This window comes from Psittacula echo (genome assembly GCF_963264785.1).
Source record: "Psittacula echo genome assembly, chromosome: 4".
Lineage (NCBI taxonomy): Eukaryota > Metazoa > Chordata > Aves > Psittaciformes > Psittacidae > Psittacula > Psittacula echo.
The window spans coordinates 33,613,396-33,685,484 of NC_137738.1; the positions used below are offsets into that span (position 1 = coordinate 33,613,396).

The following is a 72,089-nucleotide window of genomic DNA, read 5'->3' on the forward strand; positions in this document are numbered from 1 at the left end:
TGCTGCCCTCTAGGTGATGAGTATTTAGCTAAGTAATATTCTGGTATTTTGCAGAGCTCAAAGGGTTATCTGTAGACTGGATTTTAAATATTCTAAGATATTTGAGAGCAGGAAGCCGCTGTTACTGAAATGCTCAAATTAATTTTACAAATTATAAACTATTTTCTAAGTGCACTGATTTTTTTTCTTTTGCTTTGCAATTTCTGTCGAGTATTTTGTCAAGTGGGTTTTGTCTATCCATGAATTTTTGACAAATAAACATAGTAACTGTAATACCAGCGTCATGTTTCTGCATTTGTCATAGAATCATAGAATGGCTTGGGTTGGAAGAGACCTTAAAGATCATCTTGTTCCAATCCCCTGCCATGGGCAGGGGCACCTTCCACTGGACCAGGTTGCTCAAAGTCCCTTCCAACCTGGCCTTGAACACTGCCAGGGATGGGGCAGCCACAGCTTCTCTGGGCAACCTGTGCCAGTGCCTCACCACCCTCACAGTAAAGAATTTCTTCCTAATGTCTAATCTAAGTCTTCCCTCTGTCAGTTTAAAGCCATTCCCCCTTGTCCTATCAGTACATATCCTTTAAAAGTCCCTCTTCAGCTTTCTTGCAGACCCCGTTTAGGTACTGAAGACTGTAATAAGGTGTTCCCAGAGACTTATCCAGGCTGAACAAGCCCCAGTCTGTCAGCCTGTCTTTTGCAGCACTACATATTGCTTTCAGACTTTTTTTTTTTCTTTTCCTTTTTTTTTTTTTTTTTTTTTTTTTATCTTCTTTTCCCCAAGCTGAACTTTCTATGCTTTTTCTTGGAGAGAATTCACATGTATGGTAAAGACTTTCAGAAGCTACAACTGTTCAGAGTGATCAAGTATAGCTCCCGGGTAGAGTAAGAAGCAGCTGCAAGCTGATTTCCAGAAACGCGCGGTAGGTGGCACTGATCCTTCAGTGATGCCCGAAAGACTCAAGCCTGACGAGGCAGGTGTCGTTCGTGCCGCCCTGCTTCTATAACTCCACGAGAGGTACTGAGGGATGTCTGATCCGCTTCTATAGCCGCTCACAGGACAGAGCACTGCATTCTGAAGTCCTGAAGTCTGGAAAGACTTGCAGTCTTTCTCTCCAGTACAAAGTTGCTTTACTGTAAACCCACAACACTGCACTCTCTAAGTAAGACAGTAATAGTTTTTCAAAACCCTATCAGAAACAGGGTGCCCAGAGAAGTTGTGGCTGCCCCATCCCTGGCAGTGTTCAAGGCCAGGTTGAATGGGGCTTTGAGCAACCTGGTGTAGTAGATGTCTCTGCCCATGGCAGGGGATTGGAACAAGATGATCTTTAAGGTCTCTTCCAACCCAAGCCATTCTATGATTCTATGACAAATGCAGAAACATGACGCTGGTATTACAGTTACTATGTTTATTTGTCAAAAATTCATGGATAGACAAAACCCACTTGACAAAATACTCGACAGAAATTGCAAAGCAAAAGAAAAAAAATCAGTGCACTTAGAAAATAGTTTATAATTTGTAAAATTAATTTGAGCATTTCAGTAACAGCGGCTTCCTGCTCTCAAATATCTTAGAATATTTAAAATCCAGTCTACAGATAACCCTTTGAGCTCTGCAAAATACCAGAATATTACTTAGCTAAATACTCATCACCTAGAGGGCAGCAAAGCATTCTAACAGTCCAACTTCCTATGCAGCACACAATGTACCATCTCAAACTGTCTCATGTTTGAAGGAAATGTTGTTATTTTAAATGTACATAATTCCCAAATCTACCTTCATGGAAATCAAACTCATTGCAAAAGATAAACCAAAATTATTTTTACTGTTTGTACATCAATGTAAATGTGACTAGCATGTTACCACAGTAAGAAAAAAAGTGTTTTTTATGAGAAACAGTATAGCTTTAAAAAGATTCTATAAAATTAACACTGCATTATTAAGTAAAAAAAGAAAAAAAAAGCTGTTGTGGCATTGCTACAGCCTCTTAACACAATTTAAATCAAATTTAATTTTTCAAAATCATGCATGGACCAAGTCCATTGACTTAAAATTGGGACATGGGAATATTCTGTACATTCCAAGATTTGTACATCTGCTCACAGTGTTGTAAACGTCTTACTAACACACAATTATGAATAAAGTCTAGCTAGACTTGTTTGTTGTATTTGTGCAGTGGGAATAATCAAAGCAAAACACACTGTTAGGGAGACAAAATTTGAAAGTCTCTATCTTGACTCTTAAATCCCAATCTAAATGCAAACTGCTTGAAGTTGGAAAAATATATTCTGAAGTGTTTCCTGTAAGATCTTTAAAAAGATGAAACATGCCAACCTCATTTTGGTTTGGGTTTTCTTTTTTGTTTTCAGGCAACACATTTCAGCATATAAAGACATAAAGTCTAAGATATATCTACATTTGTTCAGAACTGAAATGTTCAGAAGAAAATGTTATTTTCATGAAAAATCTAAAAAAACCTTCTCAAATGTTTAGACATTCCCATCAGTTTCTCGTTACAGCATCATGTGTGTTAATAGTGAGAGATCAGGAGAGAAAAGTCAGTATTGGAATAAAAGATCATAGTAATTTTAATGAGAAATTCCCACAATGAGGTCTATTATTTTTCACTGCAGTGCTTCTCCGATTTAGGAGACCAACTTGTTCTCAGAAGTAATTTTATTGAGTATTAAAAATAGAGTTTAAGTCTAAGCAATTGAGGCTCTCGGGAAAGCACTTCAGTACTTTTTAGTTTTATCCCAATTCAGAAGAGTATTCTAAACTTATTGGTATGTTTTTGTGTCCCAGGATTTGAGTGTGTGCAAATCCATGGAGCCCCATTCCCATAATGAAGGAAATGGATAGCGGTCAGGGCCTGACTTTTGAGCTGCGTGACAGCCTGTTCACTGAGAGAAGGGCTACAGCAGATCTCGTATCTGAGTGAGGATGTTGCCACACTTCAGGAAAAGTCAAAGAACCCAACAGCTTCCATAGCCTCTATGCAGATATTCATTCTAGCAATTTCTTGTCCTTTCATTATGACTTATAAGGTAAATTCTTTCTGCCTTACTCCTAATAAACAGTCTCTTATGTTGCATGTAAGTCCACCAAAGTCAGTGAAGACTATCAGTGGCAGCTAAAACTGACCAAAGTTCCTAAACATTTCTTTTCATAAAACCAAATGTCAGAACATAAAAGGAATACTAAGTTCCAGGCAGTAACCATTAAGTGAAGTCTTGGCATCACGTTACATCTTACAAAGTTTGGTATTTACATATGCTTGTCAATAATCCCCAGTATTCTGAGTTGTCTCAAGATGGCCTATCTGCCAACTATTGATGAAAGATGAATGTATGTTTGTTTCACAAATTATTATTTGAGAAAGCAGTCTTGTTATGAATGGTTTTATTCTTCAAACAGGTTGCAACAACAGCTGTTCACATTACTTAAGTAATGAACTTCTTATGAACAGAACATTTTCTATTCTTAACATAAAAAGGTTGAAGAGCCTGAAAGCAGTAATCGGCTTTCTCACTATAGGTGTCAGTATCTGCATCCCACATGTTTAATTTAAAATTGTTGATTTTTTAACTGTTTTGTTTCCAGTACATAGTTAAATATTAAATGGTAGGTCTTAAGGAGATTATTAGTCAATGTAGCTCTCCATTTTCTATCTTTCTCATATGCCTCAAAATCATTCTCCTTAATAATAGCCTCCATTAACATTCACTATTTTGTAATGATCTTGTGACACAAAAATATGTTTTCCTTGTCCTAATACCACAAGAGCCTACAGTATTTTAGAGCAGCTTTGGATGTCTCTTTAAAACTACCTTAATAGAAAATGTGTGTGGGCATAGTTTTCACCAAAGTGCAAAGTGTTAGTTTGGCAGCTCCAGAGCGTAAATCCCTATTGGTCTTCACAACAAGATTAACACTGAAGCACAAGACCTTCCAAGATAGACTGCACGTGCAGTACAGCCCACTCTTTTCATCCCTAGTTTGTAGACAAAATCTGAGGCTTAAAAACAACTCGGTGCTCATGTCTACTGACTCTCCATGGGCAGTGCCAATGACTGCAGTGCCAGATGGAGCGGGGATGCCCTCAGCAGGAGGAGGAGGAGGAGCAGTACTGAATACAAGGATCTGGAAAGCGTCGCTGTTTTCAGCTCTTCAACAACAATTCTGAAACTTTTGATACCTCTAAGACACTGTCAGAAACAACAGCAGATGGATCACTCATTCCATCCAGGATGACATTTTTATTTTTCCACAGAAAGGTGGGCAGATATTAGTTTCATCTCACCGTGTAAATGTGTAAACATAAGTAACAGATTTTACACGTGAATAATACTGTAACTTTGAACAAAGGCCTTATTATACAGACTGTAATTAATCTGTTCCAAACAAATGTTATTTTGCTTGTGGAAGTAAATCTGCCTACATATTTCACAAATGTGTTAATGGAGGATGGTGGTGACATATCTCCCCTAGTCTAAAGCCATACAATAGTAACTAATAATCATGCTTTGTATTTATGATTCATGCAGCAGCAAAGAGGGGTTGGAATATGTTCTCTGGTTTACCGTAACACTGAGAAAACACTGAACCAAGTCCAACCTGGGATATGTACGACTCATCCCTTTGGGTCCCTTCATCCTCAGAAGCTTCCTATTGTTTCTAAACATGACTGTTAGCATTTCAAACTTCCCTCATTATTTTGGAGAAGTACATCACAGACCTGTATGTCAGCATTCCTCTGTTCCCCTTACTGGGCTTGCTTCACTTGACAGTCTATTTGCTATTTGAGTACAGTACTTAAGAACATGGAGCATCCTTACTGCACTCCTGAACACCTCTGCACTGCACAGATTTTTGGTAGCACATCCAAATAATTAAACCTAGAATATGCTAAAGGAGAACCAACCAAAACATTAGGACGAGTAAAACCACGCATGTAAATGCTCTCCTCCACAGTTACCCAGCGCATGGAGGCCCGCTCCACGGAGCGCCCGGCTCCAGTGCGGCCTGGCCGCTGGGAAACCTAAGAGATCCACGTCCCCTCGGGCCCCAGGCCCGGGTATCTCAGAAACGACTACCCATCAGCGATCGCCCCGCGAGACACTGCCAGGCCGCCGCGGGAGGCGGGACTCGTCCCGTGCGGCTTTGCGGAGGGGCCGGGCCTGCGGGTGCTGGCTAGGTCACAGCGCTACCCCCGCCCTCCTTCCCGTCCGCAGCCTGGTCCGGGGTGGGGGTTGTGCTAGGTGAGCCCGGACGTCTCCGTGTGCTGCGCGGGGCTCTGGAGAGAAGCCTGGGCTGCGCGGGAGCGGGTCCTGGCAGCGCCAAGCAGCTGGAGCTGAGGTGAGGAGTGGGGTCTAGGGCAGGTCGGACCCTAAAGCGCCCCTGTTCCAGCGTCGCCGCAGAATTCTGCTGCCACCTCCTGCCCTGCGTGTGGCGGCGCTGCGCTGCCAGCAGCCGGGCAGGAGGCAGGGAGCGCGCGACCACCCCACTGGCTGGCTGAGCTTTTCTGCCTGTTGCCTCCCAGTGAGATCGCTGACTTGCTCGAGGTGAGGTGGGACTGAAGGTCTGGTAGGGCTCAAGTCCGATTGCTTTTTATTTCTTATGCTTTAAATTCCTTGTGAAACAAGTCAGAAGTCAGCCAAAAAAATCGCAGTATTTCTCAGAGTTGGGAAGACTTTTCATAGCTTTCCTTTGTATACGTGTCACCAGCTTTGGCACCCTTCCGTCACTTGCAAGCATCCCGCTTCGGGTTCTATGCTGGTTTGCATTCTTTACAGTTAATGAAAAGACCTTTGTAATAAAATGGGATGATTGTTTAGCTGGAGCAAGAACTTTATAGTGTCAGCAAGTTAAAACGCTGTGCCAGAAGTAGAGCAGCGTGTTAGTTTGTGTGTGAGAAAAGCAAGGTGCTGCCTTCTCAAGGCTCCTCAGGGAGCCAGCGGAAGGGCTGAGCACAGCGCCGAGCTCCTGCCAAGCTCGCCCTCAAACCCCTGCGGCACCAGTTCTGCTTTGAATTGTGCTTTGTTAGAGAAGTAGTGAGAAAGGTCTGCTGAAAAGCGCGCTGTGTCAGGGGACGTGAGTGTTGCGCCTGAGAAATATTTAAAGCGCTTTTTGTAGTTACTTAGGCGAGCACTCGGGCTTGGGATGCGTGGTTAGCTGAGAGTGGGCTGTTAGAGGTTAAAGTTGCTGGCAGTAAGAGCGTTGTTATAAATTAAATTAATGTTTCTGGCATTCGGCTTTGTGACTTGGCTGTCGAGCTCTTTGTTTCAGAGGTAGTGTGTGCTGCCTTGTTTGGGATCATGCCAAAACCTTGGGTGATCGTTTTTGTTGTTTTAGCTGCCAGGCTAGCTGTCCTAATTCTCATCTCAGGATACTTAGCTGCATGCGTGCTATGCCATGAGAGTTATCTTGCGAATGCTTAAGTGCTCTTCTACAGCCATTTCTCTGTTCTGAGTCTGTATGCCTGAACTAAACTGTAAGTCAGGAAATTCTGTATAAATATGGGGTTTATTAGTCAAGCTAGCTGTTGAAAAAAAGGGGAGTAGAATACAGGTATACTAATTGGTAGTGTCCAAAAGAAGCAGGTGCTGTGTCAGCAGCTGTGGAGACATGGTTAGCAAGCAAAAGTCATGTTCCCATGTCTGAGCTTAATTAGGCACAGATTCTGTGAAAGTGAGAAAAAACACCAGTTGTGTACAGTTGCCGACAGTGGAAAAACCCTGGAAGTTAACCAATAGAGATAGAAGACCAGCTGGCCTACCTTGTAGCTAAAAATTGTCTGTGAACTAGGAGCAGAGACCTTGAGAGGAGGATGTGTATATGAGCAGGGGAAAATCACCGAAATGCACCTGGAATGTACCCAATGCTGTGTATATCAACAAATCACGACGGGAAGCTGTGTGTACGTAGCAGTTTGACACTATATATACCCATTATTTGAGCACAATAAACGGATCACTTTTATCAATCATATTGATTGTGCATGTGTTCCCTCCGTGCGCGACGACAAGCAGCCTCAAGATAATCTATTAGAATTCAAACAATAGTAAATGTGTTCAAGAAAGATTGCATCACTATTTGTTGCAAGCTCTCCCAAGTCCTAGATACCTTGATAAATCTGGGCGGGTAATTTTGATACCAGCATTGAACAATGCTGACATAGCTGAAAGTGACCTTGTCCTGACTTGGTTATGAACACACAAGCGTTGTGTGTTCGTGTCCGGGTACCAAGAGTCATCCCAAAGCTATTCATGTTTTTTTGAATTTTACCTATAGTGAAAATACATTGATAGCCTAGTTTCAAATAACGATTTTATATATGTGTGCATGTTTCATTTTGAAGTGTTCTGTTTGTTATGAAATCTTTTGGAACATTGTGACTTTTTTGGTAACTAACTTTCATTATATGAAATCCCCATTTCCTCTTACTAGAGTAGAACTGGTGTAAGATCTGTTAATCTTTCTTGTATTTGTAGAATTAATAATCCAGTGTAATTTTTAGTAAACAAGAAATCTGTGTTAAAATTGGATGTGCTGCTTACATCTTAGTTGTTAATACAGCTTTAATTTGGATGCGTATTTCTTCAAATGAGCATCATTTGGGTGCTTTCCAGGTGAGATTGACACCCTTTTCACCTCCCACCATCAATGTCACAGTCGAAACCAAAGTCAGCTTGAGTAAATCATGATAGCGTCATGATAGCTGCAATATTATCTTCCAGGTGAAAGCCGTAGAGCGAGTTTGTGCATTGTTTATCAGTGGAAAAAAATGTGATTTCTTATACAAAAGTTACAGATCAGGGCTTTCAGATCTGCTTACTCTTGCAATTGTCCCTATATTCTGGTTCCAGGGTGTAGAGCAATATGTAGAATAAATCAATACATTCCACTATTCTGATAGCAGCATTTTTTTAAGCCCCACTCTGTGCCTGGTCTGTATTTGATCACATGTAAGAGTTCTGCGAGAAAGAGAGATAATTGCTTTTATGCTTTTTGACAAGTTAGTCACTGGGGAAAAAAAAATGTTTCTTTGTGCCTGCCAACTTAAGTCATAGCAGTTTGCAAAAGAAATGCTGTAATGCTTGCTGGCTTATTTTTCTACCATAATCTACTTCCTTAAGATGTTTTTTTTCACACCCTTGTACAGTGCAGTCTTTTTTGGCAATGGTATGCGACATAATCTTTAAAATGTTACTTTCTGCTTTCCTAAGAAATGTGCTTGTTGTAGGTAAGGCAGAATATTACATAAGAACTCCTTACATCTCTCAGTGTTTTATCTCGGGTAGAGAGTTCATCATGCAGAAAAATAAAGTCTTGCTTGGTTATCAGTTGAAAATGACAGTAGATGAGATCATAAACAGGTGTGTAAGGCTGAACCCCACCTTATCAATTCCTGCTGTTCATGTGATAAGACCTGAGATCACTTTAAATGCAGAACTCTTGGGGGAATTGGATACCCAGAAGTTAATTACTTATTTGCTGTTTTTGTGCACGTTACGTGAACATACCGATTTCTTTACTACAAGGTGTACATCTTGGTTTAGGTAGCTTTTGCAAAACATTAGTTCTACATTATTGAGTGCTTTTGTACACAAGTAGCACACACTATGTTTTTTTTTTATTTTTATTTTTATTTTTTAACAACCTAAATCAGAAAATTAACAGTTGCCAACTAATATTTATCTGGTAATAACTTCTATGAGGCCAAGCCTTTTATCTTAATAATCTGTCCATTATGAATTAGAGAGACATTAACGTATGAAATAGATTGCTATCTTAATGGCAGTAATTTCTTCATAGTTTACCAAAACCTTGTGATAAATTTAGCTGGTTAACTCCTACAGTTGTTGCCCAAGCCATGGTTTTGAAATCTGGGCACATTCTGCAAGCTGGGAGGCTGCCTCCCTTGCAGCTCAGGTCTGTACAGCGTTTGCAGACCTGCTGGGTAGTGTTTCGGAGATCTGCAAGCTGGGTCCAGAGCCCCACAGTAATGGTGGGGAGAATGGACTCTTGTTTCAATAAGTTGTAGATCAGAATTGCACTGAATTTCCTAAAGTTAGCCTTAGTGGCTGAATCAGCAATGTCTTTATTGGTGTCAGAACGGGCTTTTGTTGACTGCTACAAAAAATAGTTAATTTTAAAACCTTCACAGAGAAAAGGATATGACTTGTGTAGTGCATGGCCTTAGAAGCGGTAGATAGGTTTACACACAGTGTCCTATAGTGCTTTTTTTTTAGGGTCCTCAAAATGAGAAAGTTGGAAAGTAGGTTTGATGAAGCGTTAACAATTATATGTAAATACACACATGTACATCTATTTCTGACATCCAGGAAGTAGCACTTGAAATGCTGTGAAATGACTGGTGGGCAGAGGAGGCAGCTGGATTTTTTTGACCTGTGCTAAGTGAAAGTCATACTGTTGGTGAAAAGTAAGTTGATTTGGTGGGGTTTTTTTTCCTTTCCTGGTTTCTAAAGTTCATGAGGTTGTAGGCAGGTTGTGCATGGTTTTGTAGAGACTGTCTCAGGTTTACAGCAAGAGCAGAAACTAATCTGGTTTCAGCAGTACCTTTCTATTTTTTAACTTCAGTTCAGTAGTTGACTGATATATAGAGAGAATTTCATCCTTGGACATTATACTTGACTTCTGACAGGTGTCTAATACCAGCCTTGGTCAAGCCAACATGAATGTTAAGTGTTAAGTTCAAAATGAACCATTTGGTGGATTTGAACTGACCGCAAGTAGAGTCTTGCATTATTTATTGAAAAGTGGTTTTGTTGGGACTGCATACAAGTAAACAAAAAAAGGAAACCATGATCTTGTCATTGATTCCATTAGATTATAAAAATTGGCATACAGGCTGGGAATTGGAGAGAGCCTTGAAAGAGATCCTCATTTTACACGTGGTTGTAAATCTACTCTAGTGTTGGTACTACATGCTGTTTCTGAGATAGTTGTGGGTTTTTGCATTTCAACACCTGTAATTTAATGCTTTGGATAAGTAACATATTTCTTCTTTTAACATCTTTTTTTCAGCTATTTGGTTAACAAAATGAAGCCTGCAAAGCTGCACTACTGGGTTCTGGGTTGGTTTTCTATGGCATTATGTGGTTGGTGTACTTCAGATAAATTCACTCAAAGGTAAGTTATGCTATAAATTAGAATCTCTGACAGTTCTTACTTAAGTGCAGAGTAGAACAGTTTAACTTCTAATGAGTGGAAATTTCATTATTTTATGTGCTATTTTTGGTGTGTTATTCTGCCCTTAGGTGACTGGTAAAATGAGGCATCTGCATTAACTGGAGGAGTGGGGATCATGCCTGAGAAAAGCTTTACATTTATTAATGTGTCAGCATAAAAAAGGGAAGAAACATAAAAGCCATTCATTGCACTTAAAACCTTTGCAATCCTGCTTTAAATGAATCATTTAGACTTGTGATATAGCAATGCCAAAAATCAAAAATAATTTTATGACCTATAACAAAATTCCGGAATCATCCGTATGGCATGAATTGTTCCAACTCTTACACTGTATACTTTTTTTAATGTCTCTCCTCCCTCCTCTTGCTATTTTCTTGATTCTAATGATTTTACATTCCTTTCTGTACAGCACCCCATCTGAGGCTGTTACAGTGCCAGGCAACCTTTTGGTGGTTGTTGCACTTGGCAAAATCTGAGCTTGAATACCAATGGTCCATGGGGAAACCATGCCCCAGATCACACCCTTCTATGGTAAAAGCTCAAATTTCTATTGCGTTCTATCAGGAAATAAATTTTCCTCCTTCCTTTCAATGTTTTGGCAAGAGAGGGGTTAAGGGTGCTCAGTTTAGTGCTGAACTTCATATAACGGCTACATTGCTGCTGGTTGGTAGTTTAGGCACTGTGCTGAGGTCTCTTGAATCCCCAGGACCTGGGCCATGGCTTGACCATCTTGACAGCAGAAGCACAGTGCTCAACTGCACAGAGCAGGATAACGGGCCAAGAAGATGGGAGGTATCCCTGAAGCTGGATAGGTATTAAATCCAAGGCTTTCCTTGGATCCCAATTACGAGCTTAAGTGTGTAAAACTTGCTCTATTTAATAACCAAAATTTTCTCACCTATCTTTAGCTAGAAACTGTCTAGGAGAACTTGTTTTGGCGTGATTGCTGTTGCAGAAGCTCAGCTGCTATTTCAAATACAGATGAAAAATTGTATTTTCCTAAGCCTTTTTTTCTACTGATTTTTAAGCAAGGAACCTTCAGTGCTCTACAGTATTGGGTAATTCTTCTATTCAGGTTTCCACAGTAGCAGTGAAGACCAGTTGGAAGTGTTAATAATTTTCATTGTGGCTATGCCTGATTGTTCCAGAGCTATTCCACTAAATTATTTAAAACCCACAGTTATATGTGAATGCTTAAGATAAAAAGGTGGCCTTTGCAAACTAGCAAAACTAGGGGAAAAAAATGAGAAGTGATAAAACGTGGGAGCATCTCTACTTCCTCAGGTTGAGAGGAAATAGCTGTCTCATTTATTTATATATAATCTCTGGCAAGCGTCAGTGATGGACAAATATCTAATAACTTCTAGAGAATATATAAATTTATTTTTACAGTACTGCAGACACTGCTGTCAGATGGCAAAATAATTTAGAGTTCTGTTTTTGTTGGTTTTCCCACTTGCTGTTCTATTTAATCGCTCAGTGTGGTTGCTTAATAGCTAATTATGTTTGCTGTAGTGTCTGAAGCAACAGGTTTTTTGTCTACTTGTATGTCTGCTCAAAACTGTTGGAAAATGCCTCTGTTGAACTGGCAAAGGCATAGGCTTCCAACACTTTTTGAACAAAATTTTTAAGCATTTTTATTTTTTCCTCCATCTGTGTAGCAATAAGATAGTACTGGTGCTTCTGTGAGTTATAGATCTCTTTATTGTAAAAGGCTTTGAAACACAAGTGCCTTTGTAAAATATGGGATATTCCTTCTTCAGTTCTTCCTTAGGTAACCTTCAGAGTGTCACAGTTTGATTATTTATTGAATAAATTTGATTTAGTTTAAGAATCACTTAATTCATGTTAAGCATTTTGAAAATGTAGTGTTAGAATTAAATGTCCATGGAGTTATAAAGTCAGCATTTTTTAGATATGCTTTTTATTCTGGTTTTGTTTGGGGTTTTTTTTTTGTTTTTTGTTTGGGTTTATTCCTAAAAGATAGGAGCTACTTGCAGGATCAAATTGCACCTCCTGCTGCTTATGGTTATTTGTAGTCTTTCTTTTTTATAAGAGTAATTAAAGTTCCAATGTTGTATACTGTCTTCTCAGCTAATATACCCATCAATAAGAATTAGATGATTCTTAGCACCCTAAATAAAGATATATTCTTTTTTTTAATTGTTGTTGTAAAATCTTGCCAGTAAGCACTCTTCTAAATATAAAACAGAACAACATGTTTATTCCGTATTTAAGAAATGGAAAGCATATAGAAATAGGCTGCCAGGAATAGAATTTGTTTACCAATGGGGGGGTGTTAGCAGATTTCCAAGTATATTGTTTCTGTGTGATGGTAGTTTGGTCCTGCTGTGTGTGGAGTCCTCAAGTATTGCCGATAGCAGTTATAAGCAACAACCAGCTCTAAAATCAATGCATTACACTAGTAATCATTGTGCTGCTGGCTGAAGGTGTTGCTTTTCTTAAAATGCTTGAGAAAAAACTGCTTTGTCTGTCTTTCTCCAGTGACAACCACCCTCATACGTGGAAGAAACTGTATCTTGTTCATCATTGGCCGGTGACTGTATGTAAGGTGAGATTTCTGTGTTTTGTTCTCTTTTATCGTGGCAGATATTTAGCCTTGGACAATCGATGTTTGAAAACACAGTGAAAAAAGCTTATCAAGCATTTTATCTTGATTATGCCCTGTGTCTTTATAAAGGCTTTACTGATCTTGGTGCACCTTTTGCTACTTCCTCTGCATTCCAGAGTAGCAGTAAACAAGACAGGATTGTGGAGTGATACAGATACAATAGTCAATGTAGGACATACTGTACACTAAGCCTTAATTGTTTGTTACACATTTTGAGATGTTTTGTTAATTGTAAACTTAATCCAATCTAGGCTCCGTAAGAAGACTTGACTGCCTGGTCTGACTGAAGACCATACTTCAACTGTCTGCTGCACAACAAATTTTAGTTTTGTAATGTTGGCTTCAGCATTTTAATGATAAGTCACCCAATATGGACTCAGTCAGAAAAAAAAAAAAAGCTATAAAGCAGTTATGCAGGGGTGGCTGAGCATTTCTGTATTTTAGGGATGGGAACCAAAAATGACCTTAACCTTCCAATATATGTCTATCAGAAGCACAGCTAAAAGGTGAACTACTTACGTCCCTTTTGCTGTTAAATACCTACTGCCGTCTGTTAAGTAGAACATTTTTCCTATGCTGAAAATACTTAAAGGCCTCTTTTCACACAACTAAGTTAAAAGTATGCTATGCTTCCAAGTGGAAGATGTGATCAGGTCTACTGACACAGGGGTGAAGAACCCTGTGGATAATAAAGAAACTTCAGTTTCAGGCTAAAATCTCTGGGGCCAAAAAGGTCCCAATTCTGGGAGACTTAGGTTTATTTATTACAATATTAGAGTCTTATTTTTTTGTACTTTAGGTACTTTTTTATTTCTCTAATTCCTGTTTCTGGCAATAGGTATAAAAGCAATAGCAATAAAATTCACATACTGCCTAAGTTTCTGAGGAAAACTAGATGTATTTAGCATTAGTTAAATATGGAGGGAAGTATCAATAACAAACCTTATGTGTGCATGACTAACTGACACCAAGGAGTGGCCACTGTTCTGTTGTTTGTTTGTTTACCTGTTTTTGAGGGGGAGTAAGGGCAGATTTGCTACAATTCGTGTGATTTTTCTTCTTAATATTGCTTAATGACTTCAACCAGAGATGCTAGTGTTTGGGAATTTGTAGTGCCTGGCATGAGTGGGCATTCAGAGTCTGTCGCAATGCAAACCTTTGCTTACATGAATAGTAATAAATAATAAAAAATCCCAAAGAAACCAAAAAATGCCCCAAACCAACCAAACAAAAAACCCCTACCAACCATTTTTCCCACTGTGTATTTACTCTGAAGTAAGAGTAGCAGCCAGCATAGTGCCACTGAATCAATGAATAACCTTTATAACCTTCCAGTGAAATCGCAATGAATAATTTAAGACATTAAGCATCAGAAAATGTAGGCTTTTTTACACTTTGCTCATTCCTTATGATCTTCTGTAGCAAGAGGTAAACAGAAGCGTTTTGAAGGAGTGAAGGTTAAAATCATATTAAGTGACTTTCTGCTCAGTTTCCCATCACTGAGTCATATGGAGAAACAGAATCTCAACCATACTGCCACAATAGCTTTCTTTTTGCAAATGTTAACGTAAGGGAGATTCCTAAATTCAGCTGTGGGCTTTTTCTTAAGTACGTAGATTATTCCTCATGTTCAGTATATTTGTATATGATTGCTGTTATTTCAGGGAGGAAATATTTTTAATGTCATTCTTCAATTTAAAGCTGTTGACATGATGTTGAAAGGAAAAATAGCTGGGTGAAGGAAACTACAGAACTCATTGTATCATTTATGTGAAATACTGTGAGACACTACTTTGTGTAAGTACTAATTAGACTGCTACATAGTGTGTTCTTGATGGGTGTGTGGATGATCTATCTTTTCATTCCTAGCTGGTTTGCATATCTCAACAAGTTTTTCAGGCTTCTGAAGGAAGACCTTTCTTAAGTGGCACACCAGAAATTTGAGAATACACATCAGCCAGGTCTTCCTGTGTTTTAAACTGAGTACAGCTGGTGCCTTTTAATACTGTGACCAGCACAATTAAACTGAAAATTGTTTTGTAATCATATCTTCTAAACTAACCTATTAAAATAAAATAGTGAGTATCATGGAAGCTGTAATAATCCAGGGATTTAACTACAGACTGCTGCAGTGAAAGGGTGAAGGAGAGAGAGATATTCTTCCTCATCATGTGATTAGAAATTCTGGTACCATATAATTGACCTAAAGTGACTATAGCTTCAACAGAGATATCCAAACTAAATTCTCAAGATGACCTCAAGTGATTATGAATTTAATGGTACTTTAATAAATTGTGCCTGTGGTGCAATTTATTGAACTTCATGTGACTAATTCATGTCACACTTAAACTTTCTGGTCACAAATTAATGTTCGTCCTGTTAGGTGGAAACAGGAGCAACTCAAGGGCAAGAAGAGGGACTTTTCCACTCCCTTTATGTGGAGCTGTGAAGATACTTAATTCAGGAACTTAAGAAGGGAAATATTATTGCAGCTTTTGCATCTTGGAGATTGCAAAAAGAAAAATATTCCGTGGGCATTTCCTTGTGAAATAGGGAGAATCCAGTGCAAGTTTATAGGCTGTTCATTTCTTCCTCTGTTGAGAATGGGAAGGATGATAAAGAAATGGGTACTAAACCCTGCTGTCATCTACTTTTGACTGCATGCATGTGCTGACCAAATAAAAGAGTCAAAGAAAAGATAACAGATTAGGCTGGTGAACAGAACAGCCTGAATTCAAGTTTGAATGTAGTGTTAAGTAGCAAATGAAATTTTATTTTTATTTTTTTAATTAAATATGAGATAAAAAAACTTTCAGAGTTCAGTCTTTGTCAATAATTTTACAGCAAAGGCTTAAAGGAAGAATTGAAACACTTTCTTATTTGTTATTTTTTAAATAGAAGTAGTCACATCTGGCGTTAGACCATGGAGTTCCTTAGATAAAGGGATACCTTTATTTCTTAATTTCTGTATTAAGCCAGGTGTGTCAAAATGAGCTCAGGTTTCCAGATATGCTATTTTGGAACAAAGTAAAGCTTTTTTCAGAAATGCCCATGTAACTTGTAAGAGAACTCTTAGTCTATGCTTCACATGTCTCTGTGAATAAGGTCTGGTTTAGATTTTTTTGTGGACCTTTGTCTTCTATAAGAATAAACACATGAAAGACTTTAGCTTACCAGCTCATGCTAGGGAGGTGTTCAACAAGAAGTAAATTTATTTCCCTCCTCCCAAGTTTTTTCACCAACCTTATAAATTCGGTTCATTCGTTGATTGGTTTTACCCCAGGGGGTGGGGGGAAGGAGGAAGGGGAATAATCACATACTGTCTGGGGAGAGAAATTGAGGAGGTGAACTTCCTCCACGGTTTCAAACAAGAATTTTTCATAGCAGTTGTGATGTTTCATCCCAAAGTAACACTTAAAATTGATCTTAGTTACAGAGATGGCCCTCTTAAACAGGGTGGTTGAGAGGGAGAGCAGGATTAAATATTTCACTTCCCAGAAGCTGACTTTTTATTTAAACTTGAGGTATCTGCATGTGATCCAGTAGCACTACGCTCTTCTATGTACAAGCTGCTGTACCAAGGGATTTGTAATTTGGGCAGCTCTACAGGTAGCAATTCTATCACAGTTTGATGGTGTTTCACTTCTTGTCATTTTGGAGGTGAAAACAGTCTCCACAACTGTAGCAGCCACTGTTTGTCCTGTGTCTTGCTGTTACAAATATGCTAATCTCTCTTCAGCATTCCCTTTCAACATGGCGGGTGCTGTAGAGGCTCTTTGGTTTATTTTCTTGGTGTTATATGTCATGTATGGTTAATTTGTATTTGCTTGATTATCAGATTGCTTTAAACCGGGAGAAAGCAATGTTCCTTTTTCAAATTAATCTAGATATAGAAGGCTTTCTGTGGTCCAGTGTCTACTTGAAAATACGCATTTGTTAACTGTTTGAAGTCAGTGTTTGCCTGAGGTTGAATTAATCCTTCAGCGATCAGTATATGATAGACGGGAAGGCTGAAAAGAAGTGCTTTTGCAGAAGCAGCAGCAGTGCCCAGCTTCTCAGATTAGCATTTGTTGATTTCATGATATTGATTTAAAATGAACAATGGAAAAATGCTGTGGCTGGAATTAAAAAGGAGGATGAATGAAGCTGGAAAAGCATGCGGACTCTGAACTAGTGCACTGTACGTTGCATTGATCTCACAGTTCTGCCCGCACAGTGTTAACACTAAGAGCCTGATGAAATGTGTAGAAGAAACTGCTGATAAGGTTAGTGCTGTGATAGGGGAGAACTGGTTCCAAATTTAAAATACTCTGGGCTTTCTTTTAGCATGACTGAGACCTGCGGTTAAAGGTTGGATAAGGAACACAATTGCACTGTTCTTGTTACCATCCTTACTTGAGCAATCTGGTTAGCTGTTGGTTGGTTGCTTGGGTTTGGTTGTTGGTTTTTTTTTTTCAGGGGACGATGCATTAGCTGCTGGCATTAACTGGCTGTATTTTGGGCTAGATAGCTGAACTCTTTCAGCTCCACAAGGCTTGTGCCGTGACACGAGAGATGTTGAAGCACTTGCAATGTATACTTGTTGAAAAATACTCCTTTCAAGAAAAAAAAAAAAGCTGTTGCTGGGTTTAATTGCTTCTGTTATTGGTGGCAAGAAAGGAGAGGAAGGAAGTGGACACAGATCAAGAAAGTCTTGCAGAGCTCACAATTCAGCTGCCACTGGCTTGTGGCATGTGGAAGGCAATTAGTGAGATTACAGGCTTCTCTGTTCTTGCTCTGGCATCACATAAAAGGCATTGTGGCATAATTAAGGCAGGATGTAGAGCCAAAAAGAAAAGCTATTAGTATAGGGAAAGAAAATCTGAGAAGGTTGTTATTTAATCATGAATAGTGTTTATTTAAAAAAAAAAAAAAAAAAAAAGCCTTAATTACTAGACAGAGTAGAATCATAGAATCAGCTATGGTTGGAAAGGACCTTGAAGATCATCAAGTCCAGCCATTACAGTAATCAGGGAAAATATTGTGATATGTGAATATGGAGTTGTTTTGTTTTGTTCAGGAGTATGTACTCTGCTCTAAACAATAATTAATGTGTAGGCTGTTTCTCCTGCATTACCAAAAGTTTTGTCTGGGGCCTTTTTATTTTTGTATGAACGTATATCATCTTTCCTCTTCCTCCATTTCCTTGCCCCTCAAGTCAAACTATTTTCAAATTATATTCTATTTTATTTGGAATAAGCAGCCTGTTTAATCTCTTCTTTGTATTTTTCCCTTTTGATAGAACAATAAAACTACTGAATGCCAAAGATGGTTGTGTGCTTGTCTAATGTTACAGTTATTTTGATGTTTTTTATTTTAATGGTTCTGGACTCCTTGAAAAAATCTGATGATGATAAAAACACGGAGAGCTGCCATCTGGAATATGATACATACAGATGCAGCTCTCTACATTTAGCATTGATCAGGCTACTTTTCATTACTTCAGAACCTGTCCTTTGTCTTCATTTTACACTGTGTGTTCAGGATGCCCCCTGGCATTCACTTCATCTGCTTCAAAACTTTAATGCCAGCTGGTCTCTATTAAGTGGCACAATCCAGGACAGCTTCAAGTAACTGGAGTTCACCAGTTCCTGATTTGGGCAAGCAACAGTTCTCATGTCTCATTAGAGCCTTGGACCACCAGTGAAAGAGCTATTATATTTTCCTGTAAGCTATTGGTCACAGGTAACAAATACTACGTATTTTTGTTTCCCACAGATGGGTGCTAATGATTGTGAACACCCTCCAGAGTACTGGACAATCCATGGACTGTGGTATGATCATAGGAGTGTTTGTATTTCAGCCTGGAATAGAAAAGTCAAGTTTTGTACCTGCATGATGAGTGCTTTTTTATATTTATTTATTTTTGAGGGCTTAATCTATTTGGTTTTATGATTCCATGAAATAAAAGCCTTCATTTTGTTAGAAATCAAAACCCTATGGTTTGATACAAAACTGAAATACACTTTTATATCTCATGACTTGCTGAGCTCCAGAAATCCTCTTGCCACATGGACATTTTATTTGTACATCTGCTTGCAAGATTAGTAGTATTCTCAAACAGAAAGGGAAGTATAGTTTCCCTTTTCCCCCTCCCCCCTTTCCATGAGTACACAGAATTTGTTAATGTCTTGTGACTGCTTGTGGCTTGAAGTATCTTAACTCAGCACAAATATTGCAAAACTACAGGCAAAACTAATTTGCTTCAAAGGAATCAGCTCATGGGGATTGATGCCAGTGGCAGCAATTCAAAGGGTTTCCTGACAAATACAGGTAAAAAATCAGTACAGGAGTTCAAGCTATGCATCCTGGAAAGGTGAGCAACATTTTATCTAGATTTCCAGTGAGTGTCTTGGTGATACTTGCAGAATCATCATTTGGTGCAGTGCCTGGAGGAGGCCATTGTCATTAGTGACATGTGCAAGACCCTTCCATATAATTTACTCCTCCTCTATGACTTCTACACATAGTGAGAGGGACTCAACAGCTTAATGAAAAGCCTCTGCATGGGGAGGAAGTGTTTTGGCCATAATTAATGGCTTGAATTTTTACTTCTAAGCCACTGTAGATGTTGATGGGGTACTTGTATTTCTAAAGAAAATCTCTAGCTATAATCCTGCATATTTAAATTTCAGGCTGATACAGACTAGAATGCTGCTAGTTACTATCAGCAAGTTGGGAGACATCTTTACTCACTTTTATTTTGCTTCCCTAGGCCTGACAAAACTGAAGAGTGTAACAGGACATGGCATTTCAATGTCACTGAGATTAAGGTATTTATTTAAAGCAAAAACAGTCTCACCAAGCAGAGCTGAGTGCAGTTACTTTTGCACATCCTAAATGCAAAACCTGTAGCTTACAATGTATCATTTTTAATGTTTGCTGAGAGGTATGGTCTTTTAAGGACTCCACAAATTCATTAGGTACTTCTGCTACTGCCTGAAGTTGCAGTGCTTGTGATCATTAGCAGCTGTTCCTACTTTCTTTTGTAGATACGAGGTTTGATTCATTCAGCTACATCCTCCTTAAAAAAATCTAGAGAACAGAGAAGGTGGATCTGCAGTGGCAAAAAGTACCTGTGAAAAAGAGGTTACAGTCAGTGTTCTCTCTTCCATTTTCTACTGTAAAGCCAGAATACAGCAAATAAGAGAGAGTACAGATGACAGTCTCCTATGTGTTTTCTCCCAGGACATTAGTCCCTTACTCTTTTTCAATCAAGAAAAATAATCCATATTTCATTCAAATGTGTTGTAAATGGGGATAGGAGGCATATGTTGACAAATGTGAAAAGTTGTATGACTGAATACCTGATGCAGGGATAAGTTGAAGGAAAATCTTACATTGGGGCAGCGTGTTGGTATTGGTACATTCAGGTATTTAGATAGTTGTACCTACTTGTTACCTCCAGCAACAGCATTTTCAGAATATTGGGGGAAAAGACCTTTCCTTTTTCTGCAAGTAAATGTTTCAGTTTGGGATGTTAAAAATGAGACATCAGTTCTAGAAAATGTGTCAGTGTGTGTAGATTATGTAAGAAACAGCTTCTAAGCACTGTAGGTGCATTTATTGATTGTGATATTTTTAGGATCTTTTGTCAGACATGAGACACTGTTGGCCTGATGTGCTTCATTCATCTCTGAATCGCACCCAGTTCTGGTGAGTATTTAAAAAAAAAAAAAAAAAAAAAACAACAAAAAACACTTAAAAAGTATTTTGGATATTATTTTATATAAAAAAAAATCCATCTGAATTAGTTAATCTTTGGGTGAGACGTTGTACTTGAGAAGCAGTGTACAGGAGGCCACTGAAAGCAGTGCGTCTTGTCAGTCCCATTTACAAAATAAATGTGTTTTCTCGTTAGAGCACCTGTAAAATGCAGCTGTTGAAAAGAGGGCTATGGCAGGGTTTTTGGAGAAATGAAACTTGGTAAAAGAGAGAGAATGTGTTTCCTCCCATTGCTGGCAGGGAGGAAAAGCAGCTGCTGTTGACACGTTAAATTTGAATAATGGTAGCTCCTGGGATGTCATAGCTAGCTGCAAAAGCAGCTTCAGGCCTCTTTTCTTGGCTATCTTTGCTGTGTTGCTGGCCTTGAAAGATGTTTTCTTTTGGCCTTTCTCACAGAGGAGGAAATAGAAAAATAGGACTCATTGGATCTTCCGAGCTACTTTTCTACAGAATTCTCGCTTCTTACTTACTTTCTTAGCAGCCTAAAATCAGATATAGGAATTTATTTAGAGATAACCTGCTTAGATCATGGGAAGGGAGAAGGAAATTTTTATCTCCCCTGACAACAGAATTGTTTTCCTTCCTCATGTTTCTCTCTGCTTCTGAATAATCAGGCACTTGGACCAAAGAGTGGTATGGATGGTATTGGAGTCTGCACAGGCTTTAGTTTGAATGCATTATTTTAAACTAAAATCAATGACTATTCAACTTAATTTGCTGAACCATGAGCTACATGAGCCAATGTATGGGTATGCAATTTGTTCTTCCAGTTCTACAGTGAAAGCTGTAACATCACCTAAGAAGCAGAGCACATAGCTAGAGACAGTAGCATTTAAAGCCATCTCAACTACAGGTGCCCATAAGTTTTCCTTTGAATTGGATGACCATTTCTTCTGTGTGTCACTAGGGAAAAGCTTTGAAGGGAGTGTACATCTCTCTTTAGTCTTGGCCTTGCTCTACAGAAGATGCTAGAAGACACTTGTCCTCAGAGTCTTAAACTGGTTTCACAAGTGTCTTATGACAACCTAAACTTGCAACTGTCAAAACTGGTGGTCTCCTCCCTCCACTCCTCTGTTCTTGCCCTGTGCCAGGGAGAACAGGACTACTTCTTTCTGTGATAGCACAAGTTTATGCAACCTCAGTCTGTTGCTGCAATTAGAGTAAGAAAAACATGTTGGAAATCTAGCACTTCCCATGCCTTGACCTGTTTTCAAAAAAACGGTTGCATACGAGTCTTTATTTTGCTAACACAGATATTTTGGTAGGCAGCAGGTGTGAGCAGATACAATTAAAACCTTTTCCCTTTCAGTTCAAGGTTAGCAAATAGCACTTATTTTGATACCTGAGAATAGAATTAGAAATGTCATAAAAGCAGAAGTCAAGTTACAACACTGTAACTGCTATTTGGATTGATGGAGTAGTTCACTCCCTTTCAGTAAGGTGACAAGTGCACTGTAATTGGCAGCTGTAACTGCAGATTTTGTAAATGCAAGCTTTTAAGCCACCCAAAAGCCTGTAAAATCCCACTATATGCCTTCCTTCAGTTAAAATATTTACTTCAAAATTAACAGAAAAAAAGACCTCAAACTCTATAGTGTAAAAATCCCAGTACAACAAAAGTAAGAATTTGAAAGTGAAACTGTTCACAATTTTCATTGTTGTAGACTAAAGGCATCTTAATTGAGTAAAGAGCATGAGCAGTGACAAGCAAATAGATACTGAGTATCTTAGCATAGCACATCAGGGTTTTCCCAAGACTGCTATAATTATGTAATATGTTTCTTCCTGGCTTTGCCTCTTAGCCCTGGCTTGAAAGGGGAAGCAAGGAGTCTTCCTGGTGATCTTCTGATGGCTGCAGGTGCTTCTGTAAAAGTAGATGCATATCTTCATTCCCCTTATTAACTTACAAACTGTGACAATTGCCATCCAAGAGTTTGAACTGGACAGGATAGAATGCCTTAATACAGGACAAAGGGTTAGGTGTCCTTTGGTATCTCAAATTTATTAACTAAAACAATCTCTTTTATAGTAATTTTTTTTTTTTTTACCAAATAAAAATTTCTTGACCGAGAGAATTCCCTTCAGGATCAGTTTATATATATGATACAGAAGAAGGAATCAGTTTTAGCCTATAGGACAGCTGGGCATCCCTAATCTTCTACATTTTGTGGGCAGCACTTGTAGTTGTGCTTTACAGAAATTCTTTGTTCCTACCCTAACAATAAGCCAGCCTTCAAGCTGGGTGGTTTCTGCAATCCTTTTACCATCCTTATATGCTCCTGACTTTGTCACATCTGCATGACTGCATTTGGGTGAACTCTGTCCTTGTTGTACAAACAGGAAGAAAAATCTCTGAGGTTTAGCTTACTTTTCACACAGCTGAGTTGTACCAATTTTGTAACATTGCATTTCTGCAACCCCCTGAAACTTCATTTGTAGATTTGAGGTGTGCAAGTGTAGCATTTATTCTTAGCAGCACCATAGAAAGAATGATGGAGAAAGTTTATATAGTAGAAGCCAGTCTGGTGGTGTGCCTGCTAAAGTACTGGTGTCCTACAAGGAAGGAAAAAATGTTCAGCAAAGTTCTTGACAGCTAGCATACGTACTCTGTGCTACAGCCTAGCTCATGGGTACAAAAGGTACAGAAGGATGGGTGGCCTCCATGAATGCAGGCATCTTTGTTCTGTATCTACATGCCGCCCAGCTGTGAGCTGAGACTCAAGTAGAATTACCTTGTCTTATTGTGGTCTAGTGAAGTATAATGTGTCATAGTGAATAACATTGAGACATTAGTTTTTTGATTTCATAAACAAATTATGTTATGTTATTCCCCGGTACCTACAGTTGTTTCATTTCCTAACTGCTTGAATTTGCATTTCAATGGAAGAGGTGAAGGTGAAATTTCATATGCCAGCAATGAATGGTCTCAGTTAGCTGTATCTGCATCATTATCTTTTTTTCACGTGGCTGTGCAGCCAGATTTAAGTGATGCTGTCAAGAGTGTCATCTGAAAGTTTCAATAATTGCTTTGTAGTGACTCTAAAGTAGCTTTCAATTCTGGAAGCTCACAGGACTGATGAAAAGAACCTGGTGTATTCTTGGCTTGCTGCACCTGATGATGCATGGGCACTGCCTGTGGGTAGCTCTGTGTATTTTCACCTGGCATCCCCACAGCACCATCACCTGGGCCCTATGGTCAATGTGAACTGGATCAAACCACTCCAACAGCAGTTCCAGGTTAGCAGTAGTGTGCTTCTTGAGCACCATCAGATTTTTGGCTCTGTATCTGTGCCTTCTTTGTGGAAACAGAAGGACACATAAGTACTCCTGAAAGTCTTCAAAAGACAGGCACAACGCTTTGCCCCATTATTTGTCCTGTTTGAGTTTGCCATAAAATCACAAAAATTGCTTTCTTTTTCACTCTGTTCCTTGGTATTAGAAGACCTGATAGCAGAATAGAAGGAGGATTTGAGAGCAGTTCTATGAAAATACTGACACAGGCCAAAGTGGAAGTTGAGGCAACAAGTCTTGTCTTAGCAGCTTGTACAGTTTCAATATTCCACGCAGAATAAGGTGGAATAGTGAAACTGCGGTTTTAGTTCTGAAAAGTTTTTAATGCTTTGCAAGTACGTTTAACATCAAAGACTCCATGAAAATTTACACAAAGCTTAGAAATACTTGTTTTCTAGGCAGGTTCTTACTATTCTGACCTCCAAACATCTCCTTGTAATACATTGAGAGAGCTTTGTATCATAAGAACATGATTTACTTCATCAGTTCCTTCACTTAATTATTTAAAAAGCCAACTGATTCAGAGGAGACAGCTAAAAAACTAAACATCCAGACTGGGCTAATTTAGAATTATAGAATGGTTAGGGTTGGAATGTACCTTAGGGTCATCTAGTTCCAACCCCACTGCCATGGGCACAGACACCTCACACTGAGCCATGCCATCCAAGGCTCTGTTCAGCCTGGCCTTAAACACTGCCAGGGATGAAGCATTCATAACTTCCATGGGCAACCCATTCCAGTGCCTCACCACCCTCACAGTAAAGAACTTCTTCCTTATATCTAACCTAAACTTCCCATTTAAGTTTAAACCCGTTACCCCTTGTCCTGTCACTACAGTCCCTAATGAAGAGTCCCTCTCCAGCATCCAGCTTTTTAGATACTTGATTTAAGTATGTTGGCTAGTTTGCACAGCAAATATGTCTGCAAATAATGTTTTCTAAAACTTAAATTTTGCTTTTCTCCTATAGGAAACATGAGTGGGAGAAACATGGCACTTGTGCAGCCACACTTCCAGTCCTTAATTCTCAGAAGAAATACTTTGGTAAAGCCTTAGAACTCTACCATCATATTGATCTTAACAGGTACTTAAGTGAAGTCCGTGGTCTGCTTTTTCTTTCGAATAGTTTCTGAAAGTTTCAAGTGTAGCCTAAAAAAAGTCTAAAAATCTGATGGTAGAAGGGAAGCGAGTATTAGCATAAATTATTTTTAGTGCTGGAGTTCAGAGGAGGGGTTGCCTGCTCTGAGAAGCATTTCTCTGGTCGCTTCAGAGTTTAGTAAGCCAGCATCTTTCTTCACAGCATCATTTTAGACAATGTGAGCCAGTAAATTCTGAGAAGCTGTATGGGCTATATCTTGCTACCTAAAGCTATGGTACCAGTAAACTTCTAAATCAGGTGACAGAAACCCCCAAACTTCTGAGTCATACTGAAGCCCAGACATTTGTTTTTAGAAAAGACAGTGCTCTGCTCAGAGGAAAGGACAAGCTGCAAGCAAAATCATCAGAACACCTTGGGTAAAAGGCAGAGAGTTAACAGCAAGGTGGGGTGTCCTGAATGGTGTTGTTCAGCCACTGCAGGCAGCCCTATGCTATCCTTTCAAATAACCCCAATATGACACTCTTGTTTTTCCTAGCGGCTGATTCCTCCTCATGGTTCCAAAGCACTGGGCATTCCAGAGAGAAAATCTTAATGGGAATGGGGTGGCTTGTCTGAGCACTGTATATACGCGTTTTGGCTGCAGGTGAATGCCAGCAGGCCAGAGTCCTTTCCTGATCAGTGCTTGGTATGGGCAGGAGAATGTTTGACTCAGATTTGTTGACCGTGAATTCTCTCTGTCTGTAAGGTGACGCTATCTGAGAGAGGAAATAAGTAAATTCTTTTGTATTGAGAAACATACCTTTTTTTTTTAATCCTAAAATGCTGCTTATGTTCTGACAATGACAGAACAATGTCCTAACAAAGTCTCATTCACTGTGCCTGTGTACAAAGGAAATAGGTCTCCCCCCACCATTTTTGTAGGTGTCTTGTAAAACTTAATCAGATTTTTCTAGACATTTTGTTAAAATTAATAATGCCTGATAAGACAATTATCTAAGTAGCTGTGATGGTGTGACTAAAACATTTTACAGATGGCATAGTCGCTTACTGTGTGACTCTACCAGCATGTATAACACCAAAAAAGAATAGAGACTGAAACATGTTGAAATTAATTGCTCAGAGCATATTCTCCATTGTAAAAATGAACATAATTAATTTAATATTTACTGGAAAGAAGAAAGATTGCTAATGTTCTTATTACTTCATTTATACTTCAATGAAAAAAAGTAATGTTAGTGATTAAAAGATTGTTTCCAAAAAGCAAATTATTAAAAAGAGAACATAATGCAGGCTTCTATAAAGAATAACAGAACATCATCTATTTTATTGGCTTCCTTATATCAAGAGTAAAATGACTATGCCACACAGTTAGGCCTTTGCTCAACTGGGTTAAACTTTCCCTGTGCAGAACCTGACCTTTGAAGATTTTATCGAGCATTATCAGTGGTCACAGACTAAATCCTGCAAGATGCTGAATGTTCCTACTCCTTACAGAAGAAGCTAGAACTTAAAGACTTGGCACCTATTGGGTCCTGAGTCTTGTCAGCCTGGAAGTACAGACTTCCTCGTGAAAATTTAGATTTTAGATTCAGTAATTTAAAGGAAGGGATATACAGGCTAGAGGTTCTTGAGAGTTACCTTATTTCTCTTATGTAAACAGCCTTTTCCTCTTCAAAAAGCATATTCATTAGGAAATGTTTCTGCCCTAATGTTGATCCAGATCCACGCGCATGTCCCTCTCCCAGTGTGCTGTGCGCCTCCCACTCTGGCAAGCCCATCCTGTCTTAGAACATGAGGGTGTCTAGAGCAGCCTCACAGGTCTGCCTCTGTCCCTCCCTGATGACCAGAGCACCTGGGTGCTCAAGGCAGGGGAAACAAAGCAGTTAAACTGCATGTCTTACCTGGTACGCAACAGAGCATTCTGAAGGTCCAGCAAATAACAGTAATACTGCCTTTCCTGTACTGTGTCTGAAGCCTCAAATCTCCAAGTTCCTCAGATTAAGGTGGGGGAGAGGGTTCTTCCTGATCCTGCCAAGCTGGATGGGAAGTGGCCTTTCAGAAAAGGGGAACCTTTCCTTGGCCTGGCAGAGCTTCCTTTGTTCCTCATTGCTGTAATTCCTGCCAAATTCTCACTAAGATTATCTGTTTACCTAATGATTTTGAAGTTATGTTTGCATACGGGATTCATGATAAAAATGCTATATCTTTGTTTCAGTTGTCTCCTGAAAGCTGGGATAAAGCCAAGCAGTTCATATTATGAGGTAAGCAGCAGTCTTTTATAAAACAATAACATGCGTATACTTATTTTCAGCAGGAGTTGAGCAATTTCTAGAGAATAAGTAGTCTTTTAAAAATTGTATAGTTCTTTAATGTTGTGCTTTATCTAAGTTTTTGTGAACTTAAGTGCATGAGCTGTTGGAAGTTGTGCTAGTGACTTATTAATTTATATAAGCTTTTTAATTTTTCAGATGACTGCCATAAAAGAAGCTCTTACAAGATTTTATGGTGTAACACCAAAGATCCAATGTCTTCCTCCAGAAGAGGTAAAAACCCCTCACACTCCCCAACACCAACCCCCCAGCTGAAAAACGAACAAAAAAGCAACCAAGCAAAACCTGGCAACTTATTTTTTCAAAGAGTGCTTCTTATCAAAAAACAAAAGCAAAAAGAGTGAAAAATCTTCAGCATGTTGGAACTTAGGTCTGGCTGTTACTTGTGTATACAGCTCTTTGCAGGTACATATTGCTTAATTCTTGGAAATGAGTTCATAAAAGCACATTGCTTACATACTGGCACCACTGACTTCATCTTATGTTACTATTGCTACAGCTTTTTCTTAGTGCAGGAATATTTTTAGTGCAAGAAGCGTCCACTCTACCTAGGAACTTTGCTGTTAGTGTACTTACTCAGAAAGTGGGAGCACTGGGTTTTAAAGGTCTCTTTGTCTTAAAAGATTTGAACCAGCATCCCTTTTCTGAATGCTGTAACCACCACGTTAGACGTATTGCTTTAGCTAAGTACTTTGCACTCCTACTATAGCTTAAATGCCATATAGTAAATTACTACAACCAGCAAGAGTGAGCTGAATGGAACTGGTGACTGGCGGCCTTGACCAGGGTACTGCCTGTAAACAGCAGTCTTCCCTTCACTGGGCCAAACTCACATGCTGCACGAAGAAGTTCCTCAATGGTCAAAATCCTTCAGAAATAAAGCAGCTCAGAGGCTGTTCTCAAAACCCTGTACCTAAAGAAGTACAAAAAAAGCAGGATAACGATCATCTTTCTGTTTGAGCCAACAGTGTCTAGAACTTCCATTTCTTTCTGCTTTTCCTTGCCAGCAATTATACTGTGAATCATGATGCCCTAGAGAATGTGGTATGCAGAGACAATGTGCTGTAGTGTAAAATACAGGTCACCGTATCTGACCTAAAAAAGCCTTTGAAGGAACAAAATAGTGTTCTGAACAATTACGTGGATAGGCTGCATAACCGTTTCTTTCCTTTTCCAGCTAGGTTATTCTGCTTTTATTGAAAAAGAAAATCAAAAAGCAAACCCACAAGATAGTTTTCCCTCTTACAATTGGTTCCTTATTATCTCAGCTTGATAAAAGGGGTTTACAACAAAACACTTGTCAGAGTTATTGCCCATACACAGGAAACAATTCTATGAAAACTTGCCAAGATAAAGTTGCTGTTGGAATTTAATAACTTGTATGTTGTCAGCTCATTTGCTTTAGTAGTGCTCTGAGGTTTTTGTACTCAAATGTATTTTTAAATTACTTTAAGACACAAAGGCATATGAGTTGAATGTGGGTTGCACACTCAGACACCTCTTGATGTTGAAGAAATAGAGCTAAAACAAATCCCAGTTTCTAGCTCTGTTTGCTGTAGTTCTGCCGTTGCTTTTAGTACAACTGGGGTACTGCTCAAGTTATGTGAAAGTGATTTACAGCTTGAGTCTCCTTGCTTAATTGCTGAAGCTAATGGTAAATAGAAAGGAAGTAGTACACTCCAGTTATTTAAAGATAGCCCTTCTCAGAGTTCCAGCCTTGTCAATGCCTGAAGTGTGTTGTGGGGATGCTTTGATGTTTAAAATGCATTACACACTTGCTGTGTTCTTAAGTTTCTTAAAAAAATCATAACTCCACCCCAAACCCAATAGCAAGGAAAAAAGAAACAAAACCAAACCAAAGATCCCCAACAACAAAAAAAGCCAAAACCAAACCAAAATAAAAAACACAACCAAAAGAAACTACAAAACCAAACCAAAGCAGCAACAACAAAAAATACCCACCATAGTAATTTCTCTCTTGTACATGTATTTTTTCTGTCCCGCTGTAGTGGCATCAAACCCAATTTTTTTTCCACATGCACATCTGAGCATTTTGGGGGATTTTTATTTAAACATCTTCCATGCCTGCTTGCCTTATTCCTGATTGATATTATTCTTCCTAGCCTGTCTTCTATTCCAAAAATGACATTTCTGATAGTTTTTGACAGCTTGCTTCCGTATTCTTTCCAGTAACAGCTGCTACAGAACCAAATTTATTTTCTCCTTTTTGGAGAATTTTCTTTGCCTTAATTCTCATCCTACAAAAGAACTGTTGAAAGGTGGCTTTCAGGTCACGCGTACCCTTCCATATTCACGGAGTTCAGCCAGGATTCATCATGAGGTTGAACAGCTTTTGTGTACGGTGCAGATTTGGTAAATGCTAAGATATTCTATGTCACAGCATTTCATAATGAGGCTTACTAGTTAGGCAGATTCCCTAGACTGTTACTGAATTATGTTGTTGGAATTTGCTTCCCTGTCTGATTGCTCCTTAAAGACAAATATGTATGATAAGCTGTTGAAAGTGAATGCCTCTGGTACCCGTCTTCTTCATATTTTTCAAGTGGCAAATATACAAATAAGCACTACTGTATTCTATAGATAAGGCAGTATATCTGAAGAATTGATTTATTTCTTCTCCTTATCAAGCTGATCTCATCCTTCCTGTTTCTAGGGTGAAAAGGCACAAACAATTGGTCAGATTGAATTCTGCTTCACCAAAGAGCTGCAGCTGAGAAACTGCACAGTACAGAAAGGTGAATCTGAACCAATGCCAGCTGAGTTGAAGCTTGGAACTGAGGAGTTGTCTGTCTGCAGTGATACTCTCCCAACATATTATCCTTCACAAGTTGAAGATCATAAATGAAGCCATAAGAGTTTGAAAAACTTTTTCAATAGTAACAAAACCCAAATCCTTAAATCATTATACCTTGGGAAGCAGTCTTGACTTAGCAATATTACAAAGCCCTGTCCGTATCACAGGCATACTGTGAAGATTTCTGCTGGAAAACACAATTCCTTTGCCATGAAAGGAGAATGGTCCACATTGTGATGTCAGTTACAGGCTGACGTGTTGCGTTTTGGCTCTGATATTGATGGGACTAGAATCTGATTTAGAGCTTTGCTTGGACTTCTTGGCTTGCTTATGGCTTGAATCAATGTTCAAGAGAGAACTGTGACTTGTTAGTTTCACTTGCAGTTAAGTCTGCCACTTCTGGTTTTTGCCAGTGAGTCAGGGAGATGAAATCATTCTTTGTTTTGAAAGGATGTTTGTCTCTCTCACATGAGATAACAATTTTTTGAGAAGAAAATACTGTAAACAAAAAGAGCTGAGAGAGCTGCCCGGGGGTCCTTTTCCAGACAGGAATTGTGCAAATTGTGTAAATTTGCTTTCCAGAAGTGCTGAACAGAGGCTGTGTCCCCTGAGGCACATTAAGCCTTTACTCATTCAGAGATCGCAGTGGACCAAAGATGACAATTTTTGCATAACTTCTTAGTGAGTGAAATAACATTCATCAGGTTTTGGCACTTCTGCCTGAAGGACCCCAGGAATACTGCATTAGCAGCCTTACCTATTCTTTGTTTGATTTTGCTACAGTAGCTCCATACAGTCTTGAAGAACAACCAATCTTAGAACTTGCTTCTAGTATAGGACAGAATGTTAGGCACTACAAATACATTGTTGTTAATTTTTCATTGTACTTGAACATTTAACATTACCACACAAATGTGAGTGTCTACACTTTTATTTACAAATGAGATTGTCACATTATCATTTTGTTCCAAGAAACAGCTTTTTGTAAATGAATCAGAAAATGCCACAAGGTTTCAGTAAAAAGTGCAAAATTCTCTTAACTCTTTCAAATAGTACTTAAATGGTGCATAGGTTTGGGGTGGACTACATAAAATGCAAACAAGTCAGAATGAACATTAATTTACAATTCATGTCATAAGTTTGGTGGTTTTTTTTTAAAGAAGCAAGACTCTTTCATCAAAATTGTGCTGGTTTTTAATGTTTTGGATTTTTTTTTTTTTTGTCATTTGGTGAAGTCCGTTTTTCTCCTTTTCTTTCAAAGCTGTGCCAAATCCTTGCTTGTTAAGCTAATCAGCAGTGAGGGAAGTGGAAGCAGAGTTTGATAACCACCATCAGACAGTCTCATTAACATTTTCCTCGGGGCTTTTAATTAATCAGTTTGGTTATGAACACGGCCCTTAAACAGAACAGCAGACTTCTCAAAATCTCACTATAAATATTGCCACCTTGGATGAGCAGGTGCAGCAGAAAAACAATCCCATTAAATCCACAGCAGCGTGCTGTACTGCCACGAGTGATTGTTGAGTTTTCTGGTTTTCTGTAGTTGTTTTAATTCCTTGGTGATCTTCAGCTGGAAGAAAAGCTCAAATGTGGAAGCCTTGGTAAGTAACATTAGTTATTGGAAGCAGTGGTAGCATTAGTTCTTGTGCAAACATGCTTAATGAAAGCTCAAATCGATAGCCTGATTTTTTTTTTTTCATTGCAGTATAAATTGTATTTTCTTTTGTAATGCCAAGCAGTGTTTAGGGAGACAAAATATACAGTATGAGTTCTCTGCAGTTCAAGAGTAATGCATTAATTTAAGCAAAGCCAACAGCTGCAAATACATACCTTACAATGAAGTGACACAGACACTTCACAGTGAGGCTCAAAACTGACTCTTGCCAAATAGTGAGTACAGACAAGAGTCAGAAAAGTTCAGCCTCTGCAGCAAAGTAGATAACCTAATTTTCAAATGCAAGAAATGTGAGGGAGCTGATAAGTTTTAAAACTTTGAGGAGAAACTAGCGTAATCTGAAATGAGAAAGAGGAAGGGAGGGAGAGAGCAAAGCCAGCAGCATGGTAAACAACAACCTGCAACTGAGTAAAAGATGCCTGATAAGTGTTAAATCAAGACTGGCTAAAAATAACCTCTCAAGACTCTGAAGTCCTGCTTAAAAGGACGTACCTGAGGTACTGCATTTACCTTAATAAAGCCATAACCATATTCTTTTTACTATGCCAATGTTATTACCCATTAAATATTTTAATTTGCCATGGTTTATTAGTAGCAGCAATAAAACACTATATATGACTGCCGTTGCTTGGGTGTTGACAGTCCCAACTGCCTAATGTCAAGGAAGATACAAATGTCTTTTAAAATTTACTGACTAGTTTTTGCACAGAGAAAAAGGCATTATAAGATTTTAAGGGATGTGGATGTGGGCAAACGAGAGCAGATGACAGATCTAAGGTCATGTCCAGTCCATTGTGTTCTGTTTAGCAATGGCTTACAGCCAGTTACCTGCCTTGGAAATTGCTTTCCATCAGAATTTATATAATTTCAAGACTTGGATTAACACAGTTTAAATACAAGGGGTAAACAAAAGTATATTGGAAGCCTTAAAAGTTGCTTCAGTTCTGAAAAGTTAAGCAAAAATCTATCAGCCTTCAAGATTCAGCATAGCCTGGGGAAGATGAGGGCTATATTCTTTTCTGCATCATTAAATAAATTAACTAAATCCCAGCAGGGACAGTGCTTTAAAACACTAGTCAGTTCCACAAAGAGACCTAGTTTGTTTATACTCCTTTTCCATGTGTGTGTTTTCATGCAAAATGCATAAGCATCCCTTGGGTTTACACTGGAGCATGGGTTGTCTGTCATCTTTCCAAGGACAGCCCATCTTCCTAGACCATGGGCAGGTTATTTTCTCTCTCTTCTCTCTCTTGCTCCCTTCCTGGCCTGCACTGAGCCTTTCTTGGCTGCACAGGAACCCAGCTTCAACCAGATGACCTATGCCCATGTATATTGCGTTTAAGGCTACTTCTGTCTCTCTCTACCAGCAGCCAGCTAATCTGCCACTGCCAACAGGATCAGGAGATAGAAGAAGCAGAGGAGACTGTTCCTCATTGCTCCTGGTCTCCTTGGGAGGCAGCAGCCATTTGCTCTTGCCTAGCTGATAGGCAAAGCTACCTGTGCAGGCTGAAAAGGAAGGTGGCACAAGCCTCTGTTGTGTCCGCACTCTGCACCCTCAGCAGCTGGCAAGCACTGTGCTATGCTGCTGGTCCCAGCCACTGCCCAGGGAAAGATAAAAAGTGGTTGCAGGACTGCAGTGCCCACACAGCATGTGAATACACTGCAAATCAACTCCCACAAATGTGGATAGCCTAGGTATCTTCAGCAGCAAAGCAGCAGCTGCAGGCCTTTACAGTGGAGAAGGGGGATTTTCACAGGGATGGGTTCTTGAGTTTGGGCAACCTCTGGTATGATTGAGCTTCAGGCAGGTGTGCTCTGTTTGGATCTGGCTCTGCCAAGGCCATAGAAGTTTAACATCGCTGTTAACAGTGTTACTGCTGTCTGATGATGGTACTGATGATGCAAAGGGAAAATGTCAGGACGTTTGCGAGTCACTTTTACAGGAATGGACCAATGGATGATGAGGAATGTTGCATTCTAAATTCAGACTGCTTCCTTCATGAGGCTCATTGCATACCTTCCCTTCTTATGTGTAGGTATTCTCTGGTCCATCAAGTTGCTGCAGATCACCCAGATTTTATATAAAGAATTCATTTCAGAAGGGTTTTCAGTTTCTTTTGCTTTGAAGAATAGGAGCTATAGTATGCAGGCTAAGCAAGACCTGATGTGGTAGACAGGCAAATTATTTTATGTTTGCATGTTGTGTTCTTCATTATTCCTTACCCCAAAGTACACCAGAGTGTGAGAGATTGGGCAAGCATTAGATAGACCTCAAGAGCAGCCAAACCCCACCACGGCCACAGATTGGTGGTATGAATCATATCAATATATTCAGCATGAAAGTCACAGCACTGACATTCAAACACAGAGCTCAGTTTGAAGGACTGATGTTTCAAACTTGAAGGACTGATGCTTATCTTATGAAAGAGAAACAAAAATGACCGTATTTGATAAAAAACTTATTAAGCAGGTTATAGAAAATTTCGAAGAATAAAAACCCTGAAGAATACCATGGTGCTATCTGTAAGAATACTCTCCTGAGCACAGCCTCACTTACCAGAAAAGAAGCTGTTCACTCAAGATTTTTCTGTAGCTCACACAGTTGTTTGCATTACCTGTGCTCTGCATTTAAATGAGAGAAGACAAGCCAAAACAAAATCAGCAAGAACTAGAAGCACAGCAGTTACCCTGTAACAATTACAATCTATAAACAAGTATGTTGCGTCCTAGCAGGTACCAACCATTAGATCACTTCTGTTGTTGAGTAAAACTTGGTGCTGTCAGCTTTGGAGAGGGGCTTCTCTCTTTCCAAAGTGCTCAGCTGAGTGTAAAGAAACTGTGCATGCTTCCAGCAGGGGCCAGAAGAGCTGTCACATCACCTGAGTGATGTTATTTTAGCCCATCAGTCATCCACAGATCCATGTCCCTTACTAAGATTTTGTTGGTTAAGTTATGATCATGAAGACTACATGTCCAGATGACTTGAGCTATCAGTTCCCAGTGCTAGCTGGTGTGGGTTTGTCTTCAAAGGAGTATTGTGCAGTTGCTGACCCCTCCCATAAACCCTGTTTTGCAGGTATTTGCACATGCCTAGGGCATGCATTGTCAAGGATTTATTAGCCAGGAGGCTGGGTGACGGATGTGTTAAGTGGGAACTGCTTTCTTGTCCCCAAGGCTTACAATGGCAGTATCCTACTCTGGTAGTAGTTTTATGCATAACAGTTGGCCCTGTCTTATTTATCCTCCAGCCCCTGGATATCTTAAGAGATTTTGATTTCAGAGTTTCTGTGGGTTTCAGTGAGCCGCTTGTCATTTCTGAAGCCTGCTGCAGGATGATCACTGTTACAAAATAGCTCTGGGACATAAACTACCCTCTCATTTCCAATGCCTCGTGTTTGTCTTTGATTCCCTTCATTATCCTCAGTGACTTGAGGGATGAACAGACCATGTTCTTTGATCTTGCAGAGTAACCAAGCCACATATGAAGGCCCAGATACTGTAGCAGAGAAAAATCTCTTTAATCTCATAGACAAATGCACTCATAATAAATACCTATTTCCCTTCCCCCTTTTTTCTTCTCTGTTACTGCTTTGAGAGATTCTGACTGCAAGGGTCACGGGAGGTCTGGAGGAAGGCAGGCATATTGATGGATAGCTGTTAATCCTTTATTTGTTATCCCTTTGGCATCTGTTTTTAGCATGTCTGGCTAATTAACAGGCTTGCTGTCACACCTCACCAAGAGCAATGTCTCAAAAAATTAAAAAAGATGGCAAAAATGGGTATTTATTAAATCAGTTAATAGTCTGGAACCTCCATAATTACTTAAGCAGAAATACACCATGGATAGCCTGGTCTGTCTGGGCAGATGGGAGAACAGGGAAATCGGTGTATGCTTTCTTACTTAACTCTGCCACTATCCCCCTGAGAGTGAAATTCAATTTGAAATCTGATGACAATTTTAAGTCCCACACAAATGAATTAAGGCTTCCATGCACTTGCTGTCTGCAGAGGGGCATTTCATCTTCCCTAGCCCTGGACAAGTAATTAAAGTCTAAATGCTTAAAACTGTCACAGCTTTGGGAGGCAATTAGAACATCCAGTCAATACAGTGGAACTGAAACCCTGTTTTAAGCAGCTGAACAACTTGTGCTTTCATGGTGGGGACCACGTGCTGCTGCAGAGGGACGACTAATGCAGTAGCTGGACTGAGTCTTAAATCTGCCTCCTTCCCAGAGTGGCAAGGGGGCATGCCCTGCTGCTCTGAGGCAGCCCTCCCTCAGCCTTTTGGGTTAAACCCAGGATGGCATTCCCATCAGGAGCACAGATAGCACTGGTTAGTGTAAATAAACACCACAGAGTCCCATGGCACAGTCACATTCCTCCAGTCACCAGGAGAGATTTCTGGTGCTACAAATGGCCTCTGGAGAAAATGCACATGCAGGTTTTGTAGCAGAGATGAGAATCCAGGGCTTCTCCCCGCTTTCGGCCATTGCAGCCAGTTTTCTTCACAGCCTTGCAAGGAGTCAGTTGGAGAACACCAGTCTGGAGGTTTGGATGCTCAATGGGGAAAAAGAAGTCTTTGTCCCTGTTTTACCCTGCCAAGGGTTGAGCACATGACACCTCCTCTCCTGTGGCTGGCACCACTGCTTCCCTTGTGGCTGGGTCCTACAAAAAACCAGCTCCAAACTTTCACCTCTGTTTTAAACACAATGCTGTTGTCTTTCGCAACAAACCATCCTGTCAGTGTAAGTGACATAGGCTCTTGGAAAGCTGCCCCAACGACTGCTGGGTGAAGGAATAACCTGGCCAGGCAGGTGTGCATCGGGTGCTGAACTCTTCCTCCTCAACCGGGTGAGCCATCCACATCCACGTGCCTGGGGAACTTCAGAATAAAAAGGTGAGAGTGAGTGAGGAGCTCGCAGGACTAGGTGCCAGGTGAACCAGAGTTTCCCAAGATCAGATTTTATGGTTTGCATGTCAAAATTCCCTCAAATCTCACAAGAAGCACGCAGGCGTTTTTGCATCCATCCATAAATAATGTATTATTTAATACAGATTCTTAAGTCCTTCAGGCTTGCAAATCAGCTAGTTAATAACTTTTCATATTAGATATACTGAAGACTTTAATAACCTGATGTCATTTTGAACACAGTGATTAAATATTCAGTTTACAAGACAAATGGAGACTCATTAGAATCAATCAGGCAGGAATTATATGAACTTAAATTGCAAGTATTTATCACAGTTTCTCAAAAGAATATTTTACTAGCTATTTTGAAAGAAGGAGCTGCTTCTTTGTTATTATGTAGAAGTAGTGCCTTCTTTATAAGGAACTTCTAATGAGATCTTTCCCCAGTCCTGATGTTTTATGGTGATCTGACTGCAGTATGTCATCACAGGTCACTGGAAAATGAGATAGCGAGTGTGAAAAATGTATGTTATGCTGGAAATTTCTTAGCAGTCTATTTTCAAGGTTTTGCTTTTGTGATGACTAGAATGAGAAAGCTTTGCTGTAGATAATGCAGTAGGAACTGATTCAGCAGCCAGTGACTTCCAGTACATTGGCCAGAAAAAGAAGGGGAAAACAAATCAAGAAAATGTGATATTTGATATGCTTAGTTTGTCATATTTGCTTAGCTTGGAAAACACTGGGAATTTTCCAGTAATTTATAGCTTAGTGACGTAAGTGATATGAAGAACACTTACTTCAGCGCACACAGATGCAATTTTTTATGATTGCAATTTTTCATTATTTCAATTCCACCCGTCTCTGTAAATTTTGTATTATATTTGTCTTTTTTACAAGATTGCCTAAGATGTAACAAGGCTGCCAAAAGCCAATTACCAATATTGGGGCAATACTAATACATTGTAGCAGACGAATTGGGATAAAATTATTTCCATTTAGCCAAGGATTTCAGAGTGAAATATTAAGTAGTATCATGACTAGATTTAGAGAAAGAAAACTAGTCTGAGGTTGCTTTTCAGGAATGTGCTTAACTTTTTCTCCCCTGAAATTCTTTACAGTGCAGGGGCCCAGTGCTATTGGCTCCAGCCGTAGCAGTTGGGGCTCTTATTACTTTAAGATAAATTTTCATTGTCAGGTCAACAAATCACAGACTCTGCTAATCAATAACCTTTGCATCGCAAATGACTTACAGTAATGCTGCTGTTTTAAATCCCTTCTTTCAGTAACAGCATGTGTCTCTTGTAGGTTATTTAGCACTATTCACATTTAGACTGAGAGTCTGTGTTTTGTGCTCACTCTTTGTGGAGATAGAATTTGCATGAGCATTCCCTGAAATGTCAACTTCAGTTTCATGAAGAGACATTGGTATTTCAAGACAACTGGAATTTGTATTCAAATAACAGAGCAGAAAGGTTTGCAGAGAAAAGCATTTTAATTAAGCAGTTTTGCCTTAGAAAAGTAGTTACATTTCTACAGGAAGAAGAGAGCAATTTATTCCACGCAGACAATTAGATACGAAGACTCTAAGATAGTGAGCATGCCATGGTGCTGCCTGCCTGCACCAGACAGTTTATTCCTAAATTTATTCCAGACTTTATGTATTTGTTGGAATTAACTGCCATGTGACCTGCTTTCAGAAGCATTTCAGGGTAGTTTGTAAAATAGAGAAAGTACAGTTGGTGTCATTTATATGAGACAATAACCAGTTCCAAATTCTCCTAGTTCTGACTTTTTGGGAAACATTTCAGTTTTGAGAAATCTTGTCCAGTTTGTTGGTGAAAAGTGGGATTTGGTCAGAAGAGGAGACTATCAAACCAGATGACATGCCAACCGTGTCCGGGCTGTACCAACAGGGAATTTGTTGTCGGACTCATACAGAACATTTCTGGGTCTTGGTTGCTGACACTGTGATCATTGGCAACATTTTCATTTCTGTCCTGGAAGAACAACTTCCCAAGCCAACCATTTTCTGCAAGTCTGAATTTTATTTCCCAGTGAGCCTTTCCTGGACTTCAGCAACTACCAGAAAGCTTTCCTAATGCAGCCAAGATATTTGCAGTTCCAACAGTATCACAATGCAGAGCTGTGCTTTATTCTGTATATGGATCAAAACATCAGCATTTCAGACAACTCAGTTCTGAAACTGTGGGACTACTTGTACTTCTAATCTGAACTTCTGCCCTATTTATGGTATTGTTCTTATTCTGGGTTGTTTAGAAGAGGGGAAGCAACTGAAAGACCAAGTGACTTGCTGCAGGTTACACAGAGAAGTAAAACCAGGCACGACCAGAACCTCATTTAGTGCTGCTTGTATTGGGTAAAATTAGATTTGGAGCATTAGTTGCTGTGTTTTGTTGCATGGTATCGTAAGGGATTTGGCAGAAGGTTGTTTATGTGACAGAGAGAAGAGTTATAAATAATAATGTTTTGTTCCTACAGGTGCAGGTTTACAAATAAAATTACTGTAGGAGAAATAGAGTCTAAAAATAAAGTGCTACGCATCTGAGTTCAAAATGTACTAATTTATAACATTGTCAGCATATATTTTGAAGCACTTCTTAGAAGACTACCATTTCCCCCAAACGATGTGCATTGCCCATGTGGAGATGAATTTTCTCTGTCCTGGAAAATCTTGTACACAGGAGCTGTTGGAAAGCTGTGCTGTCAGTCATCCCAAAGAGAATGTTTCCATAAAGTACCTACCAACTGGTCCTTTAGAAAGCTTTCCTGATCTTCATGAAGGGTGCTGCCCTGTGGGAGACACTGCTGCAAATTTCTGTTCTGCCTGATTTGGGTTATTTAGGGTTGAAAAGCTTTCCTTCTTAGCACACAGAATAAACTCTTGTATCAGGCTCTCCCAAAACTGAAAACCATACCAAGAGGTTGCAAAGCCTGATGTACATGTGGGCCATTTTCCCTAGAGAAACATCTGCAAGATGTTTTGATGCTTTCTTTGAAATAAATTCTGCACCTTGAGAGCTGCTATGAGACAGGAGAGAGCTTTGCAACTGGGAGGGATGGGTCAGAAAGTGCTCGTATTCCTTGTGGATATTTTACTTCTGATTCTACACCTTTGAGTGCCAGAGGTTTGGAAACAGGTAGCAGAGTCACAGGCATTAATCCATTCCATTAGATCGACAGAAAAAGAAGTAAATGAACTGAAGAGCTTTTTAATAGCTGTTTGCTTATTTTGGGACATAAGAACAAGTGTGATGAATAGGCCGGGCCAAACCTAAAGTAGTTACTTGACTCCAACAGTGACCTGTGGTGGAGTTTGTACATTTTGAGCAGGAACAGATTTCTCTGGCTGGAACCAAGCAGAACAGGAGCCAAAGGAAGAAAATTGTCTCTGCTATATCTGTTAGAAGGGTGATGTCTGAGAGGTCTAGTAATTCGATACACATCTAGGTCAGGGCAGCTGTTTGCCTGGGGTTTTTTCCTGCTACGTGACATGTAGCTACTTGTTCATGTTATATTGCAAGATAATACAGTCACAGCAATTTAAATTGCTTTATGTAAGAAACTTCTAGTCAACTGTGTCACAGTAATGCCTCAAGGAAATTGCAGCAAAACTTGGAATAATGTTTTGCAAATGATACAGGGTGTCATAAACAACATTTGTCTGGTTTTAGGGATAGCGAGGTATCATAATTATACAGGTAAGCCTTTGCCTATCCAGTGATAACAGGCAGGTGATTAAGACACTCTGAAAATAATACAATATCTCATATGCCTTCTTCTCATATGCTTCTCAACAAGGATAATTTTTTTTTTCTTTCAGCAGGCTATTGTGAGGCTTTGTTATTGCTTATAATGCGATTGGTGATATTAAAGTGAAAATCATACCAGTAATTACTCCAGTCAGAATATCCTGACATGAAAAAATAGCATTTTCCAAACCCCAATTAAGTGAGCAGAATGAAGATTCAGAGGTACATAAAGAAATTTTTATTGATGACCTATAGCAATGATAGGTGTATAATTACTTCTAGAACCTATAAGCCAGTGGTTACTTTCTCCGTTTAAGATGTGGAAGCATGTTTAGGAATCCTTTTAGTAGAAGCAATAAAAGGAAGTATTTAAACCATTATGTTTTAAATGTGAAGTAAGAACCTAGGAGTTTGGAAAGCAGCAAATTCTAAGGTAAAACTACTTTTTATGAGCAACTTAGAAGCTGAAATTATGCATATTCTCTATTAAAGTAGCTACAGTAAATATAACTTTTCCCACATTAGACAATACGAAGGTCAGCCATCATTATGGTGTTAAGATCAGAGGATAAATTAGAGATACTTAATAACCAACTGTATTGGACATGGTGCCTAAGAACATGTATCTGAATATTAAGCATTGCAGAACTGTTGTGGAAACCATAGCAAAATATTATTTACTTATAATTAACTGTAGGTCAATTGTCAAAGTAGCAATCATAAGGGAGGCAATGGAAGGAGAAGAGACAGAAAGATAGGAATACCCAGCACAAAGTAGGTTCCAGACTTCTAGTGGCTGTGGGTAATATTGAACTCTTTTTAATTCTCATTCTTTGCCTAATTTCCATCCATGTATATCTCAAATAAATATCCCCAATCAAAATAAGAACAAACAAACAAAAAAACCAAACCCATTAAGTGGAACACTTTTTAAGGAGCTCTGGGGAAATGAGACAAAATCAGTTTCTGAAAAGCTAGTTGTGCCTTTATTTGCAAAAGGAAAAGGGCTGGATTTCACTCTCCATGTGTCTATGCAACTACAGCAGAACAAAATCTGTCCAGTAATTTTGTAATTGGGTTTATGCCGTCTGAAAAATAATTCTGGTCCTTCTGATATTGTCTTCTATACATCTATGGGCTAGAAATGATAGACGTAGCAGATATTAGTTGCTAGCATGAAGTATTTGTCAATGTGATGCCACATTTGGTTTTATAGAAGTGCATGACCAGTTCTGTTCAGCCCCTAGCTACAGTTATTTGTTCACTACACAAACTGGTTTGCTAGGGAGCTTTGACTTCTTTTTCTCCACTCTTAAATATGAAAATAAAATGAAGCTAGTTCGGGTGACCCAGGTTGTACACGTGATCCCTGAGGACACCTGTACTCTTCATGGTGGCATCATATGCAGGAGGTTACCCAGAAGGGCTAGTGACAATCTTGGTAAAAGTGTAAGTCTTGAAGAGCCTCAGCAAGGACACAGGACTTCTTACTTTTTCAATGATTGCCACAGAGTATCAGGTACAATGGAAAAGAAGGAGAACATGAGTTTTTCATTGCATTAGTAGCGCTTCTTTTTCAAGCCAAAATTCAATTATCATAACAAGATCTTTAAGACACTATGAATCTGTACCTAAATAGATTTCTAGAAGTAATGATTCATACATCAGTACAGTCCCTCCAGGACACACACACGAGTCTCTTTTCCTGTTTTAAAACCCTCTAGAATGTAGACAGAATTTTTAACAAATGTGGTTTTTTTCTGTAATGACACAAAATATTTATATTAATATATTGCAACATTTTCAGGAATCTGTGCAAAATAGAGGCTTGTTTCCATAGGGAAAAACAAAAAAATCTACATGGTTTTCTGACTGCAGTGATGTTAGGATCTGCATGAAGTCAAACAAGTCATTAAAACTGCATTTTCCTTGCTTATTTCTGGCTGACAATGAGAATGCTAACTCCTCTGGTAAAGGAACTTCTGACCTTCAGCTTCAACTTCTGTTGGTAAAGTCCTCAGGCAAATAATTAAATTTGAAATCTTTTGAGGACCTCTAAGCATCATTTTCCTTTGTTGTTTCTTAATGCTACTAGGAAAGGTCTAGGAAAAGTTGTGTGTGTGTATAAAACCAGCCCATATCCTTAGAACATTAATATTGACTTGAATGAAGATGACTTACATAGCAATTTAATTGATTGGCATTGAACAGTGAATTCAAGAGTCCTTCTTTACTTGGCAAATTCCTGCTTGCTTTCTGTGCAGTTAACTTCATTTTGCAAACTTCTAGTTGAAATATGCTCTGGCCCTATGATCTTACTTGGTCTTAAAGCTCATTTTCAAAGCCAAGATAGGTAGGATCTAATCCTATTTTTACCATAAAATAATATTCTGTGATAGTGCTGCCTGAAAACTACTTAGGAAAGTTAAACAAAGGCTTAAATTGGGACAACTTTAGTAGGAAGTCTGAGGATGTGTGAAACAGAGCAATACCCCTGATGCAGTAAGGTGAAAAAATACTTCAATTAATGCTGAGTGGAAGCATGAGATTCCAATGACTTTGAAAAGTAAAAATATACTCATGGGGTATTTTTAAATATACGGAGGGACATAAAGAAATGTCATAGAAAAGCAACACCAATACTAAGAAATACCCCATGAGGTGACATTTTATTTTAGATGAGGGGCTAACACTCACTCAGGATGTAGGGATCCTTCGTTTAGCTCCTTTTTTTGTCCAAGAGGATCCATATTTCTCACCACTCACGAGTCCCTCAGCTGGCAGAACAGCCTGGTTTGGATTGCATCAACTGTTTGCTGTTTCCCTTTGCACAAGACCAAGAGTCTTTGCTGACAGGACTGGGTCTCAGGACTCCTATCCATCTGCTAAATATCTGAGACACTAAATACAAATTGCCTCTTCTCTACTTCTTGGTGAATTTTCAGATGTTTTAAGAAAGGATAGGCAAATTTTTCAGCAAGACTGAGGTGTTTCTCCACCCAAAAATAAAATTAAGGACATTCACCAGGGTGTGGAGGGTAGGAAGTATGGATTAAAGTGTCCCCAGGGCAAAAAGGTGGCAGCAGATCTGCAGTGCTGGAAAGGAAAGGCAAATCCTGCAATGCACTTCTTTTTGTTTACTTCCTAGAAGTCATTTTCATATCAAAGAATGAGGTATGGGGTAAAAAAGTGCCGGGAGTAAGCACTGTAGGTACATTAACTCATTATTTCATAATTATTTTGTTACAGGTAAACATAATTTTTCTGTCTTTCTATGTTTTTTTTTTATATATAAATCTTACAAGGGATGTCATTCTGCAATGCAAATAGTTTAGAATCCAGTTCCCCTTCACTGAACTTGATAATTGCCTTCAGAAAACTTGAAAATGCTTTATAATTGGAAGGACGGAAAGAGATTCAATGCATCTTACTGGAAAACATCGCAGCAATAGGATCCATGGCCCTCGGCTCGTGCACTTGTTACAGGAGGTATCAGACAGCCCATGCTTGGCTGCCACCTGGGAAGCATGAAGGTTCATGTGGTGTCCTTTAAGATGCCAGTTCAACGTGCACAGCCTATGGAGGCAGAAGGTAGGAGCTCACTCCAGTCAAAAGCTGTACGCAAAAGAGATCTGTTCAGCCTGCTGCTGGAGAAGGCCAAGAGGATATTCTCTATGGAAAAGAGTTGAGTGTGGAGTTCCTACGGTAAGGTGACAGGACTTCTGTCAGCAGTATAAAGGCCCTGAAGTCCTTACCAGGGAGATTGGTATGGATGGTCCAGGGTAGCTGAACAGCTGAACATTTGTGTTTAATTCACAGTATTAGCTGAAGGCAATCAGTCTGTGTGGGAGCTAATTAAGCCCTGAAGTCCCAGATAGACATAATGAAGCTAGATTGGGGAAATACTAGACCTTTGGGAGAACACAAGTGTGGATATGTTAAAAGAAATTGGGGAATGAGGGAGGAATTATCCCTTGCATTTTGTTTTACTGTTTATTGAGGATAGATGGAAGGGCTGTGAGGAGCTTTTACCACACTGCTCCAGATTTTAATTGACTGAGAGCCCATGCAGTCCAGCCAAACTTGAGCCTGTTGTTTTTGTTCTTTCTGCTATGGCCTTGGTTTTATGCAAGCTTGCAAAAGCTTGAAAAGCAAATTGCAGGTCTAGTGGGTAACAGCAGCTCAAAGCCTGCAGCATACCCTGTGTGTCTGAATGGCTCTAATGAGGCCAAGGGAGCTTTGTTTTGAAATCTAGAAGCATAACTGCTCTTGCAGAATTCTGCTCTTTGCAAGGAAAATTGTGCCTCATTTGCACAGAACTAAGACCTTTGGTTTGCCTCTGGTCACCATTGCCCTGCATTCTCTGGTTTAGTACTGCTATGGAAGTGCTATAACTCTGGTCTAATTTTTATCTCCTTTTGTTAAGACTTGGGCTAGCTGATGGTCAGGCTCACTTTGTCACCTGTGCATAATGCCTTGAAATTTTCCTGGAGGTGGCCTTAGAAGTAATTTATGATAATAAATTCTGCTATACTTGAAGAAAAACTGTGTTTCTTTTCTAGCACAAAGTAAGCTTTTATTGATCAGTACTCACACAGCAGCCTTGGCAGGCTTGTGTTTTTCATGCCTTGCTTCACAAATTATGCTTTGATTGTATTTTGTTTTTTGAGAAATACAAAAGCGAGCTAATGACATGAAAAGGTTCTTGAAGCAGACCATGGAATCCTAACTTAGGGGACATCAAACAGAAGCCAAATATTAAATCCTACTGCAAGCTTAATTTTATTTACAGCCAAGAAAAACAGACGAATATTGAACAAATTTATTAATTTATACATGTTCCAGAGCTCTTCAAATTATATAGATAGCAAGATAGCAAATGGATGATAAGAGAAAACCCAGGAAATCAGTAACTCAGAACATGAGTGGGTTTTACTAGCTTGGATTTATGCTGTTTATACCTTCTTCCACTCAACAGTTACTGTCAGCAACAAGTTACTATTGCTATAATTTAACACTAATCTGAATCAAATTAGCAGTGAGCTAGTGCATATCTGACTGACACCCCTATGGATCAAATTTGAGACTATGTGGGTGCCTGCGTTTTTGCTTCTTTGCCTACAAGCTCTCTGCCCTTGCTCAGAGGGAGGACATGTGTCTGACCTGCAGCAAGCAAGACCATGAGAGGTTGAGTGCTGCTAATGCAGCAGGAAGGCAACAGCTCCAACCTTCCCAAGAAACTGCTTCTGGAAAACTCCAGCCCAGAAAACACCCCCAGCTCAAACACCATGGGTATTGTCCTTTCCTCCTGGAGCCAAGGTGCAGGTAGCTATCATTCAGGTGTCCCTTATTACACTAATGAGGAGCTATAAATTAGCACAAGCTGAGTGTGCCAGAAGTTTCTCTGGCTGTGGTTTCTTCTGTAGGTTTTGCCAGTTTTGCGTATGGAGGTAGTACTCTGTGGCAGTAATGTCACCTCTGTGGTGGATGTTGAAGCACATCATTGGTGTGGACTCTGAGAGCTGTTGCACCTTGAATTCTGAAGGTGGGAAAGTGGCTTTGACCAGCCCTATTTCTTTACTGCTTCTCAGGTGGGTGAAGAAGGGCACCTAGAGGTCAGAAAGTATGTGCTACCAGCCTCGCTTATTCAACTTGGCAAAGTGATAAATGGTGTGGAAAATGTATGCTCTGTATGGGCAGGCTTGCTACTTCTATGTGTGTTATCCTGCTGTTGTGCTGTGGGGAGGGACGCTGGCTGTGTGGCATGCCGGGCTCACCTGTGGGTAGCACTGTACCAGTCTTGTGTGCTCTTGTCCTGCTGGCAGGTAGGAATTCTGGTTTGGGCATCTGACTGTTCTCAGTGATATTGGAGTGAAAAACACCTACTTGACCTGTAATGTCTATTTTGAAACGTGGCTGCATTGCAGCTGGTGTCTCTCTCTGACAGTGGGCAGCACAAGTGATAAATGTTTCCTTGTGCAGTGTGGTTTTAACTTGCCCATCTAGTTGTTCTTTGGGCTTTTTTCCCTAAAGAAATATGAAATGTGGGCTATGTGGGGGTGGTATACAGCTGTGCTGCATAGCCTGGTTTTCTTTTCACTCACACAGCATGACAGGATTGTAGCTCTGGACTACGGTTTTCTGTCCTCAGCTCTCCTCTGTGCCCTTGCCTTTGCTAATAGCAAATGGAGTGATAAGGGTGAGTTCTTACTGGAATTGACAGTTGATAGATGCAGGTTGGGCTGCAATCTAAAAAGCCTTCAACCATCACCCGTAATATTTTTCATTTCTTGAATTCACACGTTTAAGGCTGTACCTCAGTCATCTCATATACTTGTCTGTAAAAATAAGCAGCTACTATGGTATTCATTTGGGAAAAGGAATCAAAATGCAGCATGTGACATACTTGGAAAAAAAAAAAAAAAGCCAGCTACAAAACTGTTACTTCTGTTGTGTGTGGTTTAAAATTCAGAACACTGAGGAGATTAAATTAATTTTAGGTTGGGTGTGTTTTTTCCCCAGAATTAAATACATAACACCTGCAATGTTTAGCAACTCTATTTTGCTTTCTCATCATCAAGCTAAGGTCATATTCAAAAAGACAAATTCAAACTCTTTGAAGTGGAAGAAATCATATTGAATATTAATTTTTGGGTTAGAAATTCTCTATTTCCTATTTATTTTGTATTACTATTTTCTGCAGTCTTTATTGATTTGAATGTCACGTGTTCTGTTTGAGAGGCAATAATTCCCTTTGAAATTAAGGACAGTTTATGTAGCAAAGCTTCTGTAATGATAGAGGATTGATGCAGTTTACTTTGAACAGACTTTGTTGGGTTCCTGGCTGTAGATTAGATCCCTTGAAGAGGGATTAGTGAAGCTGAAGTATGTCACTATGACTTCAGTTGGTGCTGCATTTGCTCATGTTCTGAGTGGGTGAGATCATGATTTACTGAGCAAAAACCAACAAAACCCTCTGATGTCCTGGTCCTTCCATCCTCTCAAGAGAGCAGCTTCAACTCTCCCAAAGCCAGAAGGGGTCTATGTGAATCTTTTGAATGGGAGTGTTTTCTCTGTCCACTGTTTCTGCAAATATCATTGCAGCCACAGGAAATCTTGTCTGCTAAAGGTTGGATGAGTTTCTTTTGTCTGAGTAGATATACTAATAGGATAGTAGGCCGTTAGCAAATAGAACATGCTGTGTTAAAGTGTCAGTCCTTTTTCTTGATGTTTGCTCCTTTCCCTAATGTTGATTGAAAAATGGCTCTTCTTTTAGGAACACTATAATCTGAAGTTATTTATCTTGATGTGTTTAAGCAGAGTACATATTTAGCAGGATCTAAATGAAAGCATGCCCTAAAGTGAACTGGTATCCTTGTCCTCAGTCACCTAGAGTATCTGTCGTAGTTATTGAGTAAATTACCATGTGGATTTCTATGACTCAGTGTATAATCTTATGTCACATTAATGTAACCCCTGTTGATTTATGCTTGTGAAGTATTGCTTGCAGTCTCCTGATATTTCTCCATATATTTCTAGGCAATCTTATCTTCTGTGCTATCAGTGTTTCTTAGTCTACTTCCTGACCTAAGGCTGGTTTATGGAAAATGTAGTTACTGAGCGTTCTGTCACCAGAATAATGTTGTTCTGTCACCAGAATAATGTTCTGTATCTGATCTTTGTTATGAAATTACAGTTTCCTTGTACTTCTAAATGTAACTACTGACAGAAACAGTGACCTGTGTAAGAGTAGTCTGTTCCATCAGTGAATGTTGATGAAGACCTAAACTTATTTCTGGGCTCAATTCCCTCTGTGTATGTTGGAATGGAACAGATGTTCTCCTGTCAATGCAGTCACTTCCACGCTGGTGTGATGCAGACTTGTTGCTGTCTTATCTTGTTGGTGTTTCTGCCAAAAATCGATCTTGGCTTCCTTTCTTCATGAAGCTGTTCCTGCTCCTTTAATAAAGTTTGAGTAGTTGAAGGGGACAGGTTGAAACTATTGTCTTTCTCCATTGTGCCCTGTGGGCCTTGCAGTGTGCCCCACGGCTATGGTATTGAGAGGACAAGCTTCCATTGGCTCTTGAAGTGGGAGGGTATTGATGGTGTCTCTGGACACAGTGAGTGTGGAAGGACTGAAATGGAAATAAACAAAAGGAGCCCTTGGCTCAAAGGTTCTCCCACCACAACTTGAATTGCTCTGTTGCTTCCAAACCAGTCTTCCTGACCCCAAATTGAGGGTGATGCGACTGTCCCTCTCTTCCCTTCCCATCCCCTAATTTTGGCTGCGTTAAGTGTTCAAGCTGTGTTGCAGCTGCTGAGAAGCCTTGATCCAGCCTGACGAGCTATGGTGTTCAGGTCTCCCACCTGCCAGAAGTGGCTGGCTGCAGTTTGCAAACAGGAGCTTTTTTGCTCAGCCAAGCATTGCTGCAATAGTAACTGGGTGAAGATTCTTATCCTTGGTGTGTCCTTGGGGTCTCGGACCTACTGCTTTGCGAGCTGATCCTTGACAAGTTATGCAATGTATTTAGGGGAAAACATAGTCTCTTCTTTGCTTGTGAGATTAAAACATGAAGTCACAAATCTTACTGTAGCCTTATGCAGCAGGAAATTTTTCACCACAGCTGATTTTTATTAAATGTGTTTAACTGGTGTTTTTAGTGTAATGACTAGTTACCATTCAAATGGGGAATACCTCAGTAGCTTGCACAGGGGACTGCTGTGAAGGATCACTTGGCTGAATGCGTCTGAAAGTCAGCATCTTTGCCACAAGAGTCCCTTAATTTCTTGTTAGGTGCAGGAGGCAGCAGGTAAGACTACCTTGTGTTTGGTAGCTCAGCTCTGCAGGTGGTTAATGTCTCACATGGCAAGGAGGCTAACACACTTTGGATGTTGGGCAAACTGGCAGTGAATCACCTCAGGATTTCCAGCTGTACAGGTCCACCAGTGCAAACATGATGCAGACAGCCAAACCGAGAAAGCAGTCACCATCTGGTGTAGTGTAGGTGGCCTTCAAGTGGGTTAGAATTATGTTAACTGGCAGCTTAGACAGACCTTGGCTGATGCCATGTGATGCTACATGGTGCTGCTTTCTGTCTTCTGCACTGGTTCACAAGCCACAAGGTGCACAGTCAGGTATGAAGCCAGGTTCAGCATTATACCTCAACAAAACTGATGGCACAGTGCAGAAACACAGTGGTGCCTAGCCTGTTAGTGTTCTAGCCTGTTAGCCCTATTGGGAGTATCAGGTGTGTGCTGAAAGAGATTGGTCTAATACAGATATCTGACTTAAGTTTTCTGTTTTCTAAGGTAATTCATCAGTTCTTAATATAACTGAGTAGTTAATGTAGGATGTGTCAAGTACCTGCAGCCTTTATGCAGATAATTAATAAGGATTAATGTGAAAATTGTTCCTTTTTCTACAGCTGCTATCAGCCTTCATCTGTGCTCTGCAGAGGCACCAGGCTGGTTGGTAACACTAGTCTGTTGTATCCTTTAAACTGAAGGAGCCTAATTATTGTTGCTGTTCTTGAAGCATGGATTATAATATGAAGTCTAGAACTTTCTCACTGAATACAGATGGGGAAGCCAAAGCATTGCAAAGGTTAAGCTGACCTTCTCTCTGGTTTTGAATAGCTTGCATTTCAGCAGACATATTTTAATTTGAAAATGTTAATCTGTGGGCTTTGCAGTGGACAGATCCATGCTGTTTTGATACTATATGCCTTATTTTATCTGCCATTCTTTCCTTTTGTGTTTCTCAGGGATGACCATGTACTTCACAGCTAAATAGCAAATTGCTTTAGCAGCACTAGGGGTACCTATTATATTGGAGTAAGCAGCCTTTCCCCCGTGCCTAGCACACTTAGCAATGTGTAGGTGTTGTTTTGTGCTCCTCTCTATGTTCTGTAGGAAAGATGGTGAGCATCCAGCTGCTGAACTTGAAGTAGTTAATGCTGAAGCACCGAACAAAGACAGCTTTTGCTGAGGAAATGTAGTTATCTTGTTTTAGTAATGAGCCTAAAGCATTTCAACATCTGCTCTTGGGAAGAAAAAGTAGTGTGGGGGATTTTGTTTGCTTGCTTTCAATCTAGAAGAGTAGCTTTTGGTAACTTCGGCATGAAACCAAAAAAAGCATAGGCACCTGACTTCCTTCAATCAAAGGATGATATATGGTTCCTGTGCCATTTAAAACATGCCCTACCTTTAGTAGTTCTAGCATTTGGTGTTGACCCATCCACTACAGATTTCATCTATCTAATACAGGCTTGATGGCACAGATTATAGAAAACTAGTCATGCACAGCATATTTATTCCATAGTTGGGATGGTGTAGAGACAGATTGAGGCTAATAAGGGACTTGCTTTCTACTTCCCTGACAGAAGGCTGCATTTTAAGGTAAATTACATCGGCTATTGATGGATCTACATATGCCAGTGGACTACATGAATCTAACATGATCACTGGCATGCCTCAGCATCTCCCCTTGCTGTTGAGACTGTGCCAGGTCTGTGCATGCATTACTGCCTTCCACTGTGCACTGACAAATGTTGTCTTCACCACAGGGGGTGGGCAAGCCTTTAGCTGAAGGGTCTCCATCAGCAGGTCTTCTACGTTGTTTTTGTTGGGTTTTTTTGGTTGTTTTTTTTTTTTTTTTTTTTTTTTTCCCCAGTTTATGCCAATTGTTTACTATTAACTGAAGTATTTTTAAGTGTGCCTCAGTCTTTCTGTGTTCCTCCCAAATCTGTGCCTGCGTGTTGGAAATGACAATACATGTGCATATTCCATACAGAAATATCCTACAGAATGAGGAGGGTAAAAATTGGCTGCTTGCTTAAAATCTGTGTATTTGTGCTACAGGGCAGAGTTCTTTCTGCCTCAGAAGGTCCACCCTTTTTAGCTGCAGTATGTAGAAGGGCTGACTGGAAAGGACCAAAGGGAGCTCTTTTTCTTTTTTTTTTTTCCATGCCTCAGGAGACCAAAGTAATCTGCAGGAAATGTTGCTAATGCTCTGCTCGTATTTGTTCTTCTCTTAGGCAACCTTTGGGGAAACTTCAGCATGAATTTCGTTGTGCAGTCTGATTGCTTTGGAGATTAGGGGATGATCAGTGGCTGGGCATCTTATTGCTCAGCATTCAAGGCTTTCCAGGAGCCCTTTGGCAGCCAAAAATGGTGCCAGATAGGTGATAAACTCAAACGTCTGGATTTTCTCTAGTGCAACATCTGAAAGGGATGGGAGTATTACTACTTTGCCCCTAATGATTTTCCACACAAACACCCCCTTCTACAGTGCTATTGACATTCAGAGACCTGACCTTTTTTCAGTGCTGGGACTTGAAGTAGTCCATCATTTCAGAAAATGTTCCCTGTAGCTGTTGTGTGCCTGGGAGATGCTGAATACAAAATTTAACTTTTGCTGGTATGGTGCTGCAGCTGAACAGGCAGGTATCAGCTTTGACCTAAAAAGCTACGTGCAGGAGAGGGGGCTTTACTTGGGTGAAGACCTGATTGAAATGTAAAGCAGGGAAAGAAATGAAGTTAGGCAGACAGTGCTGGTGAGGCCAGCCTAATAATAGGTGATGTTTACACTGTGGCAAACATGAAGAAGGATTTAAATGCGGAGAAGAACCTTGGGAATGCCCTTGAAGAGGATTTTTTGCTGGCTGCTGTGTCGGTAGTACATGCACAGATCCTGGCAGAAAATGTTGTCTAGCTCAAGCCTTGAGTGAAGATGTGTGCAGATGAATCCGTGAGTTTTGTCACAAGGTTATTACATTAAACCAAACACTGAAGCCACAAGCCTAGAAGTGTGTTGAGGTACTGACATAAAATAACATTTCTTTGCACCTTTTCCTTTCTGTGCATCAAATGGGAAATGGTACTTTCATTTTTCACAAAGCAGTGGTGAAAGTTATTAAAGGATCTTAATACAATTTATAGATAATGCTCTTCAGAAATTTTCTTCTGTACTTATGAATCTCCTGACAGTGTAGGAGTTTATGATAACACAGCAGTATATTGATGTGTTTAATCCCCCACTCTGCATGTGGCAGCAGTCATTAGCTAGTTCTCAGGAGACAGGTTAAAATCACAATGTAAGTAGTCCAGTGCTTTGTTACACAGGAGATAGAAATGCTTTTACACTCTTGAAGCAAGTTGAACTAATCTTGCTGTTCTTGTCCCAGTTAGCATATTTGCAAATATTACTTCTGCCGAACTGTGGATGTTTCCTTTCTCAATCTTTAATTAGGAAAAAAAAAATCCCTAACTACTTCCTGTTCTGACCAGACTTCTAGTGTGTTGTCAGAGACAAATTGCTTTGAACTTCCATTTGCTCTCTATATTCCACGTATGTCTTTCCTTTCTATTTCTTTATCCCACTCCTAATGTGGTATTTTTAGAAGTGCATTATTCCAAGTTTTGTTATATCTAGTCACTTTTCTGGTACAATGTCTTTGTAAGTGGATCATGAGGAGATCTGGGGAGGGAAATATGAATTTTTCTGCTACTGTATTTGGACAAAAAACTGTCAGTCCTTGTTGTCCATTAGACGTTACTAGAATGAAAATGGCTAATCACATTGTAGGGACATGATTAATCATATAGTGCTAGAAACAATTTTTAGTTTCAAATTCTTCTTAATTATATTAAATAATTATATTAATTATAAAATTATAAAATTTATTATATTTATATTTATTTATATTAATTATTAATTATATTAAATATGCCCATTTCTAATATGGGCAAAATTAGTTTGCTGAATACTGAAGTTTGTGGACATCTAACGATGCTTTTCCTCACAAATGAAGAGTCTAGCATAATACTTAAATAATTAAGAAGAAAATCAGTATCCTTGTTAATGGAGACACTGTTCTTGAAAATTCTCTGGCCAAAAATAGTTCCAAGTTTAGTGGTGTTGTTCTGAGTAAATGCAGCAAAACAAGGGGAAAGAAATTACAAACCCACATCAATTGAGTTTCTTTTTAGCTGAGGTTGAAATTTTGCTTTACTTTAGGTAGGGATAAGGGATGGAATATGAAATACATGCTTGGATTAGTCTGAAACTTGAGCACGTAATTTAGGTCCAATTCATATCCTGGTACTGAGTGCAGTGAGTCTACTGCAGGATACATGCATTATGCTTGTAAAGGAGATATATATGATAATAGATTTTTATCATTTGGCTTTCTCTTTGTTTCTACCTTATGCATGTTTAAACTGACCAAACAAATCTGGAAATACATTTTGGGGTTTTGATATCCCAGTTTGGTAATAGATTAATACTTAAACATGTAACTGCATGTCTCAAATTCTTAAACATTAGATCTGCATGCAAATGTGTTAAACTTGACTGTACATGCAATGATCCCAAACTTTCTAACTTGATTTGTCTCCCTCAGGATTACCTGGACATGTCCCACTTGCCCTATTCCCTGCTGTTGCTCTCAGCCTGTGACATCCAAGCTTTGTGTCCCAAAGGCAATCCTGCAAATCTAAGCTAAACACAGGTTTTAAAGTTCATTACACATGAGATAATCATGTACAGTCCTCATATATCTACTCTGGGAATATGTGTCTGACAAAGGTCTCTGGTTTTTGTAAAGCAAAGGTGGTTTGTGATCTGAATTTGCACCTGATCTTGGCTTTGGCCTCCCAGCTGTTGACACTACAGGGCTGCTCAGGACAGCCTGCATGTCAGGTTAAAGGCAGTAAGTATGCTTGCCTCTCGTGTTGCTGGGGAGGAAGCAGGAGCAGAACATGAAAGCCAGGGGATATGCAGCAGCCAGGTAACTGTAGCTTCTGATTCCAGGTATGTGTCTGTTACATGACTGACTTCACTCCCACCACACTTTTCTTCTGTGAGCACTGAGTAAAGCCAGTAATCTAGATATTTAATTGTTCAATCTGTAAAGCAGATGAAGCTGCATAATTGGTGTTAAGAGTTGTTCAGTGTTGATGCAGATGTCAGAAAAGTGTTCATATTCTGCCACAGAACTAAAAGTACGTAAAAGAGTTCTTGCATCAGTATCTGAATGCACAGCTCTACGGCTCTTGTTGGGGTCTGATTGTTTTTCTTTATTATGGTCAGTGAATTTGATGCTCTCTCTCCTAATCTTGCCTGGCATTTAGCAGGCAGTTTATTCATGTTAAATAGGGTTTGAGGGAGCTGAAATGGGATCAGAGGAGGAACACTACTCAAATATTCTTTTGTAGACTGGCAAAACAGTTCTTGTTGGACAAATTCCTTCTGCTACAGAAATAAACTGACTTTTTGAGCATGGAACAGAAGAAAAATGCACTTTTCACATTGACTGTTCTGAAATGGCTCTTTGAAGAGCAGTGGCTTGTTTAGCTATAACACTTTTTGTGATAAACACCTTTTATGATAATAAAGTTGCCTGAGAAATATAACATGCATGTTTAAACCTCAACTTGAGGAGAATCTAGATCAGCATCTTCATAAATTAGTGTCTTAAGCTGGGTGTCTGGTGCAATGTCACACCTGTTATAGGAAGGTTATAACAGGCTATGAGAGCTGAAGAAGAAGGAAATGGCATCTGAATAGACAGGCTTTACTACAGGCTTCATAGTAAAAAAAATAACAAAGTAGGTGATTACAGAATTATTCTTAAGATGGGAATGAGATCGGGCTGGTTAAACTTCAGCTATCCTCCTGTTACCTGCACTCCCTATCCAGTTACCAAGGATTTGAACTGTGGGGAAAAAATGCAGGTTTAATTACTTGATTTTTCTCTTCCATGCCGCAGCCGTGCCCCCTTCCCCTCGGGTACCCCGGAGCGCAGCCCCCCCTCCCCTCGCCGCCGTTGCCATAGCAGCGCCCGCTGCCGCTGCATCCTCGGGCTCAACTTTCCCCCTTCGCCGCAAAGCTTTCCAGAGCGGCCGCGGCAGCGGAGAGGGACGGGACGGGACGGTGGGTGTGCGTTGCGGGCTGCCGAGCGGCTGCCATCGCCTTGCCTTGCCTCCGCGGCTGCGGAGCGGCCCCGCCCGCGGGCTCCCCGGGGCGCGGCGGCGGGCAGCTCGGAGCCATATTGCCGAGAGAGCGGAGTGTCCCGGGCCGCGCTTCGGCGGGTGTTCCAGCGCCGGCTGACGCCTCACCGCTCCTGTCCCCCCTCTTCCCTCGGCAGCCGCCGTGCTTTCCTTCTGCTAGATCCCGGCTTCTGGCAGACGTCGCCCAGCATGCCGATCGCCCACTTACTGGAGCTATGGAAAGGGATAGAGGTGGAGCCCATGGAGACGGAGGTGAGGACGGTGGCGGCGGGGGGCGCGGGCGGGCCCAGCGGTGCTGCCGGCCCCCCTTCTCGTCAAGGGAACCGTCTCGATGCTGCCCCAAGCCCCGCGAAGTGGAGCGTGATGAGCATCCCTTGCCGCGGGGAGCCCCGAGCTCGGCTCGGAAACCTGTTGCCCCGCAGCGGGGAGCGGCGTGTCCAGTGCGGCTTCCCTCTGACCGCTCCTCCACTGCGCTTCAGTCGGAACGTACTCCGGGGATGTGGGGCAGCGGCCGGGGAAGGAGTGTGTAAAACCGATGGAAACAGGCAGAGCAGGCTGAATAACGCTTGAGCTCACCTTCAAGTTAAGGCCAGGATAGGTCCATGGTCCTCACTTCTGCCTTTATTTCTGAGCTGCCTTGTATTTGTTTTCGCATCAGCACAAAATTCAAGCCAGACCCTTGCTGGTTACCTCTAAGCCTAAGACTGTGCTTCCAGGATTGTACTTGGAAACACAATGCTGTGATAATTAGCTGGCTGCTATGTTATATCGCGCTCACGATTTGTCTTGTAGAGTTTTCACTACCTGCAATTTAAGATTGTCTTGTGTCAAGAAAGGTATCTGTTTTGTGCAGTAATGGGCAAAGTGGATTCTCGAGTATATTTGGGGCTCTGGAGTAGTGCAATAAAAGCAAAGTACTCCAGGTCTGTTTCCAGCACAGATACAGATTTGTATCTGGCAATAGAAACAGATGAGAAACTTGTGAGGTGTGGGGGCTTCTGTTTTAACGCTGCCCCTTGACCTGGCTCTTTAGTCAGAGTACTATAATAGGGTTTTGGGGAGGGGGACAGAGTGTAACTTAACCAGCCAGGTGACAGAGAGCACAAACCGCTTGTCTCAGAAGAGGAGTTGCTGAACTGTGGAAAAGGTTTCGTAGAGAGTGCTTGTATTCAAACAATACAGGAGAAGTGATGCTGTAGTGTATTATACCAACATAGCTCATTCTGAAGACCTTAGGTTGAGAACAAGTTTTGGGGGTTTACATAATGTAATTCACTCCCGAGTTCTTCCACTTTTTCCACTTTGTGTGAGGCAAGGAATCTGGGTGCTCACAAACAGTTATATCTGGGAAACAGCATATTGTTCCTGATCATGTTTAAGAAGTCGACTGACACCTGATTAAATCACTTTGCCAATGAGAAGACTTGTATAGCTATACTTATGGTGAACAGTTTTCTGCTTAACATCATGGAAATCATGCTCTTCTACACCCAGGTCCACCTTACCATTGACCACAGCATTCAAAGTCTTGTTCTCTTCCTTCCTCCTTCCCTTCCTCCTAAAATCAATTTGTTTTGTGTTTCCAGTTTGTGGGGTTTTTTTCTTTCTACCCCAGGCAGAACACACTTCAGTCACTGCTCAGACGTTTTTTTTTTTTTCTGCCATTAACTCCTGGGAAAACCTCCCTAGATCATAGGGTAAGCTCCAGCATCAAAGCCTAATGTCCATTGCTTGGGACAGTGGCTTTCTGTTGTCACCTCTTTTGTTGGTAGAGACTGTTCAGACTTTTCTTCCAGAAAAAACTATGTGGGTCTTCTTACCAAGTGTAACTGACCCCTTACAATGCTAGTTAATCTGATGTCTGGTTTTGTGGGATTTGGTGGCTTTGCATTCCCTGCTTTAAAGAATACAATACCTATGAGCTGCACTGTTCCATCATTCTTTCTGAGGTTTTGCTTATGAATAGTTTTGAGGGCTAAGGAGTTACAGGCACAAACTTTCTGCTATTTAGATGAGAACAACAGATAAAGCACCATTTATTACTATCTCTAAGCACATCAAAGATACGCTATAGCTTATGGCCCCTTTAAATCACAATAGAATTCCTAAAGTACTGTTTGCTCAAATCCAATTAAGGTACATAGAAATTAAAATTGTCTGTTGTGGGCTATTGTCCATGAAGACCAGTCTTTGCAAACAGCAATGACTTTTATTCTTTAATGAGCTGAATGCAGCTCAAACACTAATGATTGGGCTGATCTGGGGGAGCTGCCACAGGCTCTGAATCTGTGTGGGATAAAATGTTTTCATGATTGTCTACAAGTTGTTCTTTTTCACGGAAGCTTTTCACAGTTAGTAGACAAGGAGGGAGACAGTTTCTTTCTTTTATGCATATGCACCTCTTTCTCCCCTTTCTTAATGCCAAAAACTTCTTTTAAAATAGAGGCATATATGAGTGCCTGTGCATGACTCAAGTGAATGACTTGCAGATATTAAAGACAGCATTTATAGTAAATCAATCTCTTGATAAGGAAGAGTGCATTGAGAACATGCTCTATGTTATATTTGTATAAAGGAAGATTGGAGCAAAATCCTGCTTGTTACCTGTTGATTCAGGAGGTCATTAATTGTGTCTGACAAGTAAGCAAGAAAACGGATAATTGCTGGGTCTAGAATTTCTTTGTGGGTAGGCAAGATGGATGGGTGGGGTAGTGAATTGCATCCTTGGGAATATTTTGCTGAGGAAGAGCTGTGTGATCAGTCTCTAGTGTCTCTACCTTTTTTCAAAGGGTTCATCAGGTAATAGATTTCAGCTGGGTACCCATTAAATGACAATTTTTAAATGGGAATTCAGTGTTTAGAGAATTTGGTCCTATTTATGCACATATTCTAATTCCTCAACAAGAAATACCATTTCAGTTCTCTAGTTCGTTCATGAATAATCTTCTTTAGTGCTTCATTCTTATGCGATTTCTATGACAAATATAGTTTTGACTATTCATCAGCAACTTTAGTAGTGCTAGTGTGCTCTTTTCTCCTCTATCTCTTAACATTTTATGTATCTTGGAGAAAGCATGTTCTCATGGATTCAAAGGTTAATCTGCCTGTGCTGAGCGTGAAGAATTGAACATGCTTCCTACAGCAGTATAAATTTGAAGTGACTTTTAATCAGTAAAGTAAACTGACTGTATTTTGTGCTAGAACTTGGCTTAGAATTGTCTTTCCCACTAACATGCTTACAAGTCTTTTTTTCCTCTCTGCTTACTAGCCTGTGGTGGAAGATGCTGCTGTGGATGAAGAACCTGTAAAAGAGGTAAATCTGTTTATTCATAGATCACTCAAATGTTAAGGAATTACCATAATACAGTCTTCTGCCCTCATGGAAACGAAATGTCTCCAGTGGTATTTCTCCACATGGTTCTAGCCTCAGAGATGCAAAACCAGCCCATTTTTGGTCTCTTTTTAAAAAGTCAAGTGAAAAAACGCAGACTTGTTCAACTAGAGGTTAGAGGATTTTATTTTAAAGATATTATCCTTGTGCTCTTTCCAAGACTGAACATGAGATTTATGTTCTTTTCAGCAGAGAAGATTTTGTAATAACCTTAAAGAGTAGCTGTCATCAAAGCAATGCTTGTGTATTGTGCCTGATGAATTAATTCCAAATACTATTAAATTGAATTCATGCCTGTTTGTCCACTAGCCTGGCTGTTCACCAAAGCAAGACTGAGCCAACTCTTTCCTTCAAGTTAATCTATTTTCTTTTAGTACTGTAGTATTGTACTATTGTGTTAATGAAAAAAAAAAAAACCAAAACCAAACCCAAACAGCCCCTAAACCTACAGGAAAAAAACAAGTCTTACCTCAAAGTATTTAAATGCCAAGTAGAAAAAAGGGAAGGTGATATGAAGGTACAAAGAAGGTGAGAACAAACCAACATTCATGATTATGATGAGCTGAGGGCAAGGCTTGGCTGCAAAACTGACTGCTGTTGGCCCCAGGTGTTAGTACAAAATGCTGCTGGCTTGTGTAAACCAAGGTGTGCTTGGAAGCTTGTTAGGTGTTTCTCAAAATTAAGAGAACTGAATTCCTTCACAATTGAAGGGAAGCTGCAGGCACCTAAGTACTGACAGTTGAACATGCTAAGCTTCCCAGTATCACTTCCTCCTTTAAATATCAAATTTACCGTTGTGATGTTTGGTTTCCGGTGCAATGGTATGCTTTTGTGACTTTCTGCTATGTTGAAGGAATAATTTTAACTTGGATAATGATAGAAAGGAGGAAAAAGTATTTTAGTTTTTGAGCTCTGTGAAATGGCTGCAGCCTCCAAATATAACCTTTCCCTTTCCCATTTCTCCAGAGTGCTGAACTACTCCTCAAAGAAACTTTGTCTGAAATTAAGTGCAGGTAACTGGGCTCATCAAATGATCTTTGAGGCTATAGTTGGAGATTAAATTTCTGGCTTGCAGATTTGGGTTTTAGAAGGACATTTTTTTTTTTTTTTTTTGAGAAGAAAGCCTTCATTTCCTAACTGAATTTAAAACAAGTTAATTTTCATTAGGGATGCATCTTAGAATTCTTGAGTTTTAAATTTGGCAGAAAGAAATTACATGTAATGGCTACTTATATAGAAACCTCAGTCCTGTGTTCTCTCATTTTTTGATGTGTTTACTGCTGTAAGTATTTCATTTTGCATTGATGTCTGTAATTGAGTTTATCTTGCTTTGTCTACTCCTGCTTCAGCTAGGCAATTGCAGTGTCTGTGTGCAAAGTGGAAGGATATACTTATGTCTGATTGAAAAGCCTGCTGCACTTGTGCATTATAAAACGTGCAGATTGGCTGAAATAGCACTGTTCAATGTAGAAATAGCCTCACCCTTCACTTAACTTCTGTGTTCCTTCATTACACAGTACTACAGAAAAATAGAATACGAAAAGCTGTGACTGTTTTCACCTATGCTCTGCTGCTGTCATGTTACTTGAGCCCTTTACTGGCTTAGTCTGTAAGCCTGTTCTGTTCTATGAAGCTTGCACCTTACTGTACGGCTGCTGTAGGAAAGACTACACCATTCTGGTGACTTTCTTACTGATGGGTGAACTGTGCCAAAGCCATTTTTTTCCAGGAAACATTAAAGCATGACTTAAGGGATGAATTTAAAATCATGTAATTCAATAGATCGCATTTGCTTAAAGGGTGTTCTTGTAAATAACATGCTTTAGGCTATGTTGGCCTCCTGCTTTTTTTCCCACCCTGTGTATAGTATGAACAAATGAGATGGTGGCATAACGCATTATGAAGGACTGTGCTGCTCATTTTCCTGAGGTTTGATCTTGCTGTTGGACAGCTTCTTTAAATGTCTTGGGAGTGTAAATTAACAGGATTGTTGGATACAGCAAGCATTTTCTGAGGCACCTCTTGATCCTAGAGTAGTGTGTGTCCTAGGGCTCTGCCCTGGGTTTTTCACCTACATTATTCAGGATTGATATCATTGGGATGTTCCCTTAGGAGGTCCTCCAAAAGCCATGGATCCCGTTTGTCCTGCCACAAAGGCAAGCAGGCTAGCTGATGGGAATTTCCTTAAAAGAACTTCAAACTCCTCCAGATGTCTTTGCTTAGACTTGTTGGATGCAGTTTTTCCATAAAGTGATTCTTTTTGGCCAACTGGAATTTTTGATATAGAGAAAGTTTGACCATCTGTGATCGTTAGGGGCTCAAACCTTCAAGGTGATGTGCCTTGTGGTCTGGTCTAGGTCAGAGTTAAGTATTGACATTCTATCTAAATCCTCTTTGAAGGTGTAGTTGGCAGCAGAATTCTGTCACATCTTTATAAACTAGTGAGCATATGTGTAATACAGCTCACAGCACTTTGAAATTACAGCATTCAGAAGTCAGATGGCAACATTGCTTTGAGCTGTTTTACCCTTTCAAGGGAATTTGATACTCTAATTGAAAGCTTGCATGGGTTTTTTGGCGAAAGAAGAGGGGAGATGCAGTGGAAGTGTTCATATCCAGCCAGAAACAGAACTGGGTGAATTCTCAAGCTTTTCTCTATGAAAAGGAGCATGGCAAAACTGAAAATGGAAGGACCTATGCTTACTGTTAACTCTTGTACAAACTTTCCAAAGACACATGTAACTTCTGCTGATACTGTGTATGCTTGTGCAAATGCGGGTAATAAAATTGGAGGGAGTAAAGGTGGTGGATGCTCTGTGTGTAGCCTCATGCATTGCAGGCTCTACCACTGCAGCTTGTCCCTTCGCTGGATGATGCCACTGAGAAGAGTCTGTCTCTATCATCATTACTTCCTTCTTTCAGGTATTTCTACATGTTAATAAGATCCACCCTCCATTCTTTCCTTACCCCTGCATTGTCTTCTCCAGGGGGAACAGTTCCTCTTCCTCAGACTTCCCTTTCAGGTCACATCCTCTTGTCCCTTGATCTTGTTTTGTGATGGTCCACCTTCACTGGGTCACTCTGGTATGTTCATGTCTTGTGAATTGGGGAGCCTCAAATAGGATACCACTCCAGATGTCTTGGCAGTGCTGAGCAGAAGGTAAGGATTACCTCCCTTGACCTGCTGGCAATACCTTTTCCAATACAGCCCAGGCAACTTTATTTGCCCAAAGGGTCCATTGCTCATGTTCAACTTGTCCACCAGGACCCTGAGGTCCTCACTTGCAAAGATGACTTCCAGCTGTATGGCCCCTTGCCCATAGCAGTGCATAGCGGGTTTTTTTCCCTAGGTGCCAGGACCTTGTGTTTCCCTTTGCTGAACTTGAGGATAATCCTATTGGCCTATTAGCACAACTGCCTGGCGTATCAGCTACTCCCCCCTGTTTTGTAAAAATCTATGAACTTGCAGAGTGTACTGTCCAGTCATTGAAGTCATTAATGAAGTTGTTAAACAATACTGGACCTGGTATTGACCCCTGGGATATGCCACTAGTGACTGGACTTTGTGCTGATTGCAACCCTTCAAAGCATGCCAGTTCAGTTTTTGATCCATTTCATTGCCCACTTACCTAGTCAATGCTTCATCAATTTGTCTGAGATGATTAGGTAAGGTTTTTGACATTGTCTTCCCTATCAAGATAAAAAACACTCACTGCCCTGCCCTCAGTAACCAAACCAGTCATCTTTTCATAGAAGGCTGCCAGGTTGTTTAAGCACAATTTTCCTCTTAACTAATCCATGCTGTCTAATCCAGATAATTACATTGTCATCAGTATGTTTGGGAATTTTCAAGAAGGGTTTATTTTATCACTTTTCCAGGGACTGAGGTAAGGCTGACTGGCTTGCAATCCCCAGGATCCTCCTTGAAGATAGGACCTGTATTTTGCTTTCTTCCAGGTCTCAAGCAGCTCTCCTAATTTCCTTCAGAATATTGAGGAGCATCACAGTGGCATCAGCCAGTTCGCTCAGTACTTGTATATTTGTATGTCCAGTTTGTGTTCCCTATCCTGACCCTCCTTCACCAAGGACAAGTCTTTCTTTCCCACTTGTCTCAGGGGCCTGGGATTCCCAAAGGCCTGGTGTTACCAGCCAAGACCAAGGCAAAGAGGGCACTGGGTACCTTGGCCTTCTTGGTGTGCTCTGTTGCCATCTCCCCTTCCCCACTCAGCAGCAGGACCGAAGGTATTCCTTTTGGTGCTGATATAGCTGTAGCACTCTCTCTTGCTCTCCATGTCCCTCAGCAGATTCAGCTGAGGGACATCATTGCTATGTGCTTAAATAGCCTTTGTATTTTTCCTGGTCACCTCTCTGTGGTTCATCTTCTCATACTTCACTTTCATGTCTGGGTTCTGTCAGGCTCCAGGTTCATCCATGCAGGCCTCCTCCTGTCTTTGCATGTTTTCCTGTTGGTAGGGGTGGCCAGATCCTGAGCTTGGATGAAGTGGTCCTTGAAAATTAACCAACTCTCCTGGACCCCTCTTCCTTCCAGGGTAATCCTCTGTGGGATTCACTCAAGCAGGTGCCTGAAGAGGGCAGAGTCTGAACTACTAAAGTCCAGGATTGTCATCTTGCTTTTTGCTGTGTTCTTTCCTCACAGGATCTGGAGCTCCTCTTTCTCATAGTAACTGCAACCAAGACTGCCTTTGAACTTCACATTCTTAATCAGTTCTTCCTTGTTTGTAAGGATCAGGTCTAGCAGAAGAGCTTCTCTTACCAGTTCCTCAATCCCGTGTGTCAGAAAGCTCTTTCATCAATGCAGGAATCTCCTGGACTGTTTGTGCACTTCCAGAAGATACCAGGGTTGATAAGGTGGATACTTTGAGGATCAGGGCCTGCTCACATAAGGCTTCTTCCAGTTGTCAGAAGGCCTTTACTACTTCCTGGGCAGATTGTCTGTAGTAGATACCTTACAGCATCGAGGGCACATCCGTGCTAAAGTAATGCTGAACTGTCAGTAACAGCCTCTTTTTCAAAGGTGCTAGGGTATTTAACTACAGAGACAATAGAGAATGTTTCCAGGCTATTTGTTGCAATCGCCACCAGGGTTATCACAAAACAGCTTAACCAGTGTAGTAGTACTAGAATTGCTGGTATATCACTTCATTTCTCTGACTGAAAAAAGCAGTTAACTTAAGGCATGTCAGAACATTCTGGTTTGTCATTCAGAGTTGCTTTTGTTGCAAAATTGGAGAGGTGGTGGTTGGCTTTTTCAGTGTCTGGTGAATTTCCCTCGTGTCTCCTACTTTAATTGATCAAAGGTCTCAATACACCTCATATGGATTGTTCAAACCTTTATAAAACTAAGTTGTGGATTATTTTTAATAGCAATCATGACTACATAGCAAAGCAAAAAAAAAAAAAACCATCTGCACCTCAGTGCTTAAGCTTGCAGGTCACAGTGTGTATATTGAGGGTCCACAGAACTGAACAATCGTTAATTTCTCTACTGCATCATGTGTTTCGGTTGTCAGGAATGATCACAGAACACAAGCTTTTCCTGTGGCAGGAAGTTGTTAAAGAAAATGGCTGGAATTTCTTAGTTGTTTGGACTGTGTAATGTTTTTGTACATTCACGCACACAAAGCCTGTACCTTGTTAAAAATCTTGGGTCATAGGAACAGCCTGTCCTTTCAGGGAGAAGTAAATTGGAAGCTGATCATCAAATGAGTGGTATGGTGCAGAGTGCAGGGAAGTGTGATTGTATAATATGATGTAAACACTCTTGAGAGAGGAAGTCTAATTTGGGTTGCTAGATGATGACAGCAGTATGTTTATTTGATATGCTGGTTTTCTTCTTCCCCTATAAAACCCCCCAGACCCTCAAAATTAAGGAACCATGTGTTTAATGAAATTCAAAGTAATGAAAAATTGTTTTCTTATCAAGCAGCACATTATCACAGTAAATAAGTGATTGTGAATCCAGATATTATGCTACACCTATTTAAAACAGAGATGGCTATAAATCTGTCTGGGATGACCTGGTTCTTTCTATAAAGGTAGATACTTAGTAAGCTCCAATATGGGCCCCAATATGAACCAGAAGGTTACAACCTTTCATAGATCTTAACAGAATTACACTGGTGACATATTTCAGAAATAAATGATGGGTATTTCTCTCCTTTCAAGAGTAGTTCTTTGAGATGTTAGGTAGGCAGTGTAAGCTGTTTCACCTTAAATAAATGGTAGTTATTTAAAAAATATCAGTACTTGGCTTATATGAAAGATTTGGTAGGTAGTAACTTAATAAATTGATTTTTAGATTTTTTTTTTTTTTTTTGCTTGAGGAATTAATCTACAGTGTTTATCTCCTAACACTACTTTTCCTTTTTTCTTTTGAAGTAAATAATTGCAATTTGCTTTGGAATTAAATTGATCAGGCAACCAATAAAATACTGGTTTCTGTTTAACCTAATGCAAAATAGTGTATATGTGTCCTTGATAGAGGTGAAGGATTATTCCACCATTGACTCTTTGAGGCTAAAATGGGAGAGGGGACAGCTGGGGAATGCAATGAAAGAAGTGTCTCCTTCTCCTATTGCACCCCAAAGTTTGTGTTCAACATCCTAGCAGCGGAGGGGAATTGACAGGACGACAACAGTGCTATCTGCTTTGAAAGAGAGTTTTGTTACTTTTGGTTTCTTTACAAATTAACTTCTTGTCGCTCTCTTCATCAGCTGAATTGGGACAGACACAGGGGAGACATCAGCATAAAAAGAAAACCCAATTTTATATATATATATATATATATATATATATAATTTTTTTTTTTTTTTTTTTTTTTTACTTTGGTCTTTAGCCTTCTAGTCCCCCCCATACAATTTATACAGCACCTAGAGACATAACAAACTTCAAATGTTTTGGACAAAGTAGTGTGAGGAAAAAAGTTGCTTCACAAACTGAAGGAATTGTGAAATTTAAATGGGATATCATTAAACTTAAAACATTTCAGCTGTTAAACTCCAGTTTCTAGCTGGTTTTACTGCAGTCTCTGCTACTTTTTTTGAATCACTGTTACTGTTTTCAGTGTGGTGTTGTGGCTCACATACATCAGAGACAAGATAATAGCATTTAAAAATAACTTCTTAAAATGTCTTTATTTAGATCTGTTGAGACCTAGATGAGGAAATTATGATGATTTAGCTGGTAGAGAAGTTAAGTGACAATTATAATTGGTGGCATATCTTTCCTTACCTGAGATAACAGCTGATGCTCATTCCCACTGAGGTGTTACTTACATGTGTTTGCTGCAATTTTCTTGAGCCTTTATTGAATCAGGGCTTTACTGTGGTACCGATGTCATCTCTGTTCCTGATACTCCAAGAAGTACTGATGCAGTTGGGTGGTGCAACTGGCAGAGTTTAGGGACACCGCATAAGGAGGTGTGTGTGTTGCTGCTGTGGTTTTGGTTGTGTGTTGGATTTTTTAAGCCTAGTGTTTAGCTATAGAACAAACAACTAACCAGCCAGATTTTTTTCCTAATTGGGTGCTAAAACAGCCAACTCATTTATTGAGGCAGGCACTCAGATGCATAACAATATATGTGTTCAGAAGCTTTCAAAATAAACTTTGCAGACTGGATTGTACCAGTCACTGCTGAGCAAATGTCATGCTGAATGGGGAAAAGAGCTTCTGAAGAAGTGTATGCAAGATGTAAAGCATTTCACAGAATTAGGCTGCTTGATTTTGAGCAAGGTTTATTACTTAAGGCAAATGAAAGTTCATCTGGGGAAAACTGTTCCCGCATGAAAAATGAACTTGTTCCATAATAGCAGTTGGTGCCCAAGAAAACCTGCTGGCTATGAACAAAATGTGTCATCAGGAGAGATGAGTCACTTGGCAGTCCCTAGAGTCAAAGATAAATTGTTTCTACGATAAGTATAATGTCTCCTAGAGAGCTGTATTTTTTTTTAAGTGGAAAGAAACTGCAATTTACATGTAGCTGGTTACAACTCTAGGGTGCAAAAATCCATTTTCCTCACTACAATGAGCTGAAAGTCTCATTGTTTTCCCTTTTTTTCCCTAGCTTATTCTAGTTATCTTGCTTACACTATGGTTTATTCTCTCAAGAACATTGTGGTTTTTATTGGAGTAAGAATTCTTCCTTTGAGTCCTCTTTTCTCCTTTTCTGCTTCTTCAAGGTTTATAAGTAACTCCCCAAAGAAGAAGTTATGTGGCAAAAGCAAGACAAGCACTGCTGCTGTTCTGGAAGAAAAAGTCATTTACTGATTGCTTTCAAAGCTTTGATGGGAAAAACAGGAAGGTAGCTCTACCATCTGTGACTGAAAATCAAATTTCAAATGGACATGGTTAGGCACAAGAAAGTTATCATGCAGTCATTGTAGATGTCAGGAATTAAGCTTCTGTTTTTAAGTAGTTACGTGCTTCAGGGTGCGATTTATTTTGTCCAAAGATATGACTAGATTTCCCTGTTGACTAGCAAGGGAGCTTTGGGTAATAAATCAGTCCTGCTGCATTTGAACAAAAGAGTCAAATGCAGGACTTCTGCATATTTGTAAGATGTCTAATCAGTATGTGTGCTTGTTTATTACACTTGGAGTTTCCCAAAATTATACTGAAACCTACAATGGTGTGGGAAATTCTAGTATGGGTTGGGTTTTTTTTTTGTTGCTACTCTAAATATGCTTTGGAAGCTAAGGAGGAAGACCAGTTGTATCCTTTTAAGCACCTGGATGTTTAAAAACTAGCATATGTTTTGTCTCATTTGGCCAGCTTTTTCTGGCAGGTAGTCAAGAACTTCATGTTGTATAAATGCCTCTGTGGAAGTGAGAGGGTTGCATCAACACCAGAGAAGTGTGGGACTAAATATAAAGATATGTTGTCTATGGTTGCAGGTGGGTATTTGTAATGTATTGCCTAGTAAAGCTGAGTTCCTGGCTGTTGAAATCTTTGATTCAGCATCTCTTTAGAATTTCTTGCGTATCTATGTTTCTTGAAGTATAGGTATCATGATCAAATGACCTTGTTGTAATTATATGGACTTAAAACCTGAAGTCTTATAAACATTTTTAGTCTGAATGTGAGCGAATGGCTTAGTAAACTACAAAGTCTGACCCTGCGTAGGCCTGTCTCATTGAAAATACAGGCTTGGATTACCTGATCACTATTATTTCTGTATTTTGTAGCTGTTTTTTCCCCTCTTTAATTGCTGTGTTTGTGTGAAGTCAGTAATTATTGATTACCAAGTTTTAGTCTGGTCTAGGATTTCTTCATTGTTACTGAACTTCAAAAAGGGGACGGAAAGCGTAGCATGTCCTAATTAGCGATTATGTGTATGATGGATGATTTAAGTACAGTGTATCCCTCTTATTAATGTCATATTTATGAATGCCCTGAGTTTGAAGTGTGGCATTTAAGCATATTTATTCACTTTTAGGCACTTGAATAGCCTGATCGTTTTGTACTGTAAGCAACCACAGCTCTCACCTCCAGTAATGAGTGAGCTTGTTTAGAACTTTTTATCTTCTCAGTACAGTTCTCAATTTTCAACTGAGGTGAGAAGGTGATCCTGATATATTCAGTAATACCTTGTATGGAAGAGACAGAACAATAAACAATATAGTAATCTTTCAGCATTACTTACAAACTCTTATGCATGAGCCTGTTGTTTCAGTGAATTGCTTCCTGGTATGTGCTAGTAAACATGTATGTGTACATCTTCTGTATTTTCCTATAAAATTTTTATTAGGATAAACAGTCTTGAGACACTTGTACAGTATATATTACAGCAGCTTTTAACAGAATTTGCTTTATTAATCTATTCTTAAGGAGACTAAAGGTTGTGAGTCACCCTTCCTATAAAGGGAGCTGATGCAAAGGAATTAAACTGCAAAAGTAATGTCTTGGTTATGTCAGTGAGCCTTCTCTGAGTGTCTGTTATGTGAAAACTCTGACTTACACAGAAGTGTCTGTGAATTTCCACATCTCATAGTATGCCTGAGGGCTGTGTTACAGACTATAGCCCTGGTAGTTAAAGGTGCAGAGCACCATGCTTGAAATGCTGCAGCTCTCATCTTGACAGGTACTCTGAGCGCTCAGCTGAATAGGGAAGGAACGGTAAGGGGGTGTGTGTGTCTTTATGTACGCTTACTTATGCATTTAGCTAAAAAAAAAATTAAAAGCTTGGTCTCTTCATCTCATTTCAAGTCACTCTGGGAGGCTCCTTAAGAAGGCTCCCTGTTACTGTCCTCGGGAGAGTAAGAGGAGAAGGTGGACAAATGTCTGTTCCTAAAATCAAGGCTAGACCAAAGTAATGCTTAGCATTCTCCAGCCTCATAACTGCAGTATTCCTGGCTGGACCTGACACAACAGACCTCTGGGGTGAGGTCTGTCTAAAGCCTGTCTTGCAGCAGCACTGCAATGAGGTGAGTTTTGGAGGTGGGGATGATGGAGCCTATCCAGAGGGAAGTTTTTTGTAGGGCAGCTTTCTTTAGTCTATCCTGCTTGTCAGCATGCAGTGCAATCTAGAAGTAGCCTTGGTTCCTTGACTCTGTGGGTGTCAAGAAAGGTCAGAGTTCCATCCCAGCAGGGCTGTGTTTTAGGTGTCTTCACCCACATAAAGGTGCGCTTGGGGGTTCCTTCTCAAACAACTGTCTGGGTTCTCCACAGATGCCTAAATAATCTCTTGGTGTTAGAAATGAAATACTTGGAGAAGATTGTGTCAAACTTGAATACTTAGGCCTGATATGTATAATGTTGTTAACTTCTAGGGGAAAAACTGAAGGGTTGTTGTAGACTTCCACTAGGTGCACAGAGTATATCTGACCTAGAGAATGGAGTCAGGAGATCTGTCAGGGCAGGAGAATGCAGTATGTCTGGGTCTACTTCTATGTCTAATTGCTTTAATCTCTTGAATTTCATGTTGTCAGTCTTCTTAGCCTTTCATATAGTTTTATCATACTTGTTGTGGGGGGAACGTGACCCTGAAACTCCACAGCACGCCTCTAGTTTCACAGGGAGAGATTACTACTTCTGGAAATAGCGTGTGAGAAGCAATCTTGTTGCAGATACTGACAACATTTCTGTGGCTGACAGTCTTGAGTGAATGGGAGATTAACAGATAGATACGGATCTGAATAGTTTGTCAGTTTGCAGCTTGTAGTTGTTCTTCTGTAAACAAAACTTCCTTTAAACATCTGAATCCAGAGCCAACAAATAAGCAATAAAAGCATGATGCCAAATAAATATGAGTTGATATCCAGGCCTGTTGCATTTCTTGTGCAAGATCTTACTGTCGATGTAAAGGTGAATGAAAAGGTGTGACAAGATGACAGCCTTTCTCTTATTTATTATTTTGAATCATGCTTGGTTTAGGGTTGTGTGAAGCCTTTTACTATCTGATAACTAAGTGCTGATAGCTCTACTGAAGAGTTGTGTGTCATTCAGATTTGTAGAATGGAAATGGCTGAAGGACTAATCCCTTCTACAGAATGCAGGTGTGGCCACCTGAAGTTTGAAACGCGTTAGTGGGACAGGTTTCAAAAGTCTTTGTAGCCTCTGCCACGGATGTCTCTTGAGCCCCATATTTAATGCTAATGCCCTTTGACTAGGCAAAGACTGCAACTGTATCTGCCAGGATGTTTCATAATGGCTTCAGGTTGACAAAGGAAGCAACTGTAAGAATGCCAGTGAAAGGACCTAATCCACTGCTGTAGCAGGGACCTCTATTCTTCTGTTGCCTTTGTTCTGTTGGATGTATGCCCTCAGTTGTAGAGTTTTGTGCTGGTTGAAATGACAAAAGTAATAAATCCTGATTCTTTAGGTGAAGGTTGCGTTTGTGGTGTGTGTTTTAGGAAGAGTCTTTGCTCTGAAGGTTGTTATCCAGTAACTAAAAATCCTGCTGGTCTCTGGAGTAAACAGAGCTGCTTTCTGTGCTGGTGCAAAAGAGGAAGAGGGTTGTAATTCCATCTTCAGCACATCTATGTGAAATGGAGCTGCAATTGGAGCTGAGTGGTGGAAACAGACACAGTAAGAAGATGCTGGAGCCATGGCTGGACACCATATTAAGCAATGTAGAGGCTGGTGTTGTCAGTGGCAGGACTCGAGCATACTGAGTTTCTGAGCTGCTGTTCTCAAAGATTCCGGAAGAAGACAGCAACCTTTTAAAAAAGTGACTGTTCAGCACTAGTGGCAATTCTATCATTCCCTGGCGTTAGTAAGAGACTTTGCTGCACATAAGCAGGAATTGTCAATATATAAAGCATGCTAGCTGAGGGCAAAATACGTAGAGCCATTTATCTCTTTCCCAATCATCATTTTATTGTTCTACTGGGAAGAAAGATGAAGTGGTACATTGTAGCCTTCCTGTCACTTCCATCACTGTATTGATCCTTTATTTTGTAGTCCTATAGCAATGCACTGGAAAAGAAATAATAACAATGTGGGAGACGCTAGTGCTTTACGCTAACAGCAGGTGTGGATGTAGCCTTTACTGTGTCAACATTGCTACTTGCACCCACATTCAAGTTACAAATAGAGGTAATTCAGTTTGCATCTTCTGATGTTTGATAGTGCCCCTGAACTCAGGGTCTCCTTGTCAACATGGAAAGCTAGTCATCCTGCAGATCAGCACAGTGATGACAAAGAGGACACACAGATAGTGCTGTGGGGGAACTTATTCCTTTGTAAATGACTTCAGACATTTAAAACTGTGAAAGAGAGCAAAGGACAATGACTGTACTTCTGTTTCTTCACAACAAACTAGTGGTGCATATATATGTTTTAAGTTGGTATTGCTCTCAAATTTTCTGGTGTGTGATAAGCAGTTTATAGCTCAGCATGTTATGGGTATTCTGTGAATCCTTCTAAACTAAACATCTGTTGCACATTTTTCTGTGGTCTTCTGGGACCTGAGATGCTGGTGTCCTCTGTTCTGTATTCTAATCTACTTCAGCTGATTGTTGCCAGCAGTGGAAATGGGCAACTTATGAACAACAGGATAATGTAAGTATGTGTATAATGCTTTTTTTATTTTAGCACCAAATCATGTTGTACAGGTTGGATTTCTCTTGTTAGTAGTCTAGCTCAGTATTGCATCTTAAGGTATATTCTCATTAATTAAAGAAGCTCAAGATATTAGTGTCTTATATTACATAAAAGAGGGTCACAAAAAA

The 72,089-nt window shown here is 39.9% G+C and overlaps 1 protein-coding gene across 2 annotated transcripts; it reads left to right on the plus strand.

Moving 5' to 3' along the window:
• Positions 1–5,238: 5,238 nt before the first annotated feature.
• RNASET2 (ribonuclease T2) lies at positions 5,239–32,031 on the plus strand. 2 transcript variants are annotated; one of them, XM_080615499.1, is made up of 11 exons: positions 5,255–5,356; positions 9,346–9,443; positions 10,049–10,153; positions 12,719–12,785; positions 18,603–18,658; positions 19,600–19,657; positions 20,470–20,540; positions 24,869–24,982; positions 27,213–27,258; positions 27,466–27,540; positions 30,002–32,031. In XM_080615499.1, exons 3-11 carry the CDS (start codon positions 10,065–10,067, stop codon positions 30,191–30,193), a joined length of 768 nt encoding a protein of 255 aa, XP_080471625.1. In that variant the 5' UTR covers positions 5,255–5,356; positions 9,346–9,443; positions 10,049–10,064; the 3' UTR covers positions 30,194–32,031. The 2 variants fall into 2 exon arrangements, with proteins under 2 accessions (XP_080471624.1, XP_080471625.1); XM_080615498.1 differs by lacking the exon at positions 9,346–9,443 and having other exon boundaries at positions 5,239–5,356.
• Positions 32,032–72,089: the final 40,058 nt, after the last annotated feature.

Bases quoted from the DNA above. Each gene is read 5' to 3' on its own strand.
- RNASET2 (XM_080615498.1), top strand. From the start codon at position 10,065: ATGAAGCCTGCAAAGCTGCACTACTGGGTTCTGGGTTGGTTTTCTATG. The intron at 10,154-12,718 runs GTAAGTTATGCT...GTCTTTCTCCAG, and splicing joins TCAGATAAATTCACTCAAAG to TGACAACCACCCTCATACGT. The intron at 19,658-20,469 runs GTATTTATTTAA...TGATATTTTTAG, and splicing joins TCAATGTCACTGAGATTAAG to GATCTTTTGTCAGACATGAG.